A 72,089-nucleotide genomic window follows, 5' to 3' on the forward strand; every position below is an offset into this window, starting at 1 on the left:
CTGAGAGGTGTCAAAAGGCCTCCAAAAAGTCTCCTTTACATATCTGAAACTCATGATTATGAAATCTCCACCTCATGTGAGCCTTTCTTGTGGATAATGCCAAATTTTTCCATTTTTCTTTTAATCCTGTTTTCCAACCTTATTGGATAAGGACATCCCATTTTTAAATTAAAAAATATTTGCAAGGCTTAGAACTTAGAACTAGGGATCCTCTTGGCTCACCCACCGTCCAAAACTAATGCAACTTAGAAAATTCAGATCAGAATTCTATCTTAGGGGATCATCTTAGAATATCTTAAGGAATAATATTACTTAAAATTAATCTAACTCCCTCTAGAATAAATTCTCTCTCTAGTCTAAAACAAGGTCAAATGATATCTTTTTCCATTCTGAAAAGGGAGGATGATTACAAGAGACTGAAGGGGAGGTTCTTACATCTTTACATCATCAAAAGTTGGAGGGAGGAATCTTACAGAACCGGCACTTGTCTACGACATCGTTGGAACATATAAGACAGCTTAACCATATGTGCTTCATGTCAAATAGGAAAATTCTATGGACCTAGTGTACATAGTTGCATAGTTACATCATCAAAAGTTGGAGGGAGGAATCTTACAGAACCGGCACTTGTCTATGACATCGTTAGAACATATAAGACAGCTTAACCATATGTGCTTCATGTCAAATAGGAAAATTCTATGGACTTAGTGTACATAGTTGCTTAAGACTAGTTATAAAGGCCATACTATTTTTAGTTTAATCGACCTAGTGTGAAAACTATTTTTAAGTTTGACCTAGTGTAAAAAATAGTAATTTGTATATAAGTCATTTTTGACAATAAGCAACACACAATCATTCCCTTGCAATCATTTTCTTGTAAGCTCTCCTTCTCCTCTCTTCTTGCTTGCTTGCATGTTATTGTTCTTACTTGCTTGATAAATGGTTGTTTGAATAGGTGTGATTGTAGGTTTCTATCTTCCATTTGCTTCTTCTTTTGCCACATTTTGTGAGAGAGAACCATTGCAAAAGTACCATCTCTTCTTGCCTCCACCTAGGCATTGGGAGCTCTTCCTTCATCCTTTTGGAAAGGAGCATTCTAGTGTGAGGCCGTGACCAACGAGCTAGTGCACCCATAATGGGAATTTGCATTTGTGACTCGAAGGTAAGACCCAATGACACATGCTTTGTTGGCAAGGCTAAGGTAAGCACTTGACTTGAACATAGTGACAAAGAGAAGAGAGATTTTGAATCCACTGACTACATCCAATCTAATAATCATGACAAATTGCATCCAAATCAATCTTTACAACAACAACTCATAGCATCTTTTCTTACCACCAAACTATCAAACATAAAGATAATGCAGGACTTTGAATGACTACAAAAATTACATTTTCTTTCATATGAAGCTAGACGAGACTAGTGGATATCATGGAAGCTTGTATGTCTTGAGAATGCTACATGGGTTGTGTTTGCAAGGCTATCTGCTTCATAGATACCCATGAATAGTCAATAGTAGACATGAATCATTTGGTGAGTGTTTGTAGACTTGAATGTCAATGTTACATTGGATATCGCATGGAACTAAGTATAGTTTACAAGAGAGTCTATGTCAAGACTCATGAGTATGGTATGCATAAATCAATCCCAAGAATGTTTGATATTAAGGGAATGTAAAGATTGAGCTTATGAGAAAGTATGGGTTTTTGTATACTATGTTTGTAGGTAATCGATTCAAAGCTTATGAGAAAGTATATGTTTTTGTTTGCAAGTAATTGATGCAAAGCTTATGCATAAAGCTGATTATAGAGCCTACGGTACATCATATCAGGAATGTGTGTCATGATATGGATATGTGTGTTGCAAAGAGCATATACTACCTAGGGTAAGAAGGATGTGATTTGGTATTCAAGCATTATTACAGCTTCTATTAGATTGATCTAGCCACCTTGCCCCTTACATCTGAGTCCCAAGCATATCATCTTCTAATCTCGTGGATGCATGTGGGACATAGATGAGCCTAGTAGGGAACTACAGATTAGGGGTCAAGTTCCAAGACCTCAATATTTCATTTGCATAGGTGCATACAACCATTACACATTTATAAGGTAAGCATAAACAGGAAATCGACAACCATAGAAGGGAACTGACCAATGAGGAGAATGATTGGGTATTACTGAAATGTAAGAAAGCAAGATTCTGCAAGAAGCCATGGAAAGAGAGAGGATGTCCTAAGCTCTCTACCATGTATTATGGACCTTTTAAGGTGATCAAGCAAACCAATTGTTGCTTCCAAGTTTGCATTACCTCATCATTGGTGTGTTCACAATGCCTTTCATGTGAGTCTCTTGCGAAAGTACGTGTGAGTCTCTTTCATGTGAGTCTCTTGCAAAAGTACGTGGGACTAGATCCAAAAAAGCCCTTCTCACGGAATCTGCTAGAGGTTACTGAGCTAAAGGATATTCTCCAGCCTAAGCAGATTGTTTCTCATAGGGTTCACCGACTATTGGCGTGAAGTTTAAAATTATCTACTTATCGATGTGAAGTGCGTCACAACGAGGATTACTTCACCATTTTCCATAGCTTCTTCAAGCATATCTTGAGGCTTTACAATTGAGGTGAAGAATTTAGAAGCTAGGAGGGATGTCACCATTTGGCCATCCCACCTAAATGGTCTTCCAATTTCATATCAATTTACAAGAAGCCAAGCATCCTCAGTAATGCCACGGTGTGTGGAACTAACTGCCCGAGATGCATGACTCGTGTTTTTTGGTGACCCAGACATGTGCCCACATATGCCTGTATTTTACAAGTTCCATGTGAAAGGGATATGTTTTCGTGCCAAAGTTGCCCGTGCATACATGTTTATGTACCTAAAACTATTTTTGCATGCATACATGTTTGTGTACCTGAAGTTTTTTTCGTGCAAATTGTTTTCATGTGAATGCCTGCTATAAGATTTTCAAATCACTGACTGGGGATGCCCAGTCGTGAACCATGTCAAGCTTGGTTTGTGGCATGTGAATAGGCGGTAAGTATTAATTAAACCATTCTGTGTTAAATATAAGGTTAAATGCAATGTTTTATAACCTTTGCAGGTTCGCACTCACATTAAAAACCTTGAGGTGCCGGGGGCTGATTACTATCAAAAGTATGCCCTTGTGTGTGGTGCTTTTATAGAAGGGTGTAATACATGTGTCTATGATACTAAAAAGAAGAAGAACAAGAAACATCTATGAGACACATTTTAAAGAATTATAATAACACACCCTTTGCTTTTGAACAATGGGTTGATTGGTTTGCTTAGGGGTTTCACTATTTTGGACCATGTGTGTGATCGGATTACTTAGGAGTTTCACTTCTTTGAAAAACCCCATATCACCTGCATGCAAAGGGTAATAAGACATGGTCTATTTCGCGTGTTTTTATGTACATACAAATCATCACCTATAAGTATATAAACTTGAACATACAAATTAACACCTAGACGTATATAAAATATTTAGAATCCTTGTTGAATATGTAGCATCCCTATTATAAATCAAGTATGTAAGGATTACTTAAGATAAGTGTTGTAGCATCCCTACTCTAAGCGTTAAGTATAACTCTTGTGTGAGATCGGAAGCAGCGTCGGCCTCCCACGCGGGGCAGGGATCCACACTCGGGGCCTCACCTGCGGATGTCCGGAAGAGAGGCTAGCCCAGCGGTTCCTCCGAAACCGAGCCCGGAAAAGCTCCCCTCGCCTGGAACGCACGGGCGATTCGTGCATGAGAAAATCTTCTAACGGGGGAATTATTCTAATGAGTCAAAGTCTTAGCTAGTTAAACTGATCTGACCGAACCTGAAGTCACATGGTCAAATCAAGAAGAGATTTGCACTTGGTCCATGGAATCACCGCTTTTTTCCTCTTTTACCAGGCACAGCCGTTGATCCCCTCCCACAAAACAAGGTCTTCTCATGATTTATTCTAATTAACGTAACTAATTGTATCTAGTTGTTTCATAGGAATCCTCCAATCCAGCATCCGGCCCATGGGTTAGCCAACCACTCGACCACTGTATTGGTGGTATTCCTTTATAAAGATTTGGTTGTGTTTTGCCCGGGTACCGAGGAAAAGAGTTCCCAGGCCCCCTAGCCGGCGTTTCATGCAAAAATTAATGTAGGCATTCACATACACACCCAATATGAAATTGCCATTTATAGCAGATTCGGCTGGCTTTAAAACAATCCTTCAATAGAAATCATAATTTTACTGATCATCATTCTCCAATATTCTGAGTCCATTGTGTTACAAAATGTGTCCTCTGGACTCTCCGTTGAAGACCAGCTGGCCAACCAACGAGATCCAGTATCAAATTTGGTTTCCAAAAAGCTTTCCTTTTAGTCCATCCAAATCTTCCTCCTCGACATACGCATGGGTGTCCTAGCAACCGCGAGCCCGTGCATCGCCTGGTCAGAACCCTCTAGGATCCTCCTTAGGTGTCCTAGCACTTCACTCAAGGACTGCTTTGTCGGTCCTCGTCCATCGTACCAGAAGTGCACCATTTTAACCGTACCAAGGCTAGTCAAGACCTTGGCAAGCTTTGCCACAAGCGACAGCCCTTGACAACTCCGCCAAATGTTCTAACGAACCTCCTCTTAGTAAAACATATGCCAAATGCTTCCTCCAGCATTCTGGCGTAAAACAATCCTTTGAATGAAAAACAGAGATTCCGATGTAAGTAAAATTTCCAGTTTGAGATTGGTTCGACAAAACTCCTTTCTCCATAATTCTCGGTTTCATAATGAGGATCCTTGATCTCTCATGAGGGTAATCTATCCATCATTTTGTCTGTTTGTCCAACTAGATTCTTGGTGAGTTCGGTCAAAGGAAAAACTAGTTTAGTTTCGGTAGTCTATTCTTTGTAGGGTTATTGGTCACTAAGTTTTCGATTGAGAGATGGACAAGTAGGGTTATTGTCTGTCCCTCTTGTAGTCTAACCAAATTCATTCGGTTTAGTTTTAACAAGGATTTCCTTCAGATAAACATCTAATTTTGGGTAAATATCAATTTAGTGATTTTTTCAATTAAAATATCCAAAGATATTCTTTATGCCACATAATTTCTCGACCTTAATTCATTAGGTAGAATTATGGTGGAAATTCATCTTTTGAAACTAAGATTTAATTCAAATCCATCTTTTCTTAAATATCATAAAAATTCTTCTTTTAGCTAAATACCAATACCTATTTTTTTGAATAAACTTAAAATCCCTCTTTTTCTCATTTAATGAGTGCAATCCAATTATCATGGGAATTCCTCTTTTATCATAAATTAAATCTATCTAAAATTCTTCTTAAAAATTACATAAAAATATCCATTAATTCCATTAAGCTAGAAATTCCACTTTTCTCATTCAAATGATTGAATTCCAAATATGGTGGGAATTCCTCTTTCATCATTTAAATTTATCTATGCAAAAAGATAAATTTAACCAAATTTTCTCTTAAAAATTAAATAAAAATCTCCATTAATTCCTTTACACTAGAAATTCCCTTTTCTCATTTAAATGGTTGAATTCCAATTATGGTGGAATTCCTCTTTCATCATTTAAATTTATCTATTCAAAAAGATAAATTTAACTAAATTTTCTCTTAAGAATTAAATAAAAATCTCCATTAATTTCTTTACACTGCAAAAAGATAAATTCAACTAAATTCTCTCTTAAAAATTAAATAAAAATCTCCATTAATTCCTTTATACTAGAAATTTCATTTTTTTCATTTAAATGGTTGAATTCCAATTATGGTGGCAATTCCTCTTTCATCATTTAAATTTATCTATATAAAAAAATAAATTTAACTAAAATTCTTCTTTAATTTTTAAATAAAATATCCATTATTTTAGTATTCCAAATTTTTCTCTTTCCTCATTGGAATACATGGATTTCTATTGTCATATGAATTTCTCTTTTATCATAAAAATAAATTACTAAAATTTTTCTTTTTTCTAATTAACTATTTACGTATAAACATAAAAATTAATTTTTCCATGGTTATGATAAGAATTATTAAATTAACCTAGGATGATTAATCCTAGAACATGTTAGGAAGTCCTCTTTTCATATTATGTATGAAAATGATTTATGTGTTAATTTTTCAAAAAATTTACCATAGCTCCACTACTATTATTGGTAGTTTTCAATAATTTTGAAAGCATAAAGTTTTTCATAATTTAAATAGCATAAAAGCATTAAAAGGCCACTTCTTTGGCTTCTAATTTGACAAGCTTAGAATTTACTTTCAGATTTGAGAATTGCTTCATGAGAAACATCATTTGAATATAGAATAGGTCATAGGAATGACCATTCTTTGGGGGAAAGAGAGATATGTTTAAAAAACATTTTAATTTAAGCATAAATGAAAACTTTATGTGTTTAATCACTAAAATTCATTAGAGAGCTTCAATTACATTAAAGAGCCATTCAATTGAATACTTCTCAAGCTTGAGAGGGGTTGAGAAGTGAGAAACATTTAGAGATTAAGAAAAAGACCATAAAGTCACACTTTACCTCTTATTTTGCTTGACTCTTTAGTCTAAGGAGAGGCCCCCAACCAATCAATTGGTTTAGTATGTTGATGAAGACTCCAAAGAAGGTTGAAGAGAGAGAGAAGCTCCAATCTCTCCAATTTGTAGAGGATAATAGAAAATATGCTTCTTTTAGAGTAATACTGGCATGGTCTAGTTCACAGATGAGAATACAAAAGAATGAGGATCTATTTATAGATGAGGGAGGCCACTAACTGAGTCCAACTAAGTTCTATAATTTTCCAGCTTCAGTTTGGCTGAATTTGGACAAGATTTGGACCATTTTGGCTCCCTTTTTGATTTGGTTTGATCCAGGAGAGAGGAGAGATAAAAATATCTCATTATTTTTTAGTTTAAAAGTCCTCCACACATGTGAATTAGGCGCCTCCTTGAAGGCTCCCCCTTTCCTTACCAAGGTGTCAAAAATGAATGATTACTCCAAAATATCTCATTTTTTTAGTAATATTTCATAATTTTTAACTAATAAATCTTGTACTCAGTCAACTCTTCATCTTATGTGGGTATTTACTCATTTTTGGGTATTTTCTTTTATTCATTGGATTTATCTCATCCCAACACTTGGATTAATCTTATTGGTCCATAGGAACCTTAATTGGACCATAATCCAAAATTTTCAGAAAATCTTGATCCTTAGGCTAAGGTCTTTTAAATCATTTTTAATTAATTCCAATTGTATCTTGGAAAATTTATTTTGATTTTCTGTTTCAGGGAAACATATTTTTTATATTTATAAAATTTATATATCCAAAAATATCTTAATATTGAATTACCACTCTTTAGAAATTTTCATCTCACTAGGCAAAAACAAGGCAAAATAATATTTTCTTGTATTCAGAATCATGGAATGATTACAAGGGATTGAAGTAAAGGCGTATTCATTATTCAGGCTGAGGAGGAATCTTACATCTTGTAGCATCCCTACTCTAAGAGTCAAACATATTAGAAGCTACTACATAACATAACTCTTGTAAACGTCAAACATATTAGAAGCTACTACATAAAATACCTCTTGTAAATGTCAAACATATTAGAAGCTACCACATAAAATAACTCTTGTAGATGTAAAAAGTGTAAGTGGACCCAATTAAAAAATCACTTTGTGCGCACATTATTGACGTCATACATTTTTTCAACGATGCCCATTGGGTTGTTCGTCAATAGATCTGTGACATTCCTTGTGTTTCATGGGTCATTTTCCATGTATATATATATATATATATATATATATATATATATATATATATATATATATATATATATATATATATATATATATATATATGTTATTGAAGAGTTAAGATCTATGTGATGTAGTGTTGCAAGATGTCATGCAAGATATAATATCGATCATGCATGATGTGTCATAAATGATGTGCTAGGTAAGTTTATAAAATAAGGAGGATGGAAGAAAGCAACACTTGCAAAATATATACCACAAATACCTAGGGGTGGCATGGGCTACATGTTGAGCCTTCAAAAGAGGGTAGCGTAAGATCGATTTTAGGAATGAAGCCACCATATATTAAGTCATTTTTGACAATAAGCAATACGCAATCATTCCCTTGCAATCGTTTTCTTGTAAGCTCTCCTTCTCCTCTCTTCTTGCTTGCATGCTATTGTTCTTACTTGCTTGCATGCTATTGTTCTTACTTGCTTGATGAATGGTTGTTTGAATAGGTGTGATTGTAGGTTTCTATCTTCCATTTGCTTCTTCTTTTGCCACATTTTGTGAGAGAGAACCATTGCAAAGTACCATCTCTTCTTGCCTCCACCTAGGCAGCATTGGGAGCTCTTCCTTCATCCTTTGTAAAGGAGCATTCTAGTGTGAGGCCGTGACCAACGAGCTAGTGCACCCATAATGGGAAGTTGCATTTGCGACTCTAAGGTAAGACCCAATGACACATGCTTTGGCAAGGCTAAGGTAAGCACCTTGACTTGAACATAGTGACAAAGAGAAGAGAGATTTTGAATCATGTGACTACATCCAATCTAATAATCATGACAAATTGCATCCAAATCAATCTTTACAACAACTCCTCATAGCATCTTTTCTTACCACCAAACTATCGAACATAAAGATAATGCAGGACTTTGAATGACTACAAATCTAACATTTTCTTTCATATGAAGCTAGACAAGACGAGTGGATATCATGGAAGCTTGTATGTCTTGAGAATGCTACATGGGTTATGTTTGCAAGGCTATCTACTTCATAGATACCCATGAATAGTCAATAGTAGACATGAAACATTTGGTGAGTGTTTGTAGACTTGAATCCCAATGTTACATTGGATATCGCATGGAACTAAGTATGTAAGAATTACGTAAGATAACTGTTGTAGCATCCCTACTCTAAGCGTTAAATATAACTCTTGTTGCATCCCTACTCTAAGAGTCAAACATATTAGAAGCTACTACATAACATAACTCTTGTAAACGTCAAACATATTAGAAGCTACTACATAAAATACCTCTTGTAAATGTATTAGAAGCTACCACATAAAATAACTCTTGTAGATGTAAAAAGTGTAAGTGGACCCAATTAAAAAATCACTGTGTGCACTTAATTGATGTCATACATTTTTTCAACGATGCCCATTGGGTTGTTCGTTAATAGATCTGTGACATCCCTTGTGTTTCATGGGTCATGTGTCATTTTCCATGTATGTATATATATATATATATATATATATATATATATATATATTATTGAAGAGTTAAGATCTATGTGATGTAGTGCTGCAAGATGTCATGCAAGATATAATATCGATCATGCATGATGTGTCATAAATGATGTGCTAGAGGTAAGTTTATAAAATAAGGAGGATGGAAGAAAGCAACACTTGCAAAATATATACCACTAGATGTTGAGTCTTCAAAAGTGGGTAGCGTAAGATTGATTTTAGGAATGAAGCCACTATATATTAATCCACATGGCATTAAGTTATACATTTAAAAAATAATTTGAGCTAAAATTTGACACCGCTAGAAATATTGACCAGAGGCACAGAGGGCCAATGGCTCTTGTCACACATCACGCCTGCCCAACGTCCAGAGAATATGAAGAGGAATCTATTGCGGAGGATGTGGGGAGAAGCACTCGCGCGCAGGGAAGCGTGCCCTCAGACCCAAGGAATCAATGAGTTGGATGGACTGCATGCAAGACAATCTCGTACACCACCTAGACCTCCACATCCGTGCTGTTAAGAAGTTAGAACCCACTACCTCTTGGTTAGGGTGGGCTGAGCCACTTCGCGACTTGGTTTTATGGTTTGTTCTTGACCTCCGCCACAGACCCCACATCCATACTCTCCCGTTGAATAGCCAACCCTCAAGATGAAGGGCAGTGGGAGAGATGACCACAACACCTCGACAACTTCTCCCTGGCCATGTATTTTAGATCCAAAACAGTAGTAAAACATCCAAGGATTCCAGCCTTCTGATCAGCCACCATCGTGTCCACAAGTGATGCTGGCTTCTCTACGGCACGACCTGCATAGGGTTCAGCCACCATCGTGTCCACAAGTGATGCTGGCTTCTCTACGGCACGACCTGCATAGGGTTTGACCGCGCGCTGCTAGTGGCACACTCAGTAGGAGCCCTTTCTCTACAACAGAAGCACCCGCAGTGTTTTGAGCAAAACACTAGCGTGTCCTGAAAGCGCATTGCAAGAAGCGTCGGGGGCTCCTTTGTCTGCGAAAGTTGGGCCAAAAGACTTTCCTAGCGCATGAAGCTCTTACATACCTCTTCAATGAGACGAGCACTGAGCGATGGGTGGTTCCTCTGGTAACTCCTTTCCTGCGTTTACAGGCTCCAACCTCGCTAACTTTGCCAGGCAAGGCCCTCAAGAGCAAGGACCAAGACACAAGGGCCTTCAGGAATGTGAATTGAGCCTTCACAATCCGGTGCAAAGAGAATGAATGCTTTTTTTCTCTCAAAAGCATCTAGAGGAGGAAAGTATAGGACATGTGTGTCTCCTAGAGGTATCTGCAATGCTTCTTCCACTTCCTGTCATTACCACAGTATGCACAACTTATCAAGTGGCAAGATGCACTAGATAGGTGAGCAGTCACTGGCACTGGCAATGTAAAGGCTGCGTGGAAGATTGAGTTAGTGAAGGTGCCTTGCAAGAGCAGATCTAATCCAAAAGGTGCAGAATCAGAAGAGAATCGTTACTTCTAGTCCAAAGAGCTCAAGTATAGCATAAGCCCAAGTGCCTAGACCTCTTCATCATCCAAGATAGACACTGGTTCAACATCGTCAACTGTCACAAGTTGCCTACCCTATGGATTGTAAACCAAGTCTTTCTCTTGACTTTAAGCCTACAAACCACAACATCAACAATGTTATTTTAGAAATTGAAAGGCATCGAATGCAATGAGATACAATAACTAGTCCGTTCAAGTACGCACATGTTTTCTCTATGCATCACTAAAAAAAGAATCCATTTGCTATACTTTCAATTCTGAAAGTGGTTTTCTAAACTGGAGAAGGGCACGTTCCCTTATGTTCATAAATTTAAGGGGAGACTTGCCATCTTTTTTTCTTTGCTTTTTTTGTCAAAGAGAGCACTTAACTTTCGTGTTTTTATAACAGTTGATGTCAGTTGATAAGTTTTCTTATGTATATCTTCTTTTTGTGCAAGTATCCATTAACAACAATCCTCATCCTCATATGACCGGACCATACAATCGTTTTCTACATGGATACTGCTTTGCAAGTACCCCAAATTTTTTTGACAAGTATGACTTTGATATAATATTTAATCAAAATCATAAATTTCATAAATAAACCTTAGGGAGTGTCCATGCACAATACTTATGAAATTCATGCTACAGTGTCAATATTCTATCAAAACACATATGACATCATCCAATGTGCTGCTATTGTAAATTGAACTTTTTATTAAAATTATCTAAAATTTGACCTCGCATTTTCTGTGAGCTAGGCCTCCATGGTTAATCTCAAAAATGAAAAGAGGTAGAAGGTGGCATTTAGATAGACTCATACTAAAACAATTCTTGTAGGTTTAGGCCATGTGTTGAGAAACCATACTGTTATAGTACCATTTAGCTTTGCAAGGAGGAGCAGGGATGAAAACAGGTAGGTTGCAGGAACCCGTAATGTAGCTGTTTTCCCAAATTCTCTCTCTCTCTCTCTCTCTCTCACGCGCACACACACACACACACACACACACGTCCATCATATCTGACGTCATCTTGACACGTATCAAGCTTCAACATACCTGCCTCTTCAATGTCCAATCAATGTCTCCTTGGCATACCTCACAGTTTCCATCTTTAGGTTTTAGGGGATGCCCTACTCTCACACATTTTATCATCACGGGTCTCATGGGCCATTTCCGCCCCCAAAGACGTGCACAAGAAACTCATGATTAAATCCTTACCCTTTATATTCTGTCACAGCCACTCTGTTTACCCTTCCAAATACAACCCCCCTGGTACACACACTGCTTTCGAGTACACGTTCCTCTAAGAGGTGCACTCAGACACCTAATTCTTAACATGACCCATGTTGAAGCGAATGGCAGCAAAGATTTAGCCTATCGTCATCACAAACATTGAGGTTTAAAAAACAATATGTACTGCTGCTAACGACAGCCAACATGCAATTAAATACAACACTATCTTTCCCCAGCATTGCAGCCAGGGTTCTCCATACACCATCAAAGTGTAAGATGAATGAGGAATCTATGCATAGAAAACTCCATCATGAATAAATGCAACAAATGAGTTTTGCAACCGAATAGCACATTCAAATGAAGTTCTTAATTTAGATCTATAACCTCGAATGTTTGAAGCCATCAAGTGCTTTGCAATGAGCTAGTAGACACCAATGGAACAACCGAATTGTAGTGTTCCCCAAGCCCAAAGGCATGTCGGTGGTAGGAGAGCCTGAGGCTTGGATTCCCAGTTTCATCACCCCCAGCAGGTACACTCTCATATTCCTTACCCATTTCCACCTCGGGAAGATCCCCCGAAAACACAACAATATGTTTTTGCAAAGAGCGTGCTATGGCATCGAGCTCTAGCTGACCTCCCCAAGTTGCCGTCGATTCTACCTCTTGGCAGTACCTCTCAAATCTAGCTTCTTGGCTCTCTTCATCATCATCATCATCATCCTCAGTTACAATGAAGGGAACAAAGTCTTCCGCATGAGACCGCATATATGAGGCTGCCAACTCTCTCAGCTCTTGAAATGACGACTGCAGGCAGGCACCCGGATAGAGAGACAGTTGATCCTCCACTGCACGATACAAGCAGTGCCCATCTGGCTTGATCTCCTTCAGTGTGAATCCAAGGGGGCGCAATTTCGCCTCAAGTTGCTGATTTTCAAGAACACGGTCACTTACTACATTATTCTGCTCTTCCTTAATTTTTTGTTCTCGTTCGGCTTCCTGCTGTGCCCTCTTGTCACGTCGTTTTTGGGCTTTCGTTGGCTTCTGCAGTTGAGGGTGGTCTCTTGAAACAGGCACACCACTCAGAGCTTTGATAACTTTGTCCAGACCACTGCTGTTATCCTCTCTATCATCCCCTAAACTAGATAACTCCTTGGCATGCCGAGCTCCCAGCTTCAAGTCAAGCTTTGCAATTTCTTCCTCCACCTGTTTTTTCTTTGCTTTCTGTTCTGCCTTGCTCCCTTTTGCAGCTGCTTTCTTTAGAGCTAACTCCCTGTTTTGAAGTTCTTTTCTCTCTTTCCTATAAGAGTAAAAACGAACAGATAAGGTAAAACAAGACAATAAATAAACATGCAGAACCACTGCCATAATCTCTCTCTCTCTCTCTCTCGGCTGTTCCGCCTGGCCTGCCCTTCGCCGCCTGTCCTCTCTCTCTCTCTCTCTCTCTCTCTTCGCTGTTCCGCCTGCCCTTCGCTCTTTCTCTCTCTTCGCTGTTCCGCCTGGCCTGCCCTTCGCCGCCTGTCCTCTCTCTCTCTCGGCTGTTCCGCCTCCCTCTTCCCACCCACCCTTGCCCTTTGCCGCCTGTCCCCCCTCTCTCTCTCGGCTGTTCCGCGTCCCTCTTCCCACCCACACTTCGTCAGGCCCCCAAGGCAGCAACATAACTCTCTCTCTCTGCTGAATCTCCTCTCTTTCCCTTTCCCCTGCATGACTTGACCCCCCCCCCCTCCCTGTTGCTACTGTTTCGTGCTGCTGTCATGGATTAATTTTCAGTCCATTGGCTGTGGGAAGTTCTGCAAAAAGTCATGGCCAAGACCGGGTTTAAAGAGGAGCTCGTGAAGGTGGAGGACAAGCTCGGCACAATTATCAAAGAAAACAAGAAGATGGTCGACTCTTCCGTTACCGCAATCATAAACCACCTCTCCAAACTCGAGAAGGGATTTGACAAAATCCAAGAGCTCGAAGAGAGATCTTCAAAGCAAGAGGCTGAGATTTCAGCCTTAAAGGAGGAACTAGTGGAGGCCAAACTGCATGCTAAAACTCAAGCGGCTGAAATCTCAGCCCTCAAAAAGGCGTTGGAAGCCACTTCAAAAAGCAAGCTTGAGGATGGAGAATTTCAGCCCTCCTTGATTGAAGAGCTGAATACCATCAAGGAACAAATGAGGATCATTCGAGAGGAGGAGGAGCAACATAAAGAGAAGACATCTTCATGGGTGGAGGTGATCACAAAGACACAAAAGAAGATGGACGAGGCCGAGAAATGGATCGAGGTTGCCAAGAAAGGGAAAGGTAAAGAATCACCACCCATCCCCACTCCCACCATCATCAACATGACCCTTGAAGAGGAGCAAAGGAGGAAGACCCGGGCCTTACATGTACGAGTGTCCGGTCTAAAAGACCGTGATGATGCGGAAGGGGAAACCAAGGAGCTCTTCTCTATGATGGGCATTGAAGCCACGCACACAAAGGCATGGAGAGTGGGAAAGAAGAGGGAAGGTAGTGGCGAATCTTCTTCTAAGGAGAGAGCACTTATCATTCGTTTCCCCTCCATGGAAGCGAAGAAGGACTTCTTGAAGAGACGTCCTACACTCAAGCAAACGGGAATATTTCTTGGAGATGACCTCACACTCTCGCAACTTGCCCACATGAAAGAAGTTATGCCCGAGATAAGGGCAGCCCGAGAGAAAGGGAAAGTGGCCTTCTATAGAGATGGTAGAGTGGTGATTATGGAGAGGCGCTCTTCATGACAGCGCGAGACCTATGGGACTACACTCAAAGTTGCTACTTGGAATTGTAATGGATCTCTACGCCTTGATGTAGGGGCTTTTGAGGATAGTTTCACTGGGAGGGACATCATCTTCTACTGTGAGACGCATCAGGCTCCTGGACAGTCCATGCCACATGTTACTGGATACCGATGGGAGACAGCTTGTAGACAGGAGACTCGTTCAGAGCATAGAGGACGGGGCTCAGGAGGAGTGGCAGTATTGTTTAGAGAGGAGCTATAGCCACTGATACATATAGTCCGCAGAGATGAGCAGGCTAGATACATGTGGGTTAGACTGAGGGCCGAGACCGGCAGATATCTCTACATTGCTATATGCTATTTTGCTCCTAGTACATCAGTGTATGCATCACCTAGCGGGCAATCTCCCTTTTCTATTTTGGATGATGACATTTGGGAGGTCTCCAGGGATGGTGACATCATTCTCTTGGGGGACTTCAATGCCAGGACCGCCCATAACCAGACAGTATTTTATGATACCTCAGAGGAGATGTTGAGGGAGCTTGATGTTAGGGATATGGGCCTATCTAGACTCTCACAAGATGAGGAACATACAGTGTATGGGCGGTATTTGATAGACATGGGGACTGCACATGGATTGGCCATCCTGAATGGCCTACAGAGATTCCCGACATCGGGCGGTTTCACTAGCTTTCCACATCGGCATGGTGCTAGTACAGTGGACTATGTTATGGCTCAGCCCAGTCTCATTCCCTCTTTTCAGGATTTTATGGTAGGCACTAGGCCGGTTGGAATAGCAGTGGATCATGCTATCTTGTCCTTCACTCTCACATTTCAGTTCAGCACTGCTCCATTGGGACAGGTCTCCACACACACTCGTTATACCTTTACGAGGGAGACTGACACCGTATACACGGATGAGATATACAGACGCCTATGTGCCGAGGAGCCGGGACGGCCATTAGATGAGCTCACTCAGATATTGATAGAGACGCTTCATGCTGCAGCATCAGAGGCATATCCCCATAGTCAGCCTACACGGAGACGATTTGGGAACATGCCGCAGAACAGTTGGTATGATGAGGAGTGCAAAGAGATGAGGATCAGATTACAGAGAGAGGTGCTCATGGGTGTTACCACTCACAGACAGTCACGGATTACCTTCCGGCACCTAGTGCGACGGAAGAAGAGGGCTTATCTTGCTCAGTTAGAGAGGGATTTGTACCAGTTGTTTATGAGTCAAGACTCAGGCGAGGCATGGAGACTATTCCATGAGCATTCACCATCACCAGCCATTACCTCCACAGAGATTTGGGGTGAGTATGCAGAATCCCTGTACACAGCACCAGGACAGCCGCCCCTGCCAGACCCATCGGAGCCATGCCCAGAGACGTGTGCTTTCTTTACTGCTGAGATGGTAAGGAAAGCTATTGACAGGATGAGGACTGGGAGAGCATATGATCATGATGGTTTGGTAGCAGAGCACTTTTTTCATGCCAGAGATATGCTTGCAGAGCTTATTGCTATGATGTTTAACCGAGCCATGTGTGAGGGTTTTCCTGAGACTTGGAATATGTCCACGATTGTGCCTATCTTCAAGTCAGGGGATCCCATGCTTCCTAGGAATTATCGTACCATCATGATTGGTCACACATTGGCTAGATTATATGCATCTATTCTTGAGCAGGAGTTGAGTAGATGGGCAGAGAGAGAGGGCATACGTGCATCAGGGCAGGTAGGGTTCAGGAGAGGTTTCTCCACTCTTGACCATATCTTGACACTCAGAGCTATTATTGAGGAGGGCAGATTATATGGCAGGAGGATTTATTGTTGCTTTGTGTATTTCCGCAAAGCTTTTGACACAGTACCGAAAGCCAGACTGATGCGCAGACTACAGGAGATGGGAGTGCCCACAGAGCTGATTTGGGGAATCATGGCTTTATACAGGACAGTTGTGGGGCAGGTATGTACTACCCAGGGTATATCTGAGATGGTTCACTCCACTATTGGGGTGAAACAGGGCTGCCCCCTTTCCCCCACCTTATTTGGGATGTATGTGGATGAGGTTTCGGACTATGTAGAGCGAGAGGGTGACAGAGGAGCACAGCTAGCAGGGACATGGATTCCGCTGTTATTGTATGCTGATGATATTGTGCTGATCTCAGATTCTCCAGAGGGGATGCAGCGTCATTTGGATGCATTGCACATGTTTGCAGAGGACAGTGGATTGTCTGTTAACCTTGGTAAAACCAAGGTGATGGTGTTTAACACCACAGCACAGTGGGTTAGGAGGTCAATGCCCACCTTTACATATGGTCAGGAGACAGTGGAGTATACAAATGCATATACTTACCTTGGTGTGGTTTTTAGTGGCCCACTATTTTCCTTGAGGAGAGCAGCGGAGACCAGATTGACCAGAGCTTATGCAGCATTGGGGAGACTAGAGAGGATGTGTTCGCATGTTCAGTTTCAGGAACCTCGAACAAAGCTCTGGCTCTTTGACACTTTGGTCACTTCAGCCATGCTGTATGGAGTGGAGATATGGGGACCCTCAATGGATCACCACAGCCGAGCTGGTAGCACTGATGGATGGAGACATATGGAGAGGTCCTTGGTTTCTATGATTTCCCGGATGATTAGGGCCAAGGCCTCCGTACCACACGATATTATCCGTGCAGAGATGGCTGCCCCCCCATTGGTAGTAGAGGCACTCACTCGATCAGTCTCCTTTATACATAGCACTTAGGCTCTCCCTAGAGACAGATATGCTCGCTTAGCCCTGGAGTCTTCACGACAGTTGGCATCACAGGGAGACGGATCATGTTGGTATGCACAGATGACAGCTTGGTTCCAACTGCATGGCTTTAGTATGGACAGGCTACCTCCATTTCAGTACTCCCTGGATGCACCCTCCCTCTCTCTCACATGGGCAGAGATTACCAGACTTATCAGGCAAGACTTGACTCAGCTGGACACTAGGAGGACATGGATACAGCCGACACACGAGCTTGGTACGAAGATGGCTTTCTATAGAGATCATCTTCTCCAGCTCACGGAGGATGGGTTTGTGATTAGACCCAGCTACATGGATACTCATCTTTCTCATGGGGTACGGTGTGCTATTGGTCAGATGCGCACATCCTCACACCAGCTAGAGATTGAGACTGGCAGATTCAGAGGAGTACCAGCTGAGGCCAGGATTTGTCAGTTGTGCCAGATGGAGCCAGATACAGAGTTACATTACATATGTCACTGTCCAGTATATTATGAGATACGAGGCCGTTTTCACTGCCTGTTCAGAGAGGGCTTTGGACCACTTTCTAGAGTCATGAGATACCAGGATCAGAGATGCCTCGGATTGTACTTGCTGGATCTCCTGAGAGGGAGGGGATCAGAGAGGGAGAGACACCTACAGAGGCAGATTACAGACTTCTTTCAACCAGAGATTGAGCAGTCATGTCAGCAGGCATTGCAGCTAGCCCCAGAGAACAGCCGCACCAGAGGTACACTGATCGATCGGGCTATAGAGCTGGGGCGGTCCGGGCGCCCCAAGATGAGAGGCCCATCTCGACACCGGCGGAGACTACAACAGAGGATCAGGACCATACTAGCACAGCATGGGAGACGTCCAATCAGAGTACTCACCATGGAGGACATTGAGGATATCCGCCATCGACCGATGAGAGACATCTTTGGATAGTGATGTGTATGATGCTTACCTTTGTTGCTGGAGTTTTCCTCCCAGATGTTATCCATTAGGAGCTCCTGGTACCGTACTTTTCCTCATAGTTGTTTCAGTTTCAGTTAGCTGTTTAGTTGTTTTTAGCTTTCCTTACACAGACATTGTATCAGATCCACCAATTGTTGTAACCTTTTTGGTCTCATAGGTCATTTTGGCCTTTTGAAGACGTTAATATATCATTTCATTTCATTTCATTTTCTCTCTCTCTCTCTCTCTCTCTCTCTCTCTCTCTCTCTCTCTCTCTCTCTCTCTCTCTCTCTCTCTCTCTCTCTCTCTCTCTCTCTCTCTCTCTCTCTCTCTCAGTAGAGCCGTTGTAGAGCGAGCGAGAGAGATCTCTCCACATGTAAGTAGAGCCATTGTAGAGAGAGAGAGAGAGAGAGAAAGAAAGATATATTAAGCGTCTATTAAAGACCCAATGGGCCTATGAGACCAAAGTGGTACAATAATGTCCATGGCATATCTCATCATGGAATGGAAAATAAAATAGAATGAAAACATAAATATAGCTATCTCACTGGGGTGATACAAAACTGTCCATGGAAACTCGTCATGGAATACTAAGAACATAAAAACATGGGAGCAACATCAGCTCCGAGTAGATGGTATACCACTCTCCAAAATGTCAAGCATGGGGTTGACGAGTATGGCCGAGAGGTCAACCTCAGCTATGTCACGTGGAAAGGTAGCTCAATGGCGGTGGAGCGTTTCCTGGATCTGGAGCTGATGAGGTGATCGTGGCCGACAGGGGGAGGGTCAAGGGCGTTGGGCACGTTGGAGTGCAGAGGCTCGGTCCAAGGTAACTCCTCTCGGGCGAGGTAGGTCCAGAGCAGCTCGTGGAGGGGCCACAAGATCCACTATGTTGGTGTCCTCCACCTCCTCCTGGGTCCAGAAGAAATTGGTGATGGTTGGCTACTGAGGGAGGGGGCGGGGTGGCTATGGCCTGTGTCTCAAGAAGGTGTCCCTGTGTCTGCGGAGCTCAAGCAGGAAGAGGCCCAGGCAACGCTGGTCCTGGAAGTCAATGATCCTAGAGAGTGGACCGAATCCCTCACGAAATAGACAGTGAAACCTCTCGCGGATCTCATAGTATAATGGGCAGCGGCATATGTAATGCTCCTCCGTCCCAACCTCTGTGTAGCATAGTCGGCAGATCCTCTCCTCTCTGGGTGTCCGTACGAGCTTCCTGGCTCTGCAGATGCGCTCAGCTCTACCTGTCTCCACTCTGAGGCGGTGGGAAGAAACCGGTATCTGGCCAATCGCAATCCGCATGGCATGGGACATGTGAACACTCAAGTAGCCCGGCTCCTAGATGAATCCATCCTCAGTGAGTGTGAGGAAGTGGTCTCTGTAAAAGTGCATCTTCGTGGGGAGCTTTGGGGGTGTGATCCATGTGCAATGTGTGTAGAGGCTAAGAAGATCTGACCGGATAACACGGTTGGTATCCTCGTGAGACAGCCGGAAAAAAGGGGAGTCCAAACTGTACTGAAGGGGGGGTAGGCGGTCCATGCAGAGCCCATATACTCAGAACCAAGTGGAAACTAGTGCATACCATACTCCAAAGTGCCCCTCAAGTGCTAGTTGTCTGGAGGACTCCATGGCAAGCCTCGGGTACCTGTGGGGATCCATGTGACTGATGCGATGAAGGTACGTGACTGTCTGGAAGAGTGCCTCCACTACCATTGGGGCTGCACAGCAAACTCTGCCTGGATAATCTGGTGTGGGACTGATGGTTTGCTGCGGATCATACGGGAGAACATCATGACCTGGGGCCTCTCAACTCGCTACCAATCCTCATCGGATAAATCTGGCCCCTAGAAAGCTACTCCATACATCAAGGTTGGTGTGACGAGGGTGTCAAAAAGCCAGCCCTTCGTCCTGGGCTCTTGGAAATGTGCCTGGAAGCACTGCCGCTCAAGTAAGCTCAAGGCTGCATACCCCCGCGTCAAGTAAGCTCAAGGCTGCATACCCCCGCGTCACTCTAGCATATGCTGCGGGAAGCATGGTAATGCGTGGGCCACTGAAAGTGACACCAAGGTAGACATAGGATGAGACAATCTCCACAGGATCCCCTCTATATGTGAAGCTCAATCTGGATGTGACGAGGCAAGAGGTATTGAAAACCATTACCTTGGTAAAGCCAAGGTTAACAGAGAGGTCCCGCTGAGTGCAAAAGTCATGTAAGGCATCCAACTATCTCTGAAGCCCTTCGGCTGAGTCTGAGAGGAGGACGATGTCATCTGCATAAAGTAGTATGGGGATCAATATGCCTGCCAGTGTGGGACCAGCCCCGTCTAATCCATCAATGAAGCTCGATATCTCATCAATGTAGAGGCCGAAAAGAGTGGGTGATAGAGGGTAGCCCTGTTTCACCCCAATGGTGCTGGAAATCTCCAGTGATGTACCTCCTAGGGCTCTGTTAACCTTGGTAAAACCAAGGTTAACAAAGAGGTCCCGCTGAGTGCAAAAGTCATGTAAGGCATCCAACTATCTATGAAGCCCTTCGGCTGAGTCTGAGAGGAGGACGATGTCATCTGCATAAAGTAGTATGGGGATCAATATGCCTGCCAGTGTGGGACCAGCCCCGCCTAATCCATCAATGAAGCTCGATATCTCATCAATGTAGAGGCCGAAAAGAGTGGGTGATAGAGGGTAGCCCTGTTTCACCCCAATGGTGCTGGAAATCTCCAGTGATGTACCTCCTAAGGCTCTCACTCGTCCGGTGACGGACTCATAGAGGGCGATGATGCTCCAAACCATGTCAGATGGGACTCCGATCTCCTGTAGACGGTCTAAGAGGTGGGCTCGAGGTACAGTATCAAAAGCTTTGCGGAAATCCACAAAGCAGTAGTAAATCCTTTGGTGTCGTGCTCTACCCTCCTCGATGATGGCACGGAGGGTGAAGATGTGGTCAAGGGTAGAGTAGCTCCTCCGAAAGCCAGCTTGTCCTGAGGCTTTGCATCCCTGGCTCTCTGCAAATGAACTGAGCTCCGCCTCTAGCACTGATCCATAGAATTTGGCCAATGTGTGGCCAATCATGATCGTCCTGTAGTTATTAGGATCAAGTGGATCTCCGGCTTTGAGGATGGGGGTGATGGTGTTGGTGGACCAAGAGAGTGGAAATCCTTCACAAAGGGTTCTATTGAACATGTAGGCTAGTAGGGACACTAGGGTATCATGGGCATGCGAGATGTACTCGCAGTGAGTCCCTCATGATCTTGGGCTCGCCCATTGCGTAGTCTACGAATGGCCTTGAGGACCATGCCCTTTGTGAAGAAGGTGGAGATGGTGGGGCGGGGGTCTGGTGGTGGGGGTAGGGGTGGCTGATGGGGGATATGATAGAGGGAGCGTGCATAGTAGTGCCATGTGTTTGGGCAGGTGATAGGTGTGGGAGGGCGATGTTCTCGGAGTTTCCTCCATGCCTCTTTGCAGTTCGGGCCTAAGAAAAGTCGGTATAACTCATCCTCTTTCCGAGCATAGAACTCCCGTTTCTTGCATCGGGTGAGCCATTGAGAAATCCGTTGCACTTGGCGCTTCGTGATTTGCCCAATCCATAACTCATGCTTAAGACGGGAGCGTGTGGCCCGACATTCATCATCATACTAACAGTTCTGGGGCATGGAACTACAAGGTGGCTTGGCGGTAGACTGCCGCGTGCAGATGAAAGAAGCTGTGGCAGATGTGTGGAGTATGGTAGTGAGTTGTGTTGTGAGGGTGGATAGGGGAAAAATAGGTTCCACATCCTGGAGTTGGCGGTAGATGTGGTTGGAGTAAACAAGGTCAAGCTCGTGATTAAAGAGGACCTGAGTGTAATGTGAGATGGGGGGAGGTGGTGGAGGGACGGGTGGTGTGCAGGTAAGAGTGAAAGAGAGGTAGGCACGGTCAGCTTCAAAAGGAGGTAGCGGAATGAAGAAGTCAAGGATAAGGTGTGCCAAAGCCGGAGATCCCATAAGGTAGTCCACAGTGCTAGTACCTCCTGAGCGAGGGAAGGAGGTGAGGGCGCCAGAGGAGGGCCATCGAGACATCCCGTTATAGATAACGAGACCATGTGCAGCTCCCAGCTCTAAGAAATATCTCCCAGACACTATGACCTCCTCATGGTCTTGTGATGATCGCTACAGCCCTGTGTCAGTGATGTCCATCACCTGTAGTTTGATAGGGTCGTCTAGATCGAGTAGTGGAACCTACTGACTTCCCGTCCTGGCGTTGAAATCCCCGAGTAGGAGGACTTCCCCCAACTGTTAGAACTCCATGATATCCTCATATAATGGTAAGTTAATGGTAAGTACGGTGACTGGCCATGCTGTGCGGCGTAAGGGAAGTGGCGTGGTGCAAAATAACACACAGCAATGTGGATGACTCTGTCATTGCCAAATTGTAGCCACACCAAAGATATCGTGCATCCTCGTCCTTCCGGGACGATGCTGAGAATCTGTCAGAGATGGGATCTAAAAAGGATAGCTACCCCCCCGGAGCCACGTACTCCTCCTGATGTGCGGGTCTCGCCTCGAAAAGCTGACTCCCACTCATACCCGGCTATGTATGGTAAGCCCCTCTCAGGGCTCTGATGAGTCTCTGTAAAAAAAATGACATCCTTGCCTGTGAGAATCTCGCTCAAGCCTCCTGGATTCGACCACAGCATGCCATTGCAGTTCCATACTGCCAACCCCAGGTGTTTGGTCTCATAGACCCCACGCCCCTATTTGGGACGGCGCTCAGTGATAATGACTCCACCATCTCTGGAGATAGCCCACTTGCCTCCTGCTCTGCAAGCCTCATGAACAGTCACCATTGCCTCACGCCGGTGTGCCACCTGTGCTAGAGTGAGATCATCTCCCATGTACACCTGTGTGCCCTTGAGGGCAGCCCGCCTGTCTAAGAAGGCCTATCTGTTGGTGGCGTCATGGAATCTAATGATGAGGGGTCGCTCTCGTGTCGTCATATCCTTTCCTGCCCTCCATGTGTCTGCAAAGGGGGGGGCGATCCCGTCCACTCCTAGCATCTGGCAAAGTGTCATGGCATCCTCCTTTGGGAAAGCCCCCGCCTGTAGCCCCCGTACTCGCACATGGAGGGCCCTATCCTTCCTGCGTTTTTCCTCCTCGAGAGTCTCATGTATGATGCTCTGTGGGGGTTTGTGCTTCTTCACCACCTCCACCCAATCTTTCTTTGTGGTCTGCAGTTCTTCCCGCAGCTTATCACTCGCAGCTTTCAACTGCTCCAAGTCAGTCCTTAAACCGTCCTGAATATTCAGTTCCCCTTCCTCCACTGTGCGGTCCTTAACCGTAGCCTTTAGGGCTTCCATTTCTGCCCGGAGTTCCCCTATCATTGGGGCAGCTTCTGGCATTCCTGTGTGTTGCAGCTGGGTCTCTTTCAACATCTGAATCACCTCTTCCTGGTGGTTCACTTGGGCTGTCAGTTCTTCAATCCTGTTGTTCTTTACTTGTATCTCCTTGAGGAGGCCTTCCAACTGTTTTTCATGTTGGTTCAGGACCCTGTCCAGCACCTTCTTTTGTTCGCCCAGTAATTTCTTGGTGTTGTCCTCCACTGTCTTGATGTATGCCTCCAGCTCCTGTAGGTTCATTGTGTTATTTCCCCTAGTTGCTGCCTTGGGGGCCTGAGCAAAGGCAGGTGGGAAAAGGGAAGGCGGAACACGCAGTGGAAGTGCGCCTGTGTACAACACGGAAGCAAGGGCGCAGGGCAGAACACGCAGTGAGTGGAAGTGCGCCTGTGTACAGCGCGAGCAGGTCAGCACAGTAGCGCTGCCAGCAGGGGTGCACAGTGTACGCAGGGCAGCGGCGAACAGCGCGAGAGAGCGAGGGAGACCAACAGCGTGCAGCGCGAGCAGCGAAGGAGCAAAGGCATCACGCCATGGACACCGGCGCGCAGTGGAGAGAGAGAGAGAGAGAGAGAGAGGTAGTGGGCTGCACCTTGAAGCTGGACAGCAGCAGACGGGACAGGCGCAGATGGACAGGCTCTGCTTACATGTGGAGGGGGGGAGAGAGAGAGAGAGAGAGAGAGAGAGAGAGGCTCTGCTTACATGTGGAGGGGGGGGCAGAGAGAGAGAGATAATTATATTAAACGTCTACAAAAGGCAAAATTGGCCTATGAGACCTAAGTGGTACAAAGTTTTCATGATATATCTCATCCTAGATAGTACAAAAACGAAATGAACTGAATGTAAAAGGGTAACAGCTGGGTACAATGATAGAGCTAAGTGATAGATGAGGTAATGTCCAGAGCTCCTTAAGGTGCACCTCTCCTTCGTAGTTGTCCATGTAGAACATCGGCCATGCAGCAATCAAGGGCAGCTGCCAAGTGGCCACCTAGGTCCACCATGTCAGATGGCTGAGTGGAAGTAGTCTGGTGCCGCTGTAGGATGTCCTGGATCTGGATCTGTAGACCAGATGTCTGCCGTGGGGGTGGGGGGCACTTCGCGTACTGTAGTACTATTGCTCGCTCCCATGTGACTCCTCTGGTTTGTCTCAGCAGGATGGGTCTGGCAGGTGCATCAGTGGTGCTCCTGTCCCCTCCTGCCTCTGAAGAAGCTGGTACCTGAGGCCTGGGGTCTCTGGAGAGGATCCTCTGGTGTCTGACCATCTCAAGTAGAAACATACCAAGGCATCTCTGGTCTGGGACCCATCTCCAATTTAAACAACTTCCGAAAGTGTCACCGCCTTGAAGGTGAGCTGAACTTCAGCCCACATCGTCGGCTTTATACAGAGATCCTTTCCAAACGAATGGTTTATGCTGAAGCATAATCTGTAACTGGGTGATAGGTTGATCATCAGTGTACCCATACAGATCCAAAAGAGCATTCCACATCCCTAGCTAGCTATCAATGTAAAGCTCCTCACAGTCTCTCTGCTCTCCTGAGAAGGGATCCGGATGGAAAGAGATCTGCGTGGGGAGTTTACTGGCGGCGCAACTTGGGGAGCCTAGAAGCATAACTACTGTAACTGTCTCTGCATTTCAAGAACTATGGTGTACAAATTACCCACAAGAGGAGATTCAAGAGGGCGAGTAGGTGATGGTTGTTCAAGATGCAAAGGAGGTTGCCCAAAGCCCATATACTGCTCCCTAGATGAGCTGTTCCATAAACTGAGGTGGTACCTGCGCTGTAAGAGATACGTGTACTTGAGAGTTCCCAGTGGCAATTCCATGGGCTCAGCAATGGCTGAAACTAACACGAGATTCCTAGCACGTACAATGCATTGGAGAGCGTGATTGTTCGTTGTTGGCACATGTATGCCTTGGGTACATCTCCCAATGCAGTAAAAAAGTGGCGATGTGGTGTAATGTGCTATCTAGCACCACTGTCAAACCATTGATGTGTATCCGCCACCGACATGCATGCATCATAAAGAGAAGGATCATAGCTACACTGAACCTAGAATGCCCATTCATCTGGAGCATAGTTAGCAGATTCCTTCTTTTCAGCACTAGGTGCTGATGCATTGGACACAAACATACCCGAGTCTTTCTTCTCTTTATCTTTTGCAAGCCTCTTTCCTGCATTCATTAATGTAGTGACCTAGGTTCCGACAGTAGTTACATTTGCCCTTCTTCTTCAGCTTCTCACTATCACCCTTGCTAGCATCTTTACCAGAAGAGGCAGCTGAACCACCCTTAGGCTTCTTGCCATTGGTAACAAATGCTTTGCCTTTGCCCTTTCCTTGGGCAGCAAAGGCTTGATCCCCATGCTTTATGCCATGCATGTTCTTCTCTTACAGGAGTAAAGACACCAACTCATCAAATGACAATAAGTTGGGATTGCCCTTCACCAATAACCTAAGTGTAGGGGCAAAACCCTGATACGTGTTAGGTAACGCATTGAGAATAGTAGTGACTAGAGAGCTGTCCAGAATGATCTCATCACTGTTGGCAAGTTGCTCTCGATGGCCTTTCACCTTCGTCAAATACTCGTCCATTGAGTCACCCTCGTCCATACTCAACCATTCAAGCTGCTTCTTCAAATAGGCCACGCAAGCCTCATTGTGTAGTTGGTAAAGTGCTGCAAGTGCATCCCAGGCCAACTTTGGAGTGACACATGAGCGTATGTGAGGTATAATGCTCCTCTTCACCAATAGAGCAATATGAGCATGTGCCTGAGCATCTCGGGCATCCCACTTGATGGGGAGAAAACCTGAATTAGGGTTAGAGTTCATTCATGGGAGACATACACAGAGAAGCAGAGAGAGAGAGAGAGAGAGTTGTGGGGATAAGTCAACTCATGAAAAGCATGAGTGTGTGACTCCCCTATCACACATGTATATTGCACTAGTACACATAGTGCACTTAGTACATTAAAAGTACTAAGTGTACTATGTACTATAACTTATGGGCTTGTACACACTATAAGGGTGGGCATAACGCCTTTACCCCAACAACCTCCCACTTAAAGGCAAAGTGCCCTTAAGTAAAGGAAAAGAAAAATCAGCATGTACATGATAATATACAAGGCCATATCAAGGCTGAAACTGGCCTCATCCAATGCCCATCAAGTGTCTGCAATGAGCAAACCGCTCCGGAGGCAAACTCTTCGTCAGCAGATCAGCCGGGTTGTCATCCGTATGAATCTTAACAAGCTGAATTTGCTTGTTCTCTATCACCTCTCTGATGAAGTGATACTTCACATCCACATGCTTCGTCTTTGCATGAAAGACAGGGTTCTTTGCCAACTGAATGGCACTCTGACTGTCACAATGCAACAATGGAATATCCCCTGTATAGCCCAAATCAACCACTAACCGAGATAGCCATAATGCCTCCTTGCAAGCCTCTGTGGCTGCAATATACTCGGCCTCTGTAGTAGATAAGGCTGTGCACTTCTGCATCCTGGATATCCATGACACAGCACCTCCTGTGAATGTAAAGACATAACCGGTAGTAGACTTCCGGTTATCTGGATGACCGGCATAATCCGAATCCGTGTAACCATGCACTAATGCACCCTGTTTGCCAAAGCAAATGCACAAATCCTGTGTGCCCTTCAGGTATCTCATGACACCTTTCACTGCTTCCCAATGCTTCTTGCCAGGGTTGGCCATGTATCTAGAAACCACTCCCACTGCAAATGCAATGTCCGGCCTAGTAGCAACCATGGCATACATGAGACTGCCACAAGCTGAAGCATACGGAATCTTGGCCATATCAGCCCTGTCTCTATCTGACTGTGGGCTGTCCATAGCACTGAGTTTCACATATGGAGGCAAAGGAGTACTAGCTTTCTTCCCCCCGTCCATATTGAACCTCTGCAAGACTTTGCCAATGTATTCCTTCTGAGACAAATACAACACATGCTGATTTCTGTCCCGAAGTATCCGCATACCCAAGATGTGATTTGCATCACCCAAATCCTTCATATCAAAGGTTTGATGCAGCCTCTGCTTCAAGGCATCCATCTCTTTACGAGATTTCCCGGCAATCAACATATCATCAACATACAAAATGAGAATCAAGAGACTGCCATCCAAAGCTTTCTTGGTGTACAAGCAGTGATCTATGTCACTTCTCCTGAATTTCTGAGATTTCATGAATGTATCAAATTTATGATACCATTCTCTTGGTGCCTGTTTGAGCCCATAAAGACTCTTTTTCAGCTTGCATACAAGCTTCTCCTTTCCACTTACTGCATAACCCTCTGGCTGCTGCATATATATCTCCTCATGGAGATCACCGTGAAGAAAAGCAGTCTTCACATCCATCTGAATCAAGTCCAGATCATCATGCGCAACCAAAGCCAACACAGCTCTAAGTGTGGTCATTTTGACCACTGGAGAGAAGATCTCATCAAAGTCCACACCATATTCCTGCTTAAAGCCCTTAGCCACTAACCTGGCTTTGTATCTTGGCTTTGCATCTGATGCAACTTTGAGCCTGTATACCCACTTGCATGGCAAAACCTTTTTGCCTGCAGGCAAAGGCACCAACTTCCAAGTTCCATTTTTATACAGAGAATCCATCTCTGATTTCATGGCACGCTCCCAAAGAGCCTTGTCTGCCCTCTGTAAAGCCTCCTTGTAACATGAGGGCTCCCCACAGTCAGTAAGCATCAAATAGTCAACCCCTGGAACAAACCTGTCAGGGACTCTGGAGGGTCTAGTGGACCTCCGTACCCAATGACCATCATTTGCAGGTTGCTGTCCAGCCTGCATATCACCCATTGGTGGCTCCTGTTCCATGCCATAAGGCTGAAAAATCATGCCCGGTATCTCCTCCAACTGTGGTATATCCATAGGGATATCTTCTGCCATCTCTGGCTGTCCATTTGGACCATTTTCAGCACCATTTAAGGGCTGGTTTTCCTGCTGTAATGGCTGATTTACAGCCCTTTGTTGTTGTCCATGATGTCCATCATCATCAAAGATGACTCTGCCAGGCTCCTGTTGCCTTGCAGGCTCCTTATACATGCATGTTTCATCAAAAATGACATCATTGCTGCGTATGATCTTTCTATTCATGGGATCCCAAAGTCTATACCCCATTTCACCTCTGTCACCATATCCTAGGAATATGCATTTATGAGACTTAGGATCAAGTTTGGTGCGCATTTCCCTGCGTATGTGCACGTACGCAACGCAACCAAACACTCTCAAGTGCTTGTATGACGGAGGCTTCCCTGTCCATACTTCTTCTGGCACTTTCCCACCAAGCCTCGTGTTAGGTGACCTGTTAATAAGGTGAACGGCTGTCATAACAGCTTCAGCCCAAAAACCATGAGGTAATGCAGCATGTGACAACATAGAACGGACCTTCTCCTGTATGGTCCTGTTCATCCTCTCTGCTGTCCCGTTTTGTGGAGGATCATAAGGAGTAGAGAGCTCCCTCTTGATGCCTTTAGCATCACAAAAGTCCTGAAACTGTTTAGACGTATACTCTCTACCATTGTCGGAACGCAAAGCCTTCAGTGTTTTGCCAGTTTGATTCTCAACATGAGCAACAAACTTCTGAAACACTGAGAATGTATCACTCTTCAAACGAAGAGGATAGACCCACACCTTGCGTGTGGCATCATCAATAAAAGACACAAAGTATTTTGCCCCTCCCAAAGAAAGCTGAGGCATCTCACATACATCTGTATGCACAAGCTCTAACTGAGCATCTTTCTGTCCAAGAGCTTTCTTGTGGGGGCACTGTAGTTGCCTACCATATATACAATGCTCACAAAACTGAAAACTTGAAAACTTTAGAGAAGGCAAGTAACCCAAACGAGACAATTGCTCCATTCCTTTGACACTCATGTGTCCCAACCGGCTATGCCACATAGAGATTTCCGGCAGCTCGGTTGCATTTACATTAGCATGGTGACAAACACCTGCATGCATGAAGTAAAGAGTGTCCACCTTAGAGCCTCTGGCAACAACCAGTGAGCCCTTACTAATTTTCCACTTTCCACTACCAAATGTGGTAACATAATCAGCATCATCAAGCTGTCCAGTAGAAAGCAGATTCTTCTTGATCTCAGGCACATGCCTGACATCATGGAGCATAAGCTGTGAGCCATCTGAAAATACAAGCCTCACATCACCTCTGCCAAGAATTTTGCATGCATGGTTATCACCCAAATAAACCACTCCTTCATTGCCAGCAGTGTACCTGACAAACAAGTCTCTGCAACCTGTGACATGAAAGGAGGCACCTGAATCAATGATCCATGAGTGCATACCATGACCACCTGTAAGAAGTGAATGGGCATCAAGTGAAGAAGTAAATAGGACCTCATCCTCACTGCCACCTGCATGTGACACATTGATTTCTTCGATCTTGACTCCACTTTTGCCCTTTGGCTTTACATCTTTGGCTTCATCCTTCTCTTTGTCTTTGCCTTTTCCCTTTTCTTTTTGATCATTTTTCCATTTGTAGCATTGCTTTTTAATGTGTCCCTTCTTGCCACAATAATGGCATTCCAAATCCTTTTTGGAGCGAGACTTGCTCCTTCCCCTTTCTTGGCTTTTCCCCCTTTGCTGGGATCTCCCACGTGCATTCATTGCATTGGACTTTCCAACAGAGTTGTTTTTCCTGTTCATCTCTTCTTGAAGAAGAGCACCCTCAACATCTGCATATGACAGCATAGCATTCGAATTGCTAGTGGCTGTCCTAAATGTGTCCCAACTCTCTGGCAAAGTGCATAACAAAAAGGTGGCTTTGAACTCATCGTCCATCGCCAACTTTTGATTGATGACCTGGCTGACAATACCATTAAACTCATTGAGATGGGCTGTCATAGAAGCCCCTTCCTTCATCTGAAGACCTATGAGTTTCTTCAACCAATACACTTTGCTTGAGGCACTTTGTTGGGCATACAAGTCCTGCAATCTCTGCCACATTCCCCAAGCTGTCTTCTCTTCACGAATGCTGAAAAGTAATGAGTCTGACACAGACAACATGATAGTAGATCTTGCCAGCTCATCCATATCTTCCCACTCTTCAGCAGTAAGAGAAGCGGGCATCACACCCCTTTCTTTGATAGGCTTGTGCTGCTTTTTCTGGAGCAACACATTGTAGCACTGGGTTTGCCAAATATCATAATTATGGGAGCCTTCAAGCTTCTTGATGTGAAGCAATGAAGAGCTCTCACCTGTGGTTGCCATAACAAAATGCAACCTGTCAATGCCTGACTCCCTGCAAATGTGCAAACACTGCACCCAAAGCACACAAAGTGCTCACAAATGTTCTCCCAAGCTTTATCTCCCACTGCGGAAGCAAGAATGCAACTTTTCTCCCACTTTATGTGATGAAAACACCAAAATCTGGTTGCTGCAGATTTTGGACAGCACCTTAAATGTGCTCTTTTGCCCTTCCAAAGTACTGTACAGCAGTACCGAGTGCTCACCAATGATGTACCAAACCTATCCCGGCAAGTTCAGCAGCTGAATTTGAACCTTTTGATCACTCAAAACAGTGTACAGCCATGCCAAAACATGCACAAAGCTGTGCCAAATCTGTACCAGCAGGTACAATAGCAATAAATGCTCTCCTGGCTGTCCAAATGAGTGAAAATCAGACTTTTACAGTCCCGTACACTGCATACAACAGTCCCGAACAGAAATTGGGCAAAAGCCCCTTGACTGCAAGCTGATTTTTGAGGATTCAAGGCATAAATGTCTTGCCTGCTGCTTTGCCAAGCTCAACAAGCATACAAACTTGAAAAGCCCCTTGATTTGAGATCAATTTCTGATCATGCATGGTACATTGACGCACATGAAGGCATCCAGAGTGTTCACGATGCTTCCCCCTGGCCACATATACATCAAATACATGAAAGCCCCTTGATTTACAGGCACATTGAGTGCTTGTAAGGCATCAGCACATTAACCACAGCATCAAATGCGATTGCCTGCATGCAAATCAACCAAATCGGCACAAAAGCCCCTTGATTTGCACTGCAATTTGCTGCGATTTTGCCCAAATGTGCGATTTTTCACATCATACAGCATGTATGAGTGCTTAATTGCACAATTACATCAAAAGCCCCAAATTTCGACATCCAATTTCCTGCAAATTGAACCTGATTGTGACCAATTTCCTGCAAATTGATCCTGATTGTGACCAATGTCACCCAATTTTGCCAATTTTGCTCAAAAATTGAGCAATTGGGCACATGTACCTGCTCAATTGATTAAATTGATAAGAAATTCGCAAAAAATTAGAGGCAAATACCTCTGAAATTTCTGATTTTTTCTGATTTGCAGGTTGATTTCTGTTGCAGGAGAGGAGGAGGGTTATGATGATGCTACTGCAGAAAAAGGAGGATTCTGCTGCTGCTGCTGCTGCTGTGCTGTACGGCGGCGCCTTCGGTGCTGGGCGGCCACGTGGGCTGGCTACGTGGGCGGCCTCACTCTGTTGCTGCAAGACGATGTGGTTGGCCTTCAAGTGAAGAAGGACGGAGGCTGGATTGCAGTCCAGCCGGTGCTTCAGAGGGCCTCGGTTTGCCTGCCCTTTTCTTCGAAGAAACCTTCCAAGGATCAAGGCAGCTGCTGCACGTGAATCGCTATCCACCATGCCCTCGGGCAGCCACGTGGGCTGGCTGTGTGGGCTTCGTGATTGCCTGCGCCGTGTAGAGCTGGCCCGCTTCTGCCTGCGCTTAACGCCCACCTGACGCGTTCGCCTAGCGCCTACACGATTCACACGCTGCTTTCGCCTAGCGCTGTGCGCTGGAACTCCACGCTTCACCAGCTTAATGCCCAGCGACCTTCGCTTATATTCGCCTACGTGTACCAGCCGACGACTAACCAGCAGCCTTCGCTACTCGCTCGCCTCCACGCTCGACGCTATTTGTTGCACAGAACCCGCTTATGCTGCCTTGGCTCACGCCTGAAATTGACGGTTTATTCTCTTCGTTCGCTGGCCCTTCCTTCAGCGTGAGAAACGAGCACCTGGCAGAAGCGTTTGCTTTGCTGCTGCCTTCGTTCACGCCCAGCACTCAGCTAACAGAGGTTTCTTTGCTCGATCAAACAGAGAGGACGGGTCTGCTCCAGCTCCAGCTCTGATACCAGTTGATGGGGAGAAAACCTGAATTAGGGTTAGAGTTCATTCATGGGAGACATACACAGAGAAGCAGAGAGAGAGAGAGAGAGAGAGAGAGAGAGAGTTGTGGGGATAAGTCAACTCATGAAAAGCATGAGTGTGTGACTCCCCTATCACACATGTATATTGCACTAGTACACATAGTGCACTTAGTACATTAAAAGTACTAAGTGTACTATGTACTATAACTTATGGGCTTGTACACACTATAAGGGTGGGCATAACGCCTTTACCCCAACACCACTCTCGCTGATCCGCAGTCGGGAGTGTGGGTGCCTGAATGACATATGATCCCACTTGTAGGAACAGGAGCAGCTGGCTGCTGCAAAACTGGTGAGGGAGGATGGGCCTCCTCACCTGTAACCATAGCCCATTAGGGGCTCCTCAATATGTATGGGACACCTTCGTGTCTGACCTAAAAAAACGGTTTCTACCTCCCCAATACATGACCAACCTTGAGGATGAGTTCTACAGACTCTCCCAAAATGGGTCTCCAGTACTAACATACTCTAACATAGTTATCACGTAAGCACAACAATTGCGGATACACCAGCCATACATGTACTGTCATGTCAGGCTACACCAGCCACACAGACACACCATGTCAGGCTACACTAGCCATACATGTATGTCATGTCAGGCTCCACATGCCACACATGAACAGTAGAAAAATAGAAGCTGTAAGGAATTTTGTGACATTCCCCCCGGCTTCCAAGTAGGCCTTCAAAAGTTCCGGATAATCCACAAAACCATAGCCGAATAGGTTTTAAACTTCACAAGATACCTGCGCACTAGCTTGCCACCTGCATGCTTGCGCTCTTTATGAAAAACTATCTGCTCAGGTTGCAATACCTCCTCAAGTTCATCCACTTAAGGTGGATCTTCCAAAACTGGTTCCATAGGAGGTGGTCCCACATAAGGCCTTAACAAACTGACATGAAAGGCATTGTGGATTTTCCAGTGATCGGGCAATACCAATCTATATGCCACTTCATTTATTTTCTGCAAAATTTGGAATGGCCCGTAATACCTGTTTGAAAGCTTAGGAAACCAGCCTTCCTTACTTGGCCGCTTCCGAACACGTGCTTTCTCAAACTTTAGTAATACCCAATCACCTTCCTTGAAAACCACCTCTCGCCTGTGCTTGTCAGCTGCCTTTTTCTGCTTAGCTTGAGATCTTTCTATGGCTGTCCGAACCTCTGCAAACGCAGTATCCAAATCACGGACATACTCATCGCTGCAAAGATTTCATCTTTTGTTCGTAAGATAGGTGGAAGCACCACTTATGTTTCCTTAGCTCTTCAAAAACAATGGCAAGATGCTCTTTATGTTTAGCCTCGCTCTTTGAGAAAATGATAATATCATCAAAGAAAGTTCTAGTGAGGTCTAAAAATTATGTCCATCATTCTATTGAAAGTGGCGGGAGCATTCATAAGTCCAAATGGCACAACCAAATTGTCATGTGCACAGTGGGTATCTATCGTGTGCTATACCCATGCAAGACTAGTTTCGAGGCTTGGGGAAGCTTGGAACTAGACAGGCTGATTGACGAGCTGAGTTAGGGAAATACTAACGGGCGGGCACCCAATTATGGGTTCTTAGCCGTGATGGCAGGCGTCTTAGGCTCTAGTTGCAGGCGGCCAACAGGCCTGCGTAGCCAGACGAGCCTAGGCCTACGCCAAGTGGCCAGGCAGCCAAGCCACGTAGGCGCCTAGGCTACGCCAGGCGGGCTGGTGCCCAGGCTAGGCGGGCTGGTACCCAGGCCAGGCGGGCAGCGCCCAGGCCCACGCAGGCGCCCAGCCAGGCCTTGTAGGCGGCCCAGCACAAGTATCGCATCCGGCTGGCGCAGGCGCACACGCAGGCTGGTGCGGAAGTTCTGGCGCCGACAGCAATGACGAGAGCAGCGACGACCGGGTTGACGGCAGCTCTCCACGTCAGCAACAGCGTCGGACTAATCCAGGAGAGGAGCGAAAAAACAAAACGCAAGGAAAGCATTCGTTTTAGTGCTTTCGTTTTTTTTTTGGAGTTTAAAATTTTTAAATTTTAAAAGAACCCCCCCTCTCCCAAGGTATTTTATTTTTTTAAGAAAAGAAAATATATATATCCATATATATATATATATATATATATATATATATATATATATATATATATATATATATATATATTCAAGAACAAAAAAAAAAACACAAAAGCTAAGCCTAGCTTTTCGAGATTTTTAAACCCCCTCAAGTGGGCTTCTTGCCACACATCTCTCAAGTTCTCAAGTTTTCAAGCTCTCAAGCTCTCAAGTTCACTCGCACTTTTGTTGTGCAAAGATCGAATTTTCTCACTACGTACCCTCTTCACGATGTTGACCCAAGAATCAGAGTTGGAGCCCCTCGTGAAACGCGAAGGCTTGCCGGCTACGGAAGGTACCAATGCCGATCTTTTTAACGATTTTGTGTCAAAATCAGATTTCCAAGAGTTCAAAGTAGCTCTCGAAGCTTCTTCGATGGAGCGTCAGGCACAAATCGCAGCCCAGATGCAGGCTTTGCAGAACTCCATCGCTCTCTTGATCACTATCCTCTCTACTTTCTCGGGTATGGATACCTTGGCTTCAGCTTTAGGCCCCAACATTACTCCGGAACCGTTCGAGGAGGGCAAGCAAAAGCAACGAACCAAGGAGATCGTGGACACGTGGCTACACAAGTGGCAAGTTCACTTTCAGTTTCATCCATATGATGATGGAAAGAAGATCCAATTAGCAGCAGGTTTCCTATCCGGCAAAGCTTTGCTTTGGTGGAAGGAACTGAACCCTAAGCCAACAACTTGGACACAATTTGAAGATATCTTCAAGAAAGAATTCCGCAAGAAAGAGGATGATTACGATGTTGTTGCCCGGTTTTCAGCTTTGACCATGACCTCGCCGCACCTCACTTATGAGGTCTACCTCCAGAAGTTTCGTGACTTGCAGATGAAAGCTACAAAGATGGATCCCACTACTCTTTTGGGGTTTTTCGTAGCTGGTTTACCAGACTCGTACCGATTACAGGTTAAAAATAACAAATATAAAACTTTGGACGAGGCCATTCATTCAGCTCGTATCTATGATGATACGATGGTCTCTTCCAAGTCGAAACCCGTTACCGAGCAGGGGAACAAGCATAAAAGAAAGTTCTCTGCACCTATGGCTAATACGACTGAAGGCAAGTCTTCGGACCAACCTTCGAAGAATACAAGTTCGACACCAGCGAAGAAGAAATGACTCCTTAGAGCTTTGAAGCTCAAGAAAGGAGGACGTTGTTTTATCTGCGAAGAAAAAGGACACATGCGTAACGAGTGCCCGAAGCAAAAGGGTACCAAGTCAAATGCAGGACCCAAGCCAAAGGCAGCTAACCAGTTGTCTTTGACAGGTACGTCAATTACTGTACTTTCTCGCCCTAGTACTTGTTCTGATTGTCTGTTCAATTCTAAGGTATTTGGCATGCATGATCTTCTCCGAGTTTATGGAGAAATGAATGGCCATAAGATTCACATTCTTTTAGACCCTCGCAGTTCGCATAACTTTGTTAACTACAAACTTGTGCAGAAATTGAGTCTTGATACGACACTTAGCGACCATACCTATGAGGTACGTCTACCTGCGGGAAGACAAGTTTGGGATCGCAAGGTCGAGATGCTTCCAATCCAGATTCAGGACTACAAAGATACTCTGGAATGCTATGTCATGCATCTGGAAAATGTAGACTTGTTATTAGGGATTGAGTGATTTAAGACTCTTGACGTCCAGATAGATTGGTCTAGTCATATTTTCTCTTTTCAGCATAAGGACACCAAGTATAGTATTTTAGGTGATTGTATCCATCCCTCTCAGGGACCTCTTGTAAATACAATTGATTTTGGAAATATAATGGATTCTTCTTCGTATACCGCTTTCCATTGTGTATTGATTCCACTTTCTTCTTTTCTCATCCCTTCCATGGATGTGAATGAATTAAGTGTGTTTGAAAGCAAAGAATTACAGAAGATACTTGATTCGTTTCAAGATATATTTCCTAAGGAGCTGCCATCGGGTTTATCACCTGAACGGGCAGTAGATCATCGTATTGACTTGATCCCTGGTGCTCATCCTGTCAGTATTCCACCTTATAGGATGAGCCAAGCTGAGAAAGATGAGTTGGCTAAACAACTCGCAGATTATTTGAGGATGGGCCAGATCCGTCCAAGTAAATCACCTTGGGGTGCACCTGTGTTGCTTAGGAGAAAGAAGAACAATACTTGGAGAATGTGTATAGATTACAAAAGATTGAACAAGCTGACTATTAAGAACCGTTATCCTCTCCCTAGATCAGATGACCTGATTGACCGGTAGCAGGAGCGAAATATTTCACGAAGATAGATTTACGTACTGGCTATCACCAGATACGTATTCATGAAAGGCATGTCGAAAGAACCGCCTTTCGGACTAGGTATGGCCATTACGAGTTTCTCGTATTACCTTTTGGGTTAACCAATGCTCCAGCCACTTTCCAGCAAATGATGAACGATCTTTTTCGTGAACATTTGGAAAAATTTGTGGTGGTATTTCTGGATGATATTTTGATTTATAGTCGTACTCTTGAGGATCATGTCAGACACCTCACGATTGTCTTAGCTATTATAAGACAGAATCGACTATATGCTAAATTGAGTAAATGTGAGTTCTTTATGACCGACATCATTTAATTGGGACACAAGATCACTAGAGATGGATTGAGCATTGACTATGACCGAGTTCAGAAGGTTTTGGACTGGCCTATACCGCGAACAGTGAAACTACTTCGTTCTTTTCTCGGTTTTGTTGTTTTTCTTCGGAAATCTGTACAGGAGTACTCTCAGCTCACACTACCGATGACCGACTTATTGAAAGGTCGTGGATGTAAGTCCAATCAGCCTATCACTTGGAATAACGATTTGGATATGGCCTTTAGACTTTTGAAAGATAAAGTCAAGGAAGCACCTATCTTAGCATTGCCTGATCCTAGTCGGCCTTATGTTCTTGAAACTGATGCCAGTGACTATGCTATCGGGGCTGCTTTATTTCAAGATGGTAGACCAGTTGCTTTTGAAAGTAAAAAGCTAGACGACACTCAATCTCGTTGGCCAACCCTTGAGAAGGAGCTTTATGCTGTGATTCATGCTCTCAAGGTTTGGAGACATTATTTATATGGCTCCAAGTTTGTGGTATTGACTGATCATCAGTCAATCAAGTATGTGTGTGATGCGGATGATTTGAGAGGCAGGAAAGCTCGTTGGGCAGAGTTAATGCAAGATTTTGATTTTGAGATCCGTTATCGAAAAGGGTCCATGAATAGTATTGCAGATGCGCTTAGTCGGATTAGAGAGGTGAATTCTTTGTCATTCACCGAGATTTCTACTGACTTATTTCAATCATTGAGAGGGCTTTGCAGGACTGATAGTTATTTTGGTCCATTTTGGCAGAAGATCCAAGACGGGAGCTCATTGATTGACCAAGACTCGGTGACTGAGCAATCTTCTATTCAGGCTGTAGGAGGTCAGTGGATGATTCGGAATGGTTTGCTATTCCGTAATGACAAAATTTGTGTACCACAGATCCCGGACATTAGGTCCAAGATTCTTAAGGAGTGTCACGACGCTCCTTCTGCTGGACACCCTGGGGTACACAGGACACTATCATTAGTAAAACACACTTTTTATTGGCCGAAGATGAAAGGGTATGTAGAAGATTATGTTCTCAAGTGTCAAATTTGTCAGGCAAATAAAGCTGAACGCTTTAGACAGGCTGGGTTGTTGCATCCTTTGCAAATCCCAAGTAATAAATGGGAAAGTATTTCCATGGATTTTATTACTGGATTGCCAAGAACACATCAAGGCCATGATTCTATTTGGGTTGTGGTAGATCACTTGACAAAAACGGCTAGATTTTTACCGACTCGAAAGACTATTACAGCTACGCAATTAGCTCGGCAGTTTATCGAGCAATTGTTTAGACTGTACGGGTTACCGCAGGACGTAGTCAGTGATAGGGACTCTTAAGTTTACGAGTGACTTTTGGAAACTTGTTTTTGAGAAGTTGGAAACAACTTTGAATTTGAGTTCCTCTGATCATCCTCAATCTGATGGCCAGACTGAAAGAGTGAATCAGATTTTGGAGGATATGCTTCGAGCATATGTATCCAAAAGACAGAGTTCATGGGAGAATTATCTTCCTATGTTAGGATTTGCATATAACAGTACTAAGCATACGAGTACAGGGTTTAGTCCTTTCATGCTTATGTATGGTTTTCAACCTAGATTACCTGTTACAGTAGGATTCTCAGGACTTCAGCATGATGCAGCACGTAATTTTTTGCAAGATATGCAAGAAATGTTACAAGTTGCAAAGAAATCTATTAGAAGTGCTCAAGACCGAGACAGGTTTTATTCTAATAGACATCGTTCACCCAGGGAGTTCTCTGAAGGAACGATGGTGTATGTACGAGTTCCGAAAGATTCCGAGACTTTACGGACGGGTCGATCTCCGAAATTATCCCCTAGATATTGTGGACCATTTCGTGTTACACGACAGATTGGTTCAGTTGCATATGAATTAGATTTACCTTCTCATGTGAAAGTTCATCCTGTATTTCATGTCAGTAGACTTAAGGAAGTACTGGGTGGAGCAGATCAGTTAGTTACTCCTCAAGAAATTATAGATGTCCAGGACATGACATTTGTTCCGGACGAACCTGAAAAGATTCTTGGCTTTCGTGAACGAAGATTGCGTCATACGCTTATCACGGAATACAAGATCAAGTGGAAGGATCGTGTTGAGGAGGAGCTACATGGGAGACACTGACTTCTCTTCAGAGAGATTACCCTGGCTTTTTAGTGAGCTCAGGAGTGAGCTCTTAGAGGAAGGGGAGTATGTCATGTGCACAGTGGGTATCTACCGTGTGCTATACGCATGCAAGACTAGTTTCAAGGCTTGGGGAAGCTTGGAACTAGGCAGGCTGATTGACGAGCTGAGTTAGGGAAATACTAACGGGCGGGCACCCAATTATGGACGGGCGGGCGGCCAAGTGTGAACGCCCGATGACCGGCCAAGAGCCTATAAAAGGGTGGCCAAGGTTAGTTATTGATATAGAGAGTCTCGCGAGTTTATGAGAGCTCTATGGTCTTGGAGCCTGGATCTAGTGCAGACGTGCACCTGCTTTATGCAACCAAGGCCGGCAGCAATCTCGAGGCCCGCGAGGGCAGCTTCGTGGCGGTATGGGACGTCGCGAGGAGGAGATTGGTCGGTACGTCAACCTAGTTAGCTCAGCTCGTGGCTCGGTGGGGACAGCCAAGACTGTGGGCTCGCCCACGGCTATCATGGTTGGGAGGTGAGTCAGGCCTGCACCCCGTGCTTGTTTGTTTGTTCGTTTGTTTGCAGGATTCGAGTTTCAAACCAAGATCGATCACGAGGGGATCCGTGGGGATTTGACACAAATACTCACGTAATCCAAATGATGTTTGAAAAGCTGTTTTGTGCACATCTTGAGGTACCACTCGAATTTAATGGTAACCACTCTTAAGATCAATGCGATTGAAACAAGCAGCTCCCTCAAGTTTATCAAGAATATCATCGATTCGAGGAATCGAAAACCTGTTCTTGATAGTAATCTTGTTAAGGGTCCTATAATCAACACACATCCTGTATGTCCCATCCTTTTTCTGCACAAGTAAAACTGGAGAACAATAAGGTGAAGAACTTGGCCTTATCAGCCCCTTCTTAAGTAAATCATTTACTTGAGCCATGATTTCCTTCTGTTGGGCAGCACTCACCCTATAAGGAGGTCGGTTAGGAGGAAAGATCCCAGGGATTATGTCAATACAATGATCCTCTGGCCTCTCTGGGGGTAACTGTCCTAGAAGTGAATCGGCAAAACAATCAACATATTCACTTAAGAAATCGATCTTATCTTGATCTACGGGAGCTACAGCATCATGCTCAACATTATCACGTACAAAGACCAAGTAAGAACAAGCTGATTTCTTTATTGCCTTTGAAATAGATATATGGCTTACAATGGGTGTGGTACTCCCAATAGTACCCGCATCAATACAAACTTTCCTACCCCTATGAGTAAACATAATTTTCTTATCTTTGTGCAAAATCTTGGGATCCAATCGGTAATGCCAAGGCATCCCAAGTATCACATCACATCCCGTAAGTGGTGCCACGAGGAAGTCTTCATGATCCAAATATCCCTGAATCTGTATGCGAAGCTTCCCAATGATGGGAGTGACCTTAACTTTCTTGCCCTCAAAGGTAGCATCTGCATGAAAGTCCATGCCCAATTCCTCAGGCTTTAATCCAAGAGTAGCAGCCATCTATATGGATATGAAGTTATCTGTTGAGGCATTATCAAAAAGGAATAAAGCTGTTTGGCCCTTTAACTTGCCCCACGCTTTGCATAAAATCCTGCTCGTTGCTTCATGTGCAGTGTTACCCTGAACATCGGGTATAACATTCACACTCGGTTTGGCATCCTACACATTATTCTTTTTGAGATTCTGGGAGCATTGAGCTTTCATGTGATCTTTGCTCCCACATGAGAAGCACTTCCTCTCTCTCATGCAATCAAAGATATACTGTCTGGACAGCTTAGGATCATCCTTTTTACCCCCCCGGCTTCTTTTCTGAGCCCCATTTTGCATCCTTGGACTCATGAGACAAAAACTTAGGTGGCTGTCCACCCTTTTTCTACTCATTTCCAGCTCTGAATTTTCCCTTGTATGAGCTAAATTCTTGTCTTTTTGATGCTCTCTTGCCATGCAACTCCTCAGAAATAGTTGCCGAGTATATGAGCTCCTGTAAAGTGTTGTGGGGGTACACTGCAAGGCTCTTTTGAATGATTCGTTGCAGCCCTGACTCAAACTTTCTTTTCTTCTCGTCCTCACTAATCGTCATGAAAGGTGTGACTTGGAGAAGAATCCGCCAAAACTTTGGAACATAAGAAGAAACGGATTCGCCTTCACCCTGTGTTAGCCAATCCCATTCCTTTCGTACATCCTTCTCAAAGTGAGGAGGAAGGAACCAATCATAAAATTGCTCTTTGAAAGCACTCCATGTACGGGCAGTTGTCCTATCCAAAAGCTTTGCCATCCACCAATCACTTGCAGTCTCTTTAAGATGCATACCCACATGCCTGAGCATAGATTTCTCGGTAAATTTCTCAGTGCAAAAGGCTATTTCAAATTGCCTTATGAAAGCAACTGCCTTGGTAGAATCCAACCTTCCATTATAGCTCTCGAATTTAATATCCTTGTCCCTTGATTTGAACTCTTTGGCCTTCTTGCCATGACGGGTATCCCGACGCTCTAATACATCATCCTTCTCATCATGCCTATGTTGGCAACGACACTCAAATTTAGGGCTAATTTTCCGCGTAACACCTTTCACTCTGGATGAAACTTTAGGAGCAAGAACATACCTAGAAGATGGAGACACCACCGACAATGCATGAAAATCTTCTGCATCTCTCAAATGGGCTAAAAACCCCTCATCATCCCCACGAGCTACATGTCGATATACATCATCTCTTCAGGCTGCATGCCCTCTCAAATCTGTTGCATGGACTGCAAGCCCCCTCAAAATACTTGCTCGGGCTGCATGCCCACTTACATCACTTGTTCGGGCTGCATGCCCTCTTACATCACTGGGGCGGGCTGCATGCCCTCTCATAATATCATCAGAATTCCCTTCACGGGATAATCCTTGAGGTAAGAATGGATTTTTATGGTTTTTCTTAATTTCCTCAAATGACTTCTCTTCTCAACCCCTCTCAAGCTTGAGAAGTTTTCTAAATGATTGTTTTAATTCAAATCAAGCTTTCCCTAAGAATCTTAATGTTTAATTAAGAGAAAATTAATCATTATGCTTATTTAGAATGCTTTCTTTATATCTCTCTCTCTCAAAAAGAATAGTCATCTCTATGGCTAATTCTTTAGCAAAAGAATACTTCTCATTGATAAATTCTTATTTCTAAACCAAACTCTAGGCTTGATAAGCTAAAGATTAAGAAAATGATATTTTCATGATTTTGTGTTAATAAAATAATAGTTATTTCTTTTAGATTATTTATAAGTAGTTAAAAACTACTTTAATTGACTCTAAATGTTGCCCTCATCATCGGAAACAACTTCGCCACGGCTTTTTAAATAAGCAACAGCCAACTCTCGAGGTTTGTCGATTCCCATATGTTGGGCAATTGCATCAAAAGTGACCACATCAACCTTGACATGAGACTTTGATTCTATGACTCTCTGTATATCAGGATCTCTTTGTAAAGCACGGAGCTCTTCAAGCTCATTCATCAAGGCATCAATATCTTGCTAATCCTCAGCCTGGCAGATAACGGTGGATCGTTACCCGCCAAAGCTCCAACATGATCCCTATCTCTATCTTCTTCCGACAGGCGAATATGGGTGATAGAGTCCTCCACAGAATGATTACACTGGCTGGCCATAATGTGTCTTTCAACTTTTCAGAAAGAAAAGAATTTTCCATGCCCCAGAATCGCTCTCTACCAGTTTCCAAGTATGATACCGAATAGACTGCAAGGGTGCAACAGTGCCCCTACACAAACAAGAGGGCCACGAAGTCTTTCCGCACGCTCACTGCCGCTTAAACCAAAGGTAACCTCTTTCGAGACGCGACAATAAGATGAGGGCTACCTCAGAATCCCAACCTTCTCTCACGGATAATGACTCCTTACAGCAATATCCACCATCATATTAGGCATAACTATATAGAAAGCCAAGCTCTGATACCAATGTAAACGGAAGGGACAACTGAACACGGAAAATCTAATCAATCATGAAATCTGAAAATACACATATGCATGCCAGATAAAACAAGAGGACAAATTTGCACAGTACACCACACTAAGGGCCAAAAGATGAGCTGACCCCCCCACTTTATGGTTAGATTACCAAAAAGGAGTTTGCTTCCAATACAACTTTGCGGGTGCCCAAGGTTCACCTCTAGCTGCATCTGTTTCTTCCAATACAATATGAAAACAAGAAAAACATCACATAATCTGAATTTGCTGACAATTCTCAACACAAGAGAGCATTCCCGGCATCAAGCACATGCAGCACAACTATGGACAGCCCATAGCACTCCCACATCAGCCCGGGACAACTCAACATCTTCATCGTTTCATGCTGAGATCGACCAAAGGTTTCATGTGAAACAGGTCACTGGATGTAAGCTGAAACAGGTCTTTGTTTACATGTGGAATCGGGTTGTTGGTTTCTCGTGGGAAACATGTTACATGCAAGCTGTCATGGATGCAAGGAAGGGCACAGGCTTGCGTACAGCCCTATTGCTGATGGGACAAGGGTCTAGGGTTCCATGTTTGAGATGGAAAGCATCCTTGGAAAGCAGGAAGGTTGTCCAGGTGTGTCTTCAGTGTGCTATGTTGTGTTGTACCGAGAGTTTTCCTTTGGAAACAACTTGGAGTCTTTTGCGTGTGGATAGGAGCACTGATGGATCAGGGTGTATTTTGCTCATAGGGTGAGAGACTATGAGTAGTGGAAGTCACCCGGATCAATGGAGAAAGCTTCTGTATGCAAGACTCATTGTATCAGTCTTTTGATTTTGTATGGCTGAGCTATATGGCTGAGGGTGGAGATGAAGGCATTCCTCTCTCTCAATTCGATTGTGCTCTGAGGCTGTGTTGTACATTTCAAAGCTCTTATATGAATTAAAGAAATACTGCAAGTGGCGCCACTGCGTCTTGGGGACAATCGGTGTTCATGTACTGTTCGCAGGAGTGCTCTAGCTCCCCCTGTTTGTTTTCCTTTTCTAGGTCTTCAAAGGTGTTGAAGTGTTTTGTGTGCCAATTTGTTTTGCACCACCCTTCGGTTTTTTGTATGAAGACCAAGGCCGGTTTACACTGACTGGTGTTCCTAGTCTTTTGAGTGCTGGCCGTACAGTAGGGCAGCCTCTCTCACACCTGATTTGCTGATTGTACTGCAGTTCTTCTCCTGAGAGCTGGTCATACAGCAGGACAACATCCTCTCTCTCTTTTTCCAGAGTGGCCACTGATTCTAGGGCTGTTTTGGAGGTATCAGGGACTGTTTTGAGAGCTCCTTTAGGGCAGATTTGAGGCTCCGTTCTGGGGGCTGTTTTGGCACGGAATTTGGGGCTAGATTTGGCACCGTACCGGGCTGTTGTTCCGAGGCTGCTTTGCACTGGTTTATGGTGCTAATTGATACCCAGGTCTTTGAACAAGTGTTTGCTGAGTTTTGTGGAAAATCCGATGCAAGACCACACCCGCACCCTTCCACTGCAGCCTGCGTCCTAAAGATTGTTTCAGTGTTCGTTCAATCGGTCGGTGTCCCGAGTGTCCGGGGCTTGTTTTCTAAGTCTGGATCAGTTTTAATTGTCAGAATATGCAGCGGAGATGAAGACAAGATCTGAAAACACCTAGAGCAAGTGCACAGCAGAAAAACGCAGAAATGAGAAGAAGAAGAAGAAGAAGAATGTATTATCGTCCTCTGGGAGCCGATAAACGGCCCATAGGACCTCCACGAAATTATTACAAAGTTGTAAGAAACAAAAAACAAAGCCTCCTCCCTTCATTGGAGGGAAATACAAAGCCTTCTCCCTTCATGGGGGAGAGAGAGAGAGAGAGAGAGAGAGAAGCGTATAACTCTGCTATATACACAAGAAAATCCCAGAATACAAGATGTAGAGCGTGTGGCGCCATTTTATATGGCCCTAGGTAGCCAGTCGGCCTGCTGATAAACAGCCGACAACCAGCAAAAATGCCCACGACCAGCTCTGGTGCAGTTGGCCAGCAGACAAGCAATCGGCCAGGTCAGCACCCCAGGTCGGGTCCCCAGTGTCCAGTCGGCCAGCATTTGGAACAGCCGATAGGCACAAAACAGCCTCCCACACCAGGGAAAAAATGGGAAAAATAGGGAAAAATATGGAGAGTGGGGAAAAATGAGAAAACACCTAAATCGGGCGGGCACACCCACAACAGAGGCCTTGGTGTAAATATACAGACAAGGGATGACTACTAACACCCCCTCTCAACTCCTGGATGTGGAACCAACACCAGTAAGCTGGAGTGCCGTTGGAGCATAGCCTGAGGTAGAGACTTCGTGAAGAGGTCTGCCGCATTGTCCTCCATCAAACAATAAAGAAGCAAGATGTCACCAACCAAGATCTTCTCACGAACAAAGTGATATTGTATCTCTATGTGCTTGGTCCGGGCATGGAAGACCGGGTTCCGAGCAATAGCTATACAACTCTGGTTATCGCACTAGATGACTGTGGGCTACTTTTGTGGAAAGTTGGAAACCCAATCTCGCCAAGCAACCTCTGCAGCCACACAACCTCGCAAGCAGCACCACAAGCAGCCCGGTACTCTGCCTCTGTCAATGACAAGGCAATAGTTGGCTGCCTCTTGCTGCTCCATGAAACCGCTCCTGAGCCGGCGAAAAACTGTAGCCTGATGTTGATCTCCTCGTGTTTGGATCTCCTCCCCAATCTGAGTCACTCCATCCTTGGAGTCTGACTCCATCCATCAATCCCCCTCCTATGTAAAAGAGTCCAAGATCCTTCGTACCCTGCAGATACCGTGAAACCGATCCTGTCAAGTGGGAAAGACTCCGTTGGACACCCACACGCTTAATAGCACAACTTTAAAACCACGAATATGAAATGCAACTTGAAATTTAAATGAACAGAAATGGAAAGATGGACACCAGCACTGGGGCCGGAACGGGCCGACCCCCCCCTCAATATATGATATATTTATTGGGAGTATTTAATGAATACAATGCTCCATGGGTTCTGAGAACCAGATAATGTCCATGTACATATGAAAACAGTACCAAACAAGTAGGCTCGAATTTTCGATGTAGAAGCTTGAAGCAGAACGACCACTAGTGTGGTCCAATCTCTACGGTCCTGTGCTTTCACTGGACTCCGCGGAGAGCGCCTCACTGGTGTTCCGAGACCACGCACAAACAGGCGCTCTCGTACTAACGCCTGGCTCTCCCGATCTCAGCACCTTTGGACCGAGGTTCGCCAATACAGCTTGGACAACCCGGCACCGAACGGGTGTTGGCCGAGCGGGATGAATCTTTTATCAGATTTAAACATATAATACTTTACTCAAATCTGAAAATCACTTACTTGTAGATGGTTGATAGGAAACCAATACTTGTGGTTTGCTGAGGATGAAACCACCCTTGTTGAAGAAAGAGTAGCCTCGTGAAGAATCACCAAGATAAGTTCCACCACAAAGGGCACAGCCGCCTGCTGTGAGAGAGAGAAACTTCCACTTGCAAGAGAGGAGAGAGACAATACACAGCTACCAGCAGAGGTTTAGAGCTTTGGTGACTGCATGAAGAAGAGTTGGGGAGGGACAGCCGACTGTAGTAGCACAGAAACAGGTAGCCTTCAGGTGGTGGCAGCCGGCTGCAACCAGTAGCCGCTTAAGCACAGCAGATTCAGCAGCCGCCTTGGGGTAAACATGCGCCAGAGTACAGCCTGTGGGTAAACACCAGCCTGCGCAGCCACCTGGATGAGAATATGCGCAGCAGTACGGAGATAGATGGTGGCCACCTGCTGTGCAGTTCGCAGCCAGCCGCCTGGGGACAGGTACGTGCAGAATATAGGGAGCCGCCTGCAGCAAGCTAGTCGCCAGCAGAAAGAGATGGGAAGAGTCGCCGGTTGGTGAAAATCAACGCCAGGGAGAAGCGATGGATGCTCCGCTTGAAGAAGGGAGTCTCTTTTTAATAAAATTAAAGTGAAGATAACCTTAGTGATACCCACGCATGCATGTGGGGGATTAGTGGGGGTTGGTGACCATGCCCACCCCCACACTCACTTAAAAGTGGGGCTCCCCACCTTGGCCCCAAAGTGGGTGCCCAAAGGGGGTGCCCACTTTTAAATAAGTGTGAACACCTAACCTTATAAATCAAAGGGTTAGAATATAAAACATTAAAACAACATGTACCATATACTTACCACCTGTTCACATGCACTGAAACTTGTCAGAATACAGGGCAGACTTCACGACTCACTGGCAGGCGTCCCCGCTCAGTAAGTAACACGTCAGGCAGGCAAACACACAAATACATGTCATGCGAAAACAGTTTCAAGCATGCAAATCATGTGTGCATGTGCAAATAGTAACATGGACATATCTCCCGTTCATGGAACAAGTACAAAATATCTGTCGGCACAAAACTGGCACGACATAAAAACATAAAAACCTGGTCTTCCTATGGAGTGACAGTCCCATAGGTAAGACACAATTCCAGGCACGAGTTTCCCTATGGTGTGACAGTCCCATAGGTAAAACACGGCACGAATACCGGCTCTTCCATGGCGTGACAGTCCCATGGATCGAACACAGTCCAGGTCATACACGGGTGGCACTGATCTGGCTCCCGTCCATACGACACCATCCTGCTAACACACGGGTGGCACCAGTCTGGCTCCCGTCCATGTCAGCAAAATACTGGCCTCTTCACATGAGACACCGGCCTGGCCTCAAGTGAACGAGACGCAAAAACTAGGAATGGACCAAATGGTCGGCCAATTGGTGACATACCGCAAGATCCGCAATCCTGCCTCCCAAAGAGTCCTCTGCAAACATGAGCTCAACAGCCTCATCAAGAAGCTCCCGTCCAATCTGGTATGCATCAACCAAGACAATGATCTGCTTCCGAGTCAAGGAGGCATCATACTGCTCACAAGGATCAACAACTGTTACGGTGGGATGCCAAGTCCTGGAAACCTGCTAAAGACCACTCAAGGCCTTCGAAAACCTATAAACCACCCCTTCTGAATCCAGAACCACAAAGCTTGGAGAATGTGCAATATCCACCTCCTCCTGCAAGTAATCAACTGCCACCTGCCTGGCCTTCCAATAGGTCCCTGTGGAAAGAGCTTCCTCAACTACAAGAGTTTCTCTGTCCCGAATGCTATGAGACATCAGAGCATAGGTTACCTCTAAAGTTTCCTTTGACTTGCGAACACAAGAACTACCAACATCTGTACTGGAAAGTTCCTGCCAACTGCTGCCATCATCTGGCAAGCCATCCACCATTTGGTCCGGGAAAGCCTACACCTGCAACATATCCACACTTAAGTGGCCATTACGAGACTGCCACTCTTCACAAAACTGAGGACCTGGGAGAGAGAGTGCTGAAAGTTTGTAAACTCCATTCTCCACTCCGCCTTCCCAAACTACCTCGCCTGTTGCTTTGTCCGGGAGAGCAACAAAATGCTCATCAAACTCCACCCGTATGCCAGCCTTGCAAACCTGATGCACTGACAACAGATGAAAACCAAGTGATGGAACATACAACACTTGGGAGGAATGCTTCCCCCCTCTACCATCGGGAACTATCTCCAACCTGCCCTCACTATGAACTGGGATAGTGGATGTATCCCCAATAAGAATGTGACCAGAATACCTGCAAAGATCCTGTAAAGATGTGCGGGAAGGAGTCATGTGCTTGGAAGCACCACTGTCTTGTCAGAATACGCAGCGGAGATGATGACCAAATCTGGGAACACGAGCAAATGCAATGCAGAAAAACAACACGAGAGAGAGAGAGAGAGAGAGAGAGAGAGGCGTGTAACTCTGCTCTATATACACAAAGAAGATCCCGAATATGATACAAGATGACAAGGGGGCTATGGGGCCATTTTATATGGCTCCAACACTACAGTCAGCCTGCTCATAGGTCGCCGACAGGCCTAGATCTACACGACCAGCCCATAGACACCCAGTCGGCTAGTTATGACCAGTCGGCCAGCAATGCCAAGGTGCCCACGACCTGTACCACAGTCGGCCAGCACACCAGAGCTGAGGTCGGATACTGCAGGTACAGTCAGCCATAGTTGTTTCTCGTACGCGTACGAACAGGTTCGTACGGTACGATACCGTCGTACGAGTCCCCCCCCCCCCCCCCAAAAAACTTTTTCCCTGGAAGAAAAAATTCCAAATGCTAAAAAAAATATAGAAACCCTGCTTTACGAAGATCCCAAATGCTCGCAATACTTTGCAACTTTCGTGTCCACTCAGTATTCCATATGGGGTTGTTGAGAGACCTAAAAAATCTGGCGAGGTAGACTGGTAGTGTACACTTGATTGGTAGGATGAGAGAATCTTGCTACATCACTTGGGGATCCCTGGTATAGGTAGGCTAGACAATTAGATTCTCAACTTATGCACGAGGGAGAAGATTTGGACATGGCCATTTTGATCTAGAGAGGAGTCCCTAAACTTATCACCCTAGATGCACTCCTTGTATTTGTGTAAGGACGGTCCCTTAGTCATAAACGCTACATTGGGAGACCTTTGGTATTGCATTACCCATCCAGGTTCTTTTTTGGAGACAATCGGGAGATCCAACCGGAAGAGACACATATCCATGTTCTAGTTCTTCAAGCACTGTAGACTCCTCCCCTCCCAACCTTCCCTCACATTCAAGCTTGAAGCTCCATAGGTTGTAAGTGTAAAAAATAAAAACCGTATTTTATCGTACGGTATCCGAAAATTTCATATCGTACCAAAAATTCCCGTACGGTATCGTATTTTCGTACCGAGACAACCATGCAGTCGGCCACCTACCAAGATCTCTTGCCACCACAGATGTGCCACCCAAGCCACAGAAAAAATGGGAAAAATGGGGGAAAAATACGGGGAGTGAGGAAAAATGAGAACACCTACAAGGGCAGGCACACCCACAACAAAGGCCCTGGTGTCTACAGCAAGACAGGAGATGACTTCTAACACCCCCTCTCAGCTCCTGGCTGTGAAACCAACCACAAGGAGCTGGGGTGCCGCCTGAGCAAATCCTGAGATAGCGACTTCGTGAAGAGGTCCACCGTACTGTCCTCCGTCGAACAGAACTCTAGCAAGATGTCATCAGCAACGAACTGTTCACGAACAAAGTGCCTCTGGATAACCATGGGTTCCTTCAGTGGAAGCCCAATCCTGCCACACAACCTCTCCAACCTCACCACCTCACAAGCAACATCACAAGTAGCCCGGTACTCTGCCTCTGTCATCGACAGGCAAAAGATGACTGCCCCTTACTGCTCCATAAAACTGCTCCTGGGCCTAAAGTAGATCTCCTCATGTCCGGATCTCCTCCCCAATCTGAGTCACTCCAACCGTGGAGTCGGACTCCATCAATCAATCCCCCTCCTGTGTAAAAGAGTCCATGATCCTTCGCATGCTACAGAAACCACAAGATATGCAATCCTGCCTCCCAGAGAGTCATCTGCAACCATGAGCTCAACTGCCTCATAAGGAAGCTCCCGTCCAATCTGGTGTCCATCAACCAAATCAATGAACCATTCTGCTTCCGAGTCAAAGAGGCATCACACTGCTCACAAGGATCAACACTTGTTACGGTGCAAAGCCAAGTCCTGGAAACCTGCTGAAGACCACACAAGGCCTTCTGAAACCTACCAACCACCCCCTCTGAATCCGGAACCACAAAGCCTGGAGAATCCACCTTCTTCTGCAAGTAATCAACTGCCACCTGCCTGGCTTTTCAAAAGGTTCCCGTGGAAAGAACATCCTCATCTACAAGAATTTCTTTGTCCCGAATACTACGAGACATCAGAGCATAAGTTACTTGTTCAGTTTCCTCTGACTGACGAACACAAGAACCACCAACATCAGTGCTGCCATCATCTGGCAAGCTATCCTCCATCTGGTCCCGGAAAGCCTGCACCTGCAGCATATCCACACTTAAGTTCCCATTACCAGACTGCTACTCATCACAAACCTGAGGACCTGGGAGAGAGAGTGCTGAAAGCTTGTAAACTCCATTCTCCACTCCGCCTTTCCAAACCACCTGGCCTGTTGCTTTGTCCCAGAGAGCAACAAAATGCTCATCAAACTCCACCCATACGCCAGTCTTGCAAACCTGATGCACTAACAACAGATGAAAACCAAGTGACGGAACATACAACACCTGGGAGGAATGCTTCCCCCCTCTGCCATCGATTACTATCTCCAACCTACCCTCACTGTGAACTGGGATAGTGGATGTATCCCAGTAAGAATGTGACCAAAATACCTGCAGAGATCCTTTAAATCTGAACGGGAAGGAGTCATGTGCCTGGAAGCACCACTGTCTAGAATCCACTCCCGAGTATTTGTAGCGGCGAGTCCTCCAACCTCCTTCCTCCCTGAAGAAAATGAAACATCGGTGTCCATCACCTCCAAGTGCACAAAAGCCGGAGTCTTCATGATTGCTGCTACGGAATCTTCACCCTTCTCGGTCTTCCGCTTGGGACACTACCTCCAATAGTGGCCTTTCTCGCCACAATCATTACAGGTCCTCTCTGCCTTTAGTTTCTCGCGGTCAGCGTCGGACTTCTCCGATGAAGCCTTCCCTTTGCCCGAGTTACGGCCTTTCAATCGTTGGCCAGTTAAGGCCTCCGAACCTCCGCCCCGTGGAGGGTTCGCGAATCGTTCCTCCTGGTCCAAGACCATGGGCACAAGCTCCTCCCACGTGATGGTGCTGAGCCTGCCACTGGTAATCAAAGACAATTAAAATGCTGAATACTGAGAGGGCAAGTGCGACAGCAATGTTATGGCCATGTCCTATGACGATATCTCCTTCCCAGCCTGAAGAACTTCCTGCTGAAGAGCCTGCAGCTTGTTAATATGCTCCCGCGTCGTCGACGACTTTGCATGGCTCATAACCCACATCTGTACTTCCAAGGAAATCCTCTTCATGGGCGATACCCTGTTGTAAAGAGAAGCCAAATGCTGCCATATACCTCTGGCCAGCGTCATATGCTTTATATGATTGATTACCTGCGGTGTGCAGATGAGGAAGATAAATGAACGGACCCTACGGACCCTAGCGCTGACACAATCCCACAACTGTGCATGTGCCTCCCGGTCCTTTCGGATCGACAGTAACTCCCCTTCCTCTACTTCCGGCCGTGGAACCCCAACCACGATGAAATCAGCAAGGTCGTAAGACTCCAGAACAAATTCCATCATAGCCTTCCATATGCCGTAGTTGTTCCCGTCCAACTGACGGTCCACCGGGGAGTGTAGGGATCTTCACATGCCTCTTGGCCATCTCTAACACATCTGCCATTACGGGGATGTACTCTGAAGAAGGGTGGGTGGGTGGGTGGGAACAAAGAAGAACTTACACTTGCAAGTGGCTGTCCAACAAATCAGCCCACCGTCCTCTTGCTTCTCCTCTTCCCAGACAGTCCCGTACAATCCACCAATCAGCGACACAACAGTCCCCCTCTTGCTCACACAAATCCCAAGAACAATCAAGAGCCTAGGGCTCTTATACCATGTAAAAATACGCAGCAGAGATGATGACCAAATCTAGGAACACGAGCAAATGCAATGCAGAAAAACAGCACGAGAGAGAGAGAGAGAGAGAGAGAGAGAGAGGCGTGTAACTCTGCTCTATATACACAAAGAAGATCCCGAATATGATACAAGATGACAAGGGGGCTATGGGGCCATTTTATATAGCCCCAACACTGCAGTCGGCCTGCTCATGCTCATAGGCAGCCGACAGGCCTAGATCTCCACGACCAGCCCATAGACACCCAGTCAACCAGCAATGCCAGGGTGTCCACAACCTGTACCACAGTCGGCCAGCACCAGAGCTGAAGGCGGGTACTGCAGGTCACACCCATAACAAAGGCCCTGGTGTCTACAGAAAGACAGGAGATGACTTCTAACATATCTAGAATCCACTCCCGAGTATCCATAGCGGAGAGTCCTTCAACCTCCTCCCTGCACAAAGAAGATGAAACACCGGTGTCCATAACCTCTAGGTGCACAAAAGCTGGAGTCTTCACGGTTGCTGCTGAGGATTCTGCACCCTTCTCGGTGCTCCGCTTAGGACACTTCCTCCAATAGTAGCCTTTCTCGCCACAATCATTACAGGTTCTCTCGGCCTTCAGTTTCTCTCGATTTGAGTTCGCCTTCTTCTCAGAAGACTTCTCCAATGAAGCCTTCCCTTTGCCCTTGTTGTTGTTATTACGGCCTTTCGACCGTTGGCTAGTTAAGGCCTCAGAACCTCCGCCTTGTGGAGGGTTCGTGAATCGCTCTTCTTGGTCCAAGACCATGGGCACAAGCTCCTCCCATGTGACTGTGCTGAGCTTGCCACTGGTAATCAACGAAGAATAAAAGGCTAAGTACTGAGAGGGCAAATGTGACAACAATGTTATGGCCATATCCTCTGATGATATCTCTTTCCCTGCCCCTGGAGAACTTCTTGTTGAAGAGCAAGCAGCTTGTTGATGTGCTCCCACATTGTCGACGACTTTGCAAGATTCATCACCCGCATCTGAACTTCCAAGGAGATTGTCTTCATGGGTGACACCCTGTTGTCAAGAGAAGCCAAATGCTGCCAAATACCTGTGGCCAGCATCATATGCTTTATGTGGTTGATCACCTGTGGTGTGCAATTGAGGAAGATGAAAGAACGGACTCTGGCATTGACACGATCCCATAATTGTGCCTGTGCCTCCAGTTCCTTCCGAATAGAGGGTAACTCCCCTTCCTCTAACTCCGGCTGTGGAACCCCAACAACAATGAAATCAGCAACGTCATAAGACTCCATAACAAATTCCATCATTACCTTCCATATGCCATAGTTGTTCCCGTCCAACTAACGGTCTACCGGGAACGCGGAGAGTGTCGAGATCTTCACGTGCTTCTCACCCATCTCAAGTAAATCTGCCATTGCGGGGGTGTAACTAAAAAAGGGAGGGTGGGTGGGAAAAAATGAAGAACTAAACCTACAAGTGGCTGTCCAGCAACAAGGCCCGCCTTTCACTTGCTTCTCGTCTTCTCGTACGTCCCAAAACAGTCCTCCAATCAACACTACAAACAGCCCCCTCTTGCTCACACAATTCCCAAGATCTTCCAAGAGCCTAGAGCTCTGATACCATGTCAGAATATGCAGCGGAGATGAAGACAAGATCTGAAAACACCTAGAGCAAGTGCACAGCAGAAAAACGCAAAAATGAGAGAGAGAGAGAGAGAGAGAGAAGGTATAACTCTCCTATATACACAAGAAAATCTCGGAATACAAGATGTAGAGTGTGGGGGGGCAAGGGGCCATTTTATATGGCCCCAGGCAGCCAGTCGGCCTGTTGAAAAACAACCGACAGCCAGCAAAAATGCCCACGACCAGCTCTGGCGCAGTTGGCCAGCACATAAGCAGTCGGGCCAGGTCAGCACCCTAGGTTGGGTCCCCAGTGTCCAGTGGGCCAACATCTGGAACAGCCGACAGGCACAAAACAGTCTTCCACACCAAGGAAAAAATGGAAAAAATAGGGGAAAATATGGAGTGAGGAAAAATGACACCTAAATCAGGCGGACACACCCACAATAGAGGCCCTCGTGTAAATATACAGACGGGAGATGACTGCTAACATCAATTTCTCCCTCCACAGTACATGACCAACCTTGAGGATGAGTTTTACAAGCTCTCCCAAAACACGTCACTCGTGCTAACCTACTCTAATAAAGTAATCATGTCAGCACAGAAGTTAGGTATATTCCACGAGGATAAATTGAAACAATTCATTAGAGGTCTTGATACTAACATTAGGTTTACTATACGGAATTTTGAGCCAGAGTCTTATGACAGGGCTCTCACTCTTGCTCAAAATAAAGAAATGATGCTGAACAAAGGTAAGCCCAAGCAACCCTTGACTAGCTCCAAGCCCCAACAACAATCATCAACCACCCAACAATCATCACATTAGGGGGGGGGGTTGTAGATTAGAATAGCAAAGACACTAAGAAAGAATCCCAGAGTACTTCAGGAGGCAAGAAGGATAAAAACTTCGCACCTAAGAAAACACCTAACGAAAAGACCAAGGCGAGCATCACTAGTGATATCTCCAACCAGAAGAGCAAACGCGGTATAAGGGGAAGAACACGTGTTTCTTCTGCCACACCATGGAGCATGGTAAGAAAGACTACCAAGTGGCACACTGTACAAGCCACCAAAGCTTCTGTCTCCACAGTAGTCACTGCTACCACAGCTACAACTACACCTCCCGCATCGGCCACCAATGCAATCCAACTCTTACCACCTTAAACACCGTAACCACAGTGTATTTGACAATAAGCAAGAGGGTGAGGTTGAGAAACAAAAGAAAGCCCTCATTCATGCTTATGGCACAACAAAGGGACAATAAATCATTGTTCTCTTTGATATGGGCGGCTCTAAGGATGCCATTTCTCCTCAGTCGGCTAAAAAGATGAGTTGTACACTTGTACCCCATCATCTAGACGTAGACGCGTTCACACTCTGTCTTAGCACTCACATATCTCATAAGACTCAACAATTCTCATTCATGGTTCAAAAGGCCACATTTCAACAAGACTTCATTCTCACCTCTTTTGGAGTGTGATATGCTTCTCGGCATTCAACGGTTAGGGATTATGCACCCATTCCTGATTGGAGGCACGACACTTTCACTATTGTTGATGGTGTTCCTCAGCTTGTTCTAATTCGCAGAGATAGGAATTCCCCTAATTTCACACATCCAAACCCAATGAGCTATCAGAAAAGGAGCCGAGAGTGCATTGATATATGTCCGTACCCAACAATCTTCTATTCAATCAACAACCCCATTAAACCTAAAGCTAGATGGTCTCCTATCACAGTTTCAAGACATCATGCTAAAGGATAATCTTCCACCGCAGCTCCCACCCAATCGTTCTGAGGATCATCGCATTGAGTTTGGCCCCTAGGACAGAACCGCCCAGTAAGTTCCCCTATCGCCTTTCTAAGGCATTGGAGGGCGAACTGGAGTAGCAACTTTCCCAATTACTCCGAGCTGGATTTATTCGGCCTTCATCCTCGCCCTTTGCTACACCTATCTTGTTTGTGCAGAAGAAAGACAAGTCTGCACAATTATGCGTGGACTACACACATAATTGTGCAGCTTTGGAGGGCGAACTGGAGTAGCAAATTTCCCAATTACTCTGAGCTGGATTTATTCAGCCTTCATCCTCGCCCTTTGCTACACCTATCTTGTTTGTGCAGAAGAAATACAAGTATGCACAATTATGCGTGGACTACACGGCTGTTAACAAGCTCAGTGTGAAGAACAGGTTCCCAATGCCCAGGATTGAGTATACCCTTGAGCGACTCAAGGGTGCAAAGTTCTTTTCGAAGATAAAGACTATCATCAGGTTCGGATCTTTACAGCTGACATTCCAAAAACAGCCTTCAGGACTGAACGTGGCCATTACTAGTTTGTGGTAATATCGTTCGGTCTCACCAATGCACCAGCGACATTTAACAAGATGATGTATCAAGTATTTGTGGAACTCATAGGAAAGTGCGTATTCATCTTTTTAGATTATATACTCATTTTTTTTGCTACTACAAGGCAACATGCGCTGGATGTCAAAAGGTCTTGCAACTTTTGCGAGACAATGCGCTCTACATCAATGCAAGGAAGAGCAAATTTGGAGTAGAAGAAATCCATTACCTAGGATATGTTATCAGTGCAGACCGGATTAACCTCGACCCTGAAAAGGTAAGAGTAATTCTCGAATGGGATGTGAATGCTCAAGAGATCCACTCTTTTGTAGGTCTATGCCAAGCATACAGTACCCCTATGGACAAATTTTTAGACCTTGCAGCACCTCTTACACATCTGATCAAGGACATGAAGACATGTTGACAAAAGGTGTCCGTTCACGAGCAAAGCACTCCAGGCATTTCATGCCAAAAAAAAGTTGCCTCTGAGTCTCCGGTTCTCAAATTGGCTTCATGGGATGATCCTTTCGAGGTAATCACCGATCCGAGCAATCTAGCCATAGGAGCTATCCTCCAACAAAAAGGGCGCCGAATTAAATAATGCAGAAAAGAATTATTATGTGTATGACAAGGAGTTATAGGGAGTGATAACAACGCTTAAACATTGGAAACATTTTCTTTACCGGACATGGGTGAGAAATCACAACTAAGACAGATCATCAGGCACTTAAATGGTTGCAAACCATGCCTAGTACCCAATGGAGTGACAGGCAAGCCAGATGGAGTCAGATCTTCCAACAGTTTGGAGGTATGATTGAATACATCCTTGGCTCAAATAATCCCATTGCAGATGCTCTCAATCAAAGAAGGCACAATTCAAAATTAGGAGTCCATTGTGCTTGAAATACAAAGAAAAAATCTCAATAGCATGAAGGCACAATACAAGGATTCCTTGGAATTCGGAACTCAGTAAAGATTGGCCCTACAAAAGCAGAACCGTGTCACTATACACGGGTGGCATCTCTTACAATGAACTTCAGCAGCTTCCACCATCTAGACAATCTGATTGTTTGTTGTAACGCACGATTTGCTAGGGGGTGGTGGCAGGGCCTACAACCTAGCATGCTACGCTATTGAGTTTGTCTACACACTACACCCCTACTTGCTACCCACGTGCTTGGGCAAAACCAGCTTACCTTTGGCCTGCGTGTTGGCTGCAGCTTCCCTTTGTGATCTAAAAACAAAGAGAATCAACAACTCTCTCTCTCTCTCTCTCTACACAAAACTATGCATAGCAAAGGAGCTTAAGCCAATGCAACTGAGGCAGAAGGGTGCCAAATTAGCTAAAGTCCAGGCAGCTCACAAAGAAGATAAATGGGCAGCCTTCCATGATAATAGAGCCCTCATCGAGGCCAAAACTAACCAAGCATCCATTTGCAGTAACTGATGTACCTCCAGATGCCATCTCACCAAAGCCAACAAGATTGGGATTCACAAGCAGTCAATGACGTTGAACAACACAAAACTACACATAGCAAAGGAGCTTAAGCCAATGCAACTGAAGCAGAAGGGTGCCAAATCAGCTAAAGTCCAGGCAGCTCGCAAAGAAGATAAATGGGCAGCCTTCCGTGATGATAGAGCCCTCATGAAGGATTTCAGCAAAGCCAAAACTAATCAAGCCTCCATTTGTAGTAACTGATGTACCTCCAGACATGCCAGCTTCGCCAGCTTACATGTAGGGTTTTTCTTTTCCTTTTGTCTGGACTACAGAATTAGCTCAAGACCTCCATGGTCCTGATCTTTGAATGTGGTCTCATTGGTCCTTTTTTTAAAGGAAAAATATGCGACTTCTATTAAGCATGAAAATTTGTAAACAAAATCACGGCCATCAGCAAAAGCTCTCTCTCTCTCTCTTATGCAAGGCAGGCTGTGATGAGACCCCCCACTGTTGCAATCAAATGCAGGTTACTTAACACAACATAAGGCTATCATGAAACAAATGAGGGCTTCGCCAGAGCCCTAAAATCAGACAACTCAAAACCCTCGAGTCCTGAAAAGCGTAAAACCAGATAGGTGACCAAAAAAAGGGTAGAAAGAGCTTACTGGTGGCGGGCGAGGAGCTCAGCTTGAGTCTCTTTAACAGGCGCGTCTCCCTTGTATGGGCCTTCTTCATGGGCATCGCTGCCTTCTATTGCAAACCCTGGTGCTGCTGGTGCGTGTGCGTCCATCTCCATTCGGGTAAAAAAAGGGGCGCAGAGCAATGTGACAAGCCCAACGTTGTCACTGTCTTATTCACTCTAAACCTCTTTATTAACATTTTTTTTTTTGTGAGTGCATATTCACGAACCTTAGTTTCCTATTAATTACATAAGGTATAACCTTATTGAAAGATTAAATTTTAATTTGATTTAAAAAATAAGGTTATTATTGAAAATTAATTTACATTTTATTTAAATAAGATATAACCTTATTGAAATATTAATTTTAAAATTGAATTAAAAAATCAAATTATTCTATGTAAGAGATGAGGGAAAAAAGATTATAAGACAATGTCAGAATTGCCAATATGTAAAATAAAAATGAAATAAATATCAATTGTATACAAAAATGAAATTGTGAAATTCAATAACAACATAGTGAATAATTTGTAAGAACATGTTTTATTTATAAGGAAACCTCAAAAACAGACACGATGTAATTACATATGAGGAGAAGTGAAGCATGAAATCAAACAAAACATGCTTCCTCTTCTGTAAGACCAATATACTTGTAGATTTCTGGAGAGAGCGGTACAAATTTATCACCATCTACGATAGCAGCTTTGTGTTCTTTCCCTTAATTAGTTTTGAGAGACTATTTGCCGTTCACTAAAAGAAGGTTGTTTTGCTTAATTTTTGATCAATTTGTGGTTTTTGTTGCAATTTGATCAATTATAAGGTTGGGTTGCATTTATTTCATCAATTTTTGCATTAGGAAGTAAATTAATATTCTCTTTTGTGCATAAACATAGGCATAAAATGCTTTAATTTTTGCATTCTGGAGTGGTTTTTGTTGCATTTATTTGCATTAAAGTGTTAGCAATAGGTTTAGGTACCCTAATCCAAAAAATCTTACAAAAAACTCAAAAAATTCACTTGATATTCACGAATGTCTCTTAATGGATTGATTTTTCCATTAACAGAGTGATTAGTGAACTAAAAGTGAGTTAAAAAAACCCATAAATGAGCTAAAACGTGTATCTTTGAGTGCAAGGATGATTCTTTGATGAATCATAAGATTTGGAGTGTTTCTACACATCCACACATCGTCGTAACTCAAAGATCAATCAAAAACATGCATTTGAGCTTCATTAAGCTCATTTTCATGTTATAAAATTTACTAAATTAATCCTATATTTTTTATTAATGTATTTGCAAATGAGTACTTGAATTGTTAGCAATTCCGTGAAAAGTTCATTAATATGTTCATTTGCATGCGTTTATCAATCAACTAAGATTAATTAGAGTTCAAAAATTGCATCACAAAGAGGAAAATTAGTAAAAGGATTAATCTTTATTAATCCTCTTTAATTGCTTAATTACATAAGTCATTGGGAGTTAAGGACAATCAAAGAGAAGAATCCTAGCATGGCTTGTGTAAGACAAAGGTGGACAAAATCCTAGGAAAAGAAGAAGGGAGTATCATAAACATTTAGTTTAATCATTAAGAAAATTTTACAAAGAAATTATTAATTGCTTACTTAATTTTAATTAATTGCAATTTATTTATTTTTTAAAAAATAAAAATAAATTAATTGATTTATACATTTTAATTATTTATTTAATAAAAAATAAAAAATATATAATAATTATATTAATTTATTAATTATTTAAAACTTAATCAATTAACTCTAATTTTAATTAATTTATTTATTAGTATTTATGAATTAACTCAAAGTATATTGATGAACTAACTAATTTTGTTAATTTATTGATTGAAAAAAAAAATTAACAAATGATTAATTCTTAAAATCTTAAATAATTAATTAATTAACTCTAAAAATTATTTAATCAACTTTTTTAAGGAATCTCAAAAAAAATGTTAAAAATTTAAACTCAATAAAATTATATATATGTATGTATATATTTATTTATTTATATTTTAAAACATTTTTTTGGAAATCCTACCACTCATCTTTACCCTCTCGTGCTATATAACAATCATTGCACATATTGGGCTTCACTTTACCCTCATGTACGTCTATATAAATTTCTTAATTCGTGGCATGCATACGTGAAGCAAATGCATCCTTGCCTGCATATGTGTACACTTTTACACATATTCTCTCACTTGCACCATGCACACATCAACACACAGGCAATAGGCACGCATTAGTGCACTGTATTCACCACACGCACAAATCGACGCGAGCAAGTGTATGTGCGCAAGCGTTAGCACATTCGTCCGAATTCTATGCCATGCTCATATCCATGTGAGCATTTGTTGTCATTAGCTTGTAATATCTAGGAATGTAGATGGCAAAAATTGCGAAAAATTGTAGCATACTTGAGAATATCTTCGCTTTGCATCATGGGATTGGAGTGAGTGAGCCTTCGCTTGATGGACATGTAGAGTGGATCCACTTGTTAGGTTGGGGAGCACTGGTACTAATGACTATATTCAGGGATCATCAGACATTTCTTTTCGGTTGTATACTAAAATCCTCGATGCGGGGATCGGTATCATTTGTGGTGATGGTTATATAGCCTCCCCTTGTATGAACTGGTGGGTGTGCCTTGTGCCACCTACGGAAATAGTAGCCAATCATGAAAGTGACAAACGAGATTTCTAGTAGGTTAGCTAAGTGGGGGTTTGCCAGCTTTGTGTGCTTAGCCACGTTCTTCCATAATGTGCCTTCTCCCCCGATTGGTACCAGCTCTTCTAAATTTGGAATTGGTGCGCGGACAGGGCACATAAGGCTGCCTTCATGATTCCATTGTAGAGTAAGCATCGGGCATGATCCTTCAGGTGGGTTCTAATGGTGTGATTTGCATCAACACCTTGAACATGAGTTTTGGCTTTAAAAGTGGGTTTCCTACTCTGATGAACCCCTTGTATTTTATCAAGGACTCAAGGACATTTATGTCAGTAAAAGCTTCAATGTCATCTTGAGGTTGGATATTATGTACCTCATCAAGCGGTCATGGGGGAGACAGATTGGGTGTCGACATCTCCTCAGGGGGCGAGAGGGTTAGTGGGAATCAACAAGGATAGGAGGTAAGTGAGAGAATGTGCAATCTGCCTCAGATTTGTTAGTAGGGAGCTACACTCGGAAAGGGTTTAGTAATTTACTTGCGATTGAAGAGAATACGGGATAAGTAGCTGAAATAGAGGAGCCTTGTGTCTCTTCTTGACCCTCGCCTAAACTTGGGGGCAAGTGGGTGGGCTGTATTAACCCGTGGTGGCTAATGACCCATTGATAGCTTCTTGTAACAACCTCATAGTTGGCCAGTGTTATTGGGATATCATCTGACATAAATAGGTCAAGTTTATCAACACTGTCATCCAAGATGTCCGATTGTTGTAGCACCTAAACACCAACTATGAAGGTTAGCACTATGGGATGTAAGGGGTAGAAAAAGATATTAGCTGGGTCGATTAGTACTATATCCCCCCCGAAGGATTCCCATTATGATGGTGGTGTCGGCATCTCTTTCCGTATTCTAACGAATGCGTGTAAGGTCTCCTAGACTGAGGTCTTCTGTGAGGTTTATCTTATATTAAAGGAGAGAGAGGGGCCCGAGGAGTTACTAGAAATGAACCTATTTCCGGCGAGTTCGATGAGAAGTCATAATTCATCAGTTGTTTATGTCCTTTGAGTCCTTTGTTGCACGGTGAGTTGGAGTTCTAGTTCCTGTATCCTTGAGTCATTGGTGGAAAGGAGGTCGGAGATGGAAGCCTCTCGTACCTCTCTAGCAGTGCGGCCAACTCCTCGTATCTTCTTGTAGTAGCCTCTTCTTGTGCCCTTCTTGCAGTGGTGGCCTGTGCATCAACATCTTCAATCTACTTCAACCTCTTTGGTGCCAAGCTCTGGTTGTTGCTTAGTTGCTGATGTACATGTTCAAGCACCTATTGGTGGCTGGCCAGCATTCGATCAATCTCCACAGTTTTTACTTGGATCTCCTCATTTAAGGCTTTGAGTTTGTCAACATGGGTTTTGTTTATTTGCTCCCTTTTGGTTTGAAGGCTGACCACTCTTTGTTTGGGTGCAACAATGGCTTCATTTAGCTCAGTGATGTCCCCCTTAAACCCTTCTTCCTTGGCTTTGAACGTGGCATGGGCATCCTTAGGTTGTTATGTATTTTGGTCTTCCTTCTCTCTCGCATGTGCCACTTTCTTTTGAAGCTTCTCCCTGGCTTGGTCTACTTGTGCTTTGAGCTCTATGTTTTCTTTAATCCTCTGAACCACTATCTTGCTAAGAAGTTTGTTGTGCTCCTCTAATGTTTGAAATCTATTTTCTTGCTCTTATGCTACTTTTAAGATTTTGAGTATTACCTCTCTCTGTGTTGCATCTGCATGCAGCCATTTGCTCCTTAAGCGCTTGCACTTGGTCCGTTGCTTCCTGTAATTGTTTCCATAGGGTGGCATTCACGTCATGGAGCATGTGAGTAGCTTCTTCATACCTTGCACTTACATCTGTTTGGAGCACTTGTTGTTGTGGAGCCTATTTTGCACCAATCTCCACTCTGAAGGTGGCTAATCCGAGATGACAGAGTCACGGAGTGGTGAGAGGTTTGTGAATGCTATCTAGGGAGGGCTTGAGGGTGTTAACCCAATTCTAGTGTTAACAAGATCTATCGCCATTATCTTACATCAAGGAGTCACGATAAATACACCAAAGGGTCATACGTTCAAGATATGAAGCAATACTATCCAAAGCTACAACTTGGACGGTGCTCGTAATGGTGTGACGGAGTATTTATAGCAATTCTTACTTCTTCAAGAGCGTGTGGTAGCAAGTTAGGATGAAGTTCCAAGTGATGTACTTCATGGATATATTATGAGAGTAGTCATTGTAATAGCATTAGGCCTCTTATGAGGCTAAAGTGCCCGGTTGGTCATAGTTTAAGTGAGTGTGAACACTTATGGCTATGTATATAAGTGAATTTCTCTCATAATACAACATACTCTCCCGGCTGGTCATAGTTTAAGTGAGTGTGAACACTTATGGCCATGTATATAAGTGAATTTCTCTCATAATACAACATACTCTCCCATTGTGCAATTGAGTCTTACTCTTGCTAATCTCTCTCCCTAATGCATGCTAGTGAGTGTTTGTGAGTAAAGTGAGGTGAGAGGAGGAACGAGTACCCATAGTGCAACACGGCGGTGTGACAACGCTCGTCGCATGGGCACGATGGAATTACTTCTCAAGGAGTTGTAGAGCTTGGAGACCTCAAGGGTTACGAGCTCGGTCATTGGAAAGATCTCACGACAGTTACGGTTCAGTAGGTAATCTCTTATTGGATGTGTTTCAAGGAGGGTTAGGGTGAGCCATAACATTTTTGGCGCTGCCTCTATCAGGGAGTCATTCCGTGGCTTTTTCCATTGTTTTTCCTCTAATCTACGGATTAACCATTGCTCATTATCTTGATTAATGTTTTCCAATGAAAAAGATGTGGATTTAATGGTGATCTGCGTGTGATTTGGTGTACAATAGCTCTCTTTTTTGTTTTTTGTAAAGAATGCTTTTTGCATAATTTTTATCTTAATTTGTTGTTTTTGTTGTTGTTATCATGGTTTTTCATATTCTTAAGACTTGCACATGGTTTGTATTAGGCTTAGTTTGTATCCATTGCATCAAACAATGTAATGGAATGTATTTTTTAGTGAATGTTAGCTCTCTTTAGTGTTAAACATAGAACTAAAATCATTAATTTTAGCTTAATTATGTATTTGTTGTTGAAATTGCTTGCATTAGAGTGTTAGAAAGCATTAGGAGTAGCTTAATCTTCCAAAAAAATTCTTAAAACCATCAAAAAACCCTTGAATTTGACTAATTTCTCTTAATGGATTGGTTTTTGTCTTTAAGGAGGGTGATTAATCTTATTCAAGAGGTAAAAAATTTAGAAAATGTGTTAATTGGGGTCTAAATTAATCATATGAGTAGTCTAAATTAGTGTTTTTGAGTGTTTTGAGAGCATCTAGATGCATCAAAATACCTAATTACATCAATTTCTTCATTAATTAGAGAAATTTGACTCTCTTTGCTTAATTTTACCTTAAAAGGGAAGACCACAATTAAAAGTCTAATTAATCTCCTATTTTAGGTTAATTTACGCATTTGTTGATGCACAAAGAGTAGCATTTCCCTTTCTCTATCCAATGATGTGCTCAATTGTGTGAATTAATTAGGGATTAGTGGTTAATTAGAGTCCTCAATTAGTGTAAAAAAGAGAAAGATTAGTAAAAAGATTACTCTTAAATTAATTCTTAATCACTTTTTTACGTAACTCATTAAGGCTACTGAGCATTCAATGAGTAGATGCTCATGAGTTATCAAATTATCCATTTTGGGAGTCATTTATGAGAGTGTAAGGGGTGTCATAAAAAGGTTGACTTTTTTGATCCCCACTTACCTTTTTGGAAAAATTCCCATATCTCTTTCATTTTAAATTCAAAAAATATCACCCCCCAAAAAAAGAAATTCATATTTCCTACTAGACTAAAAAAAATAATCAAAAAACGGTTCATACCGTGAACCATTTCTGTAACTTCACGGCCTAAGGTTTCATGCCTTAGGAGTTTGCGTCCAAAACTAAAATAAAAATCATAAAATGGTTCATGCTGTGAACCATTTCTACAACTTCACGGCCTAAGGTTTAACGCCCTAGGAGTCCACGCCCAAAAAAAAAAATCACATATCGAAAAATGGCTCACGCCGTGAACCATTTTTGCAACTCCATGGCCTAAGGTTTCACGCCCTAGGAGTTCGCACCCAAAAAAAAATCGAATTTAACTTTTTTTGTGAAGTCTGTTTCATGGCGTGAAATGCTAAGGGTTCACGGCATGAGACCCTTTGTTCACGCGGTAAAAAAAATAAATCGAATTTAACTTTTTTGTGAAGTCCGGTTCACGGCGTAAAACGCTAAGGGTTCATGGCGTGAGACTCTTTATTCACGACGTGGCCAAAAAAAAGAAAGCAAATTTAATTTTTTTGTGAAGTCCGCTTCACGCCTTGAACTACACCCTACTAGTTCACGACGTGAAAGGGGATCCGTCGGCCCAAAAAAAAAGAACTCTAGAAAACACCCCTGTTAAGACGCCCGTATCTCCTAGACCGTATATCCGATGAAGGCGCTCTAGGGGTCATCGAAAAGTTGACAACGAGCTCTTCAGCTTTAGACTTAGTTGTTCGAAGTCAAAATTGATCGTTTTGGCCTCCGACTAGCACCCTCAAAATTCGACCCGAAAATCGAGGCCAAAAATAGCGCAAAAACCACAAAAAATTACCAAAAAACAATGTGAAAACGATGACGAACCAAATTGAGAGGACTTTTTGAGGGTCTAAATGACAAAATCACAGACGACTCAAGGAAACAAAGTTATAGTACTCCAAAAATACTACAACTCTCTCTTACTACATAGTTTTTTAAAATTTCTTTTGGAACACTAAAAAACGTGCTGCGAAATAGGGAAATAAATTCATTTTTTTGGGGGTCTTGAGACAGTGATGGAAAATAGGTTTTAGGACCTCCTCTTCCATCATCTAGGAAGTTACTAGCATACACTTTTTTTGAAAAATTATCTCTAAGAGGTCGTTCGCGTGCGTATAGAGCCTAAGCTAATTAGGGCGAATGAACACCCGTTTGACCCAACGAAGAGAACGCCAAGCCTCTTTAGGCTATAACGGGCTGTGAGAGAATATCAAAAAAAAAACTATGTTTGTTCATTTAGGAGCATTTAGGCAATCTCACATGGCAACGATAGAGGGATTGCCAGGGATTACACAAGGAATGAACCCAATGATTGACATCTTCGAGCCATTGAGATCTATGCCGCAAATATACCTCCCAATACCATTGGCCATGCCCATAACAAGTGTGTCATCAGGTTTTACACCACCTGCTCTATAGGGCTTTAGTCCCTTACCTAACATTCTTACAAATCCTGTAATAAGTACCAACCCTTTCCTGGATGCCCACACCTTGGACATACTAACTAGTCTAGGAAGGGGAATAGCCCAAGGACTCAGTGAGTCTCTCCCAACGAGAGTACTCACATACGACCTCAGTGAGTCTCTCCCAACGAGAGTACTCACATACGACCTCAGGGACTCATACATAAATACGGCCGTAGATTTCTAAAATTATGGGCAAATACGATGGAGACCCTGTTCAGTTCATTCAAATGTTTGAACATAGATGTGAAGCCTTTGGAAATCCCAATTGTCCCACTAAGGTACATGCATTGAACCTATGCTTAGAGTGAAAGGCTAGTCATCGTCGATGGTTCATCACATTGATGCCAGCAAATCAAGACCAACTTTAGAACCTTGAATACAACCTTCATCCATGGCTTTTCCAGACAGGGTGATCAATGGAGTGCAGCAAAAGAACTTTATTCAATTGAGCGTAAACCAAATAAATTCATTAAAGACTTTATCCTACGGATAAAACTCTTGGACTCACAATGTGAGTCATGGGAAAAATTAAATGATATTCAATTGAAAAGATGTTTCATGATGGGCTTAAAGAATAACAGCTTACACAACTTGATCATTGTATCCAATCCGGAAACATTCGATCAATGTTGTAAAGAAGCGGTACGTTTAGATGACAATATGATGGAAGATGATCATGTTACAAGATGTTCCTCATCTAAACCAAGTGAAGCAATGGCTAAAGAACGATCGGTCTCGAAAATGTCATTCCCTAAATTCTATGCAGCCTTGCTTAAAAGCTTTCAATCGACATCTCTAAAAGAAGATGAGCTCCTTCAAAACCAAACATCCTTAATGCCTCTACGAGTGAGGAACGAAATGCCTTGTGTTGAGTGCAATCACTACGACCATCCCAATCCTCATTGTGCATATAAGGCACCTGTTTTTCTTATACTGCATATATTGTAAAACCTTTGACCATGATAGTAAAAAGTGTCCCACTTTATCTACAATTGACTCAAAACCTCCATCTTCCGTGCACCAAACAAAAATAGTCCAAAGGGTAGAAATTGCTTAGGAAGCAGTTAATTAAGCACTCGTGTTTTTATTGTGGTGGACCTCACAAGGTGGTAGACTACACAATTTGGAATACTTCCATGCCCATAGTCATTGACACCTTGCGACCCATGTGTGAACGATGTGGCATTGATCACATGTTTCAAGATTGCCCAAGACGAGTTGCTTCAATGTAACTTGTCCCACAAAATGCAACTCTTAACATCTTAAGTGTACAAAACGGGAAATTGTCCATGATACCCTTGAATGTGCTTACATGCTTACAAGCCAAGGCACGAGAGATGGTAAAAAAGAACGCACAAGACAATACCTCAACATGGGTAGAAGAACATGCTTTAAAGTAGAACCCAAAATAGAAAACAAAACCTTCTAAATCCAAGAAAAACAAGGGATAACAAACTATCGAAAAACCAAGGTTGAATTAAAGGACAAAAAAAAGGAGCCTGTGGTGGAGGACATAAACCCAAAAGAGCCGAAAGCTACACATGATGCAGAAGCATCCACCTCAAAGGTCACTACACAAACCACAAAACCCATATGTGCGACACAGGCTAAAAAAGCCCAAAAGAAAATTGGATCTTGTCGCATGGGCAAACATAATGAAAAACTAACAATCCAAAGAAAGAAAATGAAACAAACTCTAGTACGTCACTAAGGACGAAACAAGTTCTGATTCGTCACTCAGTGCACTTGATAGACTAATCAAGAAACTAGAACCCACCCAACCACCCCAAATGGGAAATCATGACTATATGACATATGTGGAATGCAAAAAACAAGCTCAGGAGAGCATGCTTAGTTTGGTTGAATGTCTTATAGGATCATCGATTGGCAATTGACCCTCATAATGCCAATCCTAAAAAAGCAACCAAAATACAAAGCCCAGAGGAGTACTGCTTCCTCTTTCAAGAGGAAGACATACTCTCTACAGAAGAGTCATTTGAGACAGATTGCACGAATTATGTGCTTGAGAAAGCACATGAGGAATTCAATAATTCCCTTACAAAATTAAAGCAGTCTCTCAAAATTAAAGCAGTCTCTCAAAACCTCATTTGGAGGAATGCTCTTCTCTCATGGCGAAGCTAGCATTACATCAGCACTTGTATCTTTAAGGGCTCAACATGAGTTATACCAAGATATAAAGGGCTCCACAGAACAGGACTGTGATTTGCAAGTTTCCAAACAGACCTTATTTAGAATTGTGAGAGGACCAAGTGTGACAATGTACTCTTGAAAAAGCTGAGAGCCAAAAAGAGGATGACAGTGAATGGGAATATGAAATAGAAATGGGATCTAAAGCTGAAACAAAAACTGAAACATCCATGGTTCCTCTAGAAGATTCTATCATGGTATGGTTAGATTTAAGTACAAACGCGCGTTGATTAGCCCTCGAGCTAGTCATAACATCATGACAATAAACACTTGGGTGTCATTGGGACAACCTAAACTTGTCCCTATAGACAATGGTCAATGGACAAAACATTGACGTTCCAAGTTACTTTAGCTGTGATACTCAAACAATAGGTGGAAGTGTGGAATTTGCATTCCATGTTACCCTAGATTTCCTCGAGTATGATGTCATCCTTTGGTGGAACTTGGATATGTGACTCGTTGTATTCAATAGATGAATCCATGCGAACAATCACCTTGAACACTCTTGTAGGCAATGTACAATTGCTATTATGGGAGGAAGAGACCTTGGAGGAGTTGGAACTTCCAACATATCTTATTGAAAAGATCCCTAGGATTCAAGTTGGATTGGAAATTTCAAATAAAATCACCACACCTCAAGCACAACTTTATCCAACATGAGAACACAATCTCATGACCCTGGAGCTATGGGATTTGTTAAGTCAACCAACACTCACACGACACGTCCTGAAAGAATTTCTTTTACATACCATGTTTAGGGTACTTTAAACATACAATGTATATTGAAACTAACCCCCTTGCAAGTTTTTTGTGGTTGAGTATGTGTTGGAAGTAGATTTGATCTTGGGGCATAAATGGACTATTGCTACCCAAGCACCACTGTGCTTTGCTAGAGATAGAGTCATCGTGATGGGGTCAATGACAGAAAGTTGACAGTACCATACTGCAAGGAAGAGAATCCAACTTAATGGATTTCTACGATGTTGAACACAAAAGGTTACAAGCCTCTTCCATAGAAGCCCCTCTACACAATGACCTACCATCTACGCCAACAAACTGACTCCGTTAGAAGCCCCTCTACACAATGACCTACCATCTACACAATGACCTACCATCTACGCCAACAAACTGACTCCGTTAGAGCATCTACTCCTTTAACCCCATCCTCACCTACGAAGTTCGATGTCAAAACCTTGCAATTAACAGCTATTCTTGAAGAAGTTCCCACAGCTCAACCATCTATCTCTAATAAGGAACTCAAAGGAAAAACCCTAGGGCCTATGCATCTTCATCTACAAACCTCACCAAAGGACACAACCACATGATCGAAGGCATTGTCATCGAGACAGCCACTCTACAAGAGACTTTAGCCTCATCATCATCAACAATGCCCATGAGTCTCAAACCTATAGCCTTAATGCCAACCAAAGTCAAGGAGGGCCCCAAACTTATAGCCTTAATGCCAACCAAAGTCAAGGAGGGCCCCAAACCTTCCACATCAACCCAAAAGAAAACTCCACCAGACAACCACAATCAAGGTATCTTAATAGTATCAAGATATGGGTGGAAAAGCATCTACTTGTAGCTCAAGGCTACTATGAAGGTGCGAATCAAATTTGGGCGCCTCGACAGTCAAAGCCTCTTCCTAAACACAAGAGGCCAAAGAAAAAGACAAATACTCCACAACACCGTCCACAAAAGCCTATGCAAGTTCCTTCAAGAACTCTACCAAGTCAACAAGTGTGGGTACCAAAAACATTACTGCAAGCACAAGGATACTACCAAAGTAATACCAAAGCTTGGATTCCCAAGCACATCACAAAGTCCCCTAAGTTTGCACAAAGAAGGAAGCCTCAACACCAAGCACCACTAGTTTATAATGTTCATCAAAGATGGGTGCCTGTGCATGTGCTTCAACAACAAGGATACTATGATGGTAATACCATCATATGGTTGCCAAAATCAAACAATGTGAACAAAACCTCACCACGGACTTCAACCCCAAGAGCTTCACCTAAATTTTGACAAGAATGGAGGCCCAAGCAACACCAACCAAATCCCTCAGCCACTCTCGTGCATTCAGCACCTACACAAAAGCTTGTGTGTTCAAGCAACCCCAATGGTAACCAACAAGCAATCTTATCTACCGTCTCGAAAACATGTGAGCCAAAAATTCAAGAATCAATTCCTAGGTTTGCACCGGAGACTTATGAGCGCATCAGAGAAAAACTTGTTGAAATATACAAGTGAATAGGGTATGTGCGGGAACAAGCCCTTGGTTAGAGGCTGTAAAAGAGGATGTGTAAATGTGAGAGAACCTGTGAAAAGGTGAGAAGAATCTACTGGGAGAGAGGTAGCATGAGAAGATTTAGGAAGTGTGGAGATATTCTGGGAGATATT

General features: G+C 43.8%; 1 protein-coding gene across 1 annotated transcript; it reads right to left on the reverse strand.

Moving 5' to 3' along the window:
- Positions 1-12,158: 12,158 nt before the first annotated feature.
- Positions 12,159-59,589, reverse strand: LOC147641120 (OVARIAN TUMOR DOMAIN-containing deubiquitinating enzyme 5-like). Its single transcript, XM_086809865.1, has 2 exons — positions 59,423-59,589; positions 12,159-13,308 (listed from the first exon to the last, which is right to left on the reverse strand). Exons 1-2 carry the CDS (start codon positions 59,551-59,553, stop codon positions 12,414-12,416), a joined length of 1,026 nt encoding a protein of 341 aa, XP_086665991.1. The 5' UTR covers positions 59,554-59,589; the 3' UTR covers positions 12,159-12,413.
- Between the last annotated feature and the right edge of the window lie 12,500 nt (positions 59,590-72,089).

The sequence above is a fragment of the Cibotium barometz genome, chromosome 2 (genome assembly GCF_041138505.1).
Source record: "Cibotium barometz isolate CiBa-2024 chromosome 2, ASM4113850v1, whole genome shotgun sequence".
Lineage (NCBI taxonomy): Eukaryota > Viridiplantae > Streptophyta > Polypodiopsida > Cyatheales > Cibotiaceae > Cibotium > Cibotium barometz.

What these genes read in the sequence shown, in the direction of transcription:
- LOC147641120 (XM_086809865.1), bottom strand. Translation starts at nt 59,553, where the DNA reads ATGGAGATGGACGCACACGCACCAGCAGCACCAGGGTTTGCAATAGAA. An exon ending in GAGCTCCTCGCCCGCCACCA is followed by an intron (nt 13,309 to 59,422) that starts GTAAGCTCTTTC and finishes TTACTCTTATAG; the next exon opens with GAAAGAGAGAAAAGAACTTC.